The 72,089-nt window shown below is 41.3% G+C and overlaps 1 protein-coding gene across 1 annotated transcript; it reads left to right on the top strand.

Annotated features, from left to right (window-relative positions):
* The first annotated feature begins 19,907 nt into the window (after nucleotides 1-19,907).
* Nucleotides 19,908-65,299, top strand: LOC128664903 (trichohyalin-like). Its single transcript, XM_053719695.1, has 5 exons — nucleotides 19,908-20,039; nucleotides 32,143-32,315; nucleotides 33,313-33,473; nucleotides 63,033-63,282; nucleotides 65,075-65,299. Exons 2-5 carry the CDS (start codon nucleotides 32,151-32,153, stop codon nucleotides 65,297-65,299), a joined length of 801 nt encoding a protein of 266 aa, XP_053575670.1. The 5' UTR covers nucleotides 19,908-20,039; nucleotides 32,143-32,150.
* The last annotated feature ends 6,790 nt before the right edge of the window (nucleotides 65,300-72,089 follow it).

Below are 72,089 nucleotides of genomic sequence, written 5' to 3'. Positions count from 1 at the left end.
GGGTGGTGGATTCCCTGGGGCTGGACGAAACGGTGCCGCTGTGGGGTTGTTAGACTGTAGAGGACTGGGCTGTCCTGTGGGTCGAGTGTACGTCTTAGGTAGTAGTCCATGGTGCCTCCTGGCGTCAAAATGCTGGTCTGCTAATCTGGCTGCTTCGGTTAACGTGAGGGGTTTTCGATCTCTCACCCATTCTTGGGCTTCTGGGGACAAGCCGTTAAAGAATTGCTCCAACAGCATCAGTTGTCGCAATTCTTCCATGGTGGTAGCTTGGCTGGCCTGTATCCACCCCTGAGATGCTTGATCCAGCTTGTGGGCCCACTCTGCATGGGAATCTCTTTCTGGCTTGCGCAGGCCTCTAAACTTGCGCCGGTATGCCTCTGGGGTAATGGCATATCTTTCCAAGATTGCGCTCTTCACTTTAGCGTAATCCTTGCTGTCCTCCCTGGGTACAGCGCGATACGCTTCCGCTGCCCTACCGGCTAGCTTGCCTGCTAGCACCGGCACCCATACGGACTGCTCCAACTCATGTAACTCGCACAGTCTCTCAAAATCCTGTAAATACCCATCGATCTCATCCTTCTCCTCACAAAACATTTTAAAGGCATGGTATGGGATTTTGGGTCTTACTGGGTTACTGAGTGCTTCCGAAATGGATTCTGCTCGGGAGGATGCATTCCGCGGACTGTGTGCCATCACGTACTCCTGCACATCTGCCATTACCACGGATAGCATGTCCCGTGGTACAGGTTGGGGTAAAAATTCCAGCCTGGTCCTCATTTCCCTCTTGTATAGGGTCTCCTCCATGGCTGCTGGAGGCGTAGCGCTGCGAGCTCTGTCTCCCTCCATCAGCTCTGCAATTAATATAGCCTTGGGTTTGCTGCTGGCTATCTTTCCCCTGGCTTCTAGCAGTTCCTTTAACGTTTGTCTCTTTAGCTTAGAATAATCCGTCTCCATTCACTTCGGTAGTCGGTTCTTTCACTGTATTCTGCTTGCCATTCCCTTTTCTTATTCGGCAGTTACAATTGCACAAATTGCGCTTTTCGGCTGTAAGGTCTGATCCCAACGCTTGCCACCAATTGTAGCGGAGAGCAATATTAAAATACTCCCAATAACCGGACGAAACACAGTTTGGGAGTCAATAACTCACGACCCAGCCAGTTTTCAGGTTTAAAACAGAATGAACTTTATTAAAAAGGCTATGCCTAGTATTTATGCAGGTCTGACCTCCCAGATGGGGGGTTGAAAAGAATGTTGTAGATTAGATGGATGGAACACGCCTTTTGACATGATACAATAGAATACCTTGCTCAAGCTGATAACAACTTAACCACAGGACACACACTTAGCTCTTCTTATCACTAAGGCGTCGTCTCTCTAGATGTGATTGAACAATGGAATGGTAATCACTAGCTTTAATGAAAGTACACAATAGCTGAGACTAGTAACCTTGTCGTTCAAGAATAGTCTTCTTAAAGCTAAACACATTTAACTCCTTCAGTACTGCCAGAAGGGTCTGTCACATCTACATAGCACACAATACAGCCTATAGACAACCTTTCTTACATTATAGTCCAGAAGTGGCTAGGTTTGCCACAATGCTCCCCCAGAACCAAGCCGGCATACACAGTCTGATCCCAACGGATCGGCTTGGGGATGTCCGGGGAAGCACTCACAGATCACTTTTCAAGTTCAGTTTGTCTGGACAACCCGTCGGCGTTACCGTTTTGTTTCCCTGGGCGGTAATGGATGGTAAAGTCGAAGGGCTGCAGCGCCAAACTCCAGCGCAGCAGCCTGGCATTGTCCCCGGCCACACGGTTCAGCCACACCAACGGGTTGTGATCTGTGAGTAAGGAAAAAGGTTGTCCATACAGGTACGGCTGCAACTTTTTGAGGGCCCACACCACGGCCAGGCATTCTTTTTCGATGGCGGCGTAGCTTACTTCACGGGGCAACAACTTTCGGCTCAAGTAAGCTACGGGGTGTTCTCCGCCATCTGCTCCAACTTGGCTCAGCACTGCCCCCACTCCAAACATCGAAGCGTCTGTGTGAACAAGAAATCTTTTAGTTGGATCGGGTGCAGCAAGTACAGGCGCATTAGTTAGAGCCGTCTTTAGTTGTTGGAATGCCTGCTCACACTCTGGGGCCCAAGTAACTTGTCGGGGAAGGTTCTTACGTGTCAAGTCAGTCAGGGGTTTGGCTAGGGCACTATAATTGGGCACAAACTTTCTGTAGTACCCCGCCGTGCCTAAAAATGCCAGTACTTGGGTCTTGGTCCTAGGGGTGGGCCACTTAGCAACAGCTTCAATTTTGGCCGGTTCGGGTTTCTGGTGCCCGCTCCCCACCCGGTGGCCTAAATACTGCACTTCTGCCATCCCGATATGGCATTTACTAGGTTTCAGGGTCAGCCCTGCCTCCCCTATACGGTCAATAACTGCTCCTATATGCTGTAGGTGTTCTGCCCAGTTCTGGCTATATATGGCAATATCGTCCAGGTATGCGCAGGCATACTCCTGGAACCCGTCCAGTAGCCGATCTACCATCCTTTGAAAGGTCGCCGGAGCGTTCTTCATCCCGAAAGGCATGACCCGAAATTGGTATAGGCCAAACGGGGTGACAAACGCTGACTTGGGGACGGCGTCATCGGCTAGCGGGATTTGCCAGTATCCCTTGCATAAGTCTATGGTCGTAAGATACTGTCCCCTAGCCATTTTATCCAGCACCTCGTCTATCCGGGGCATCGGATAGGCATCAGACACCGTTTTGTCATTTAGCCTCCGGTAGTCAACACAGAAGCGTGTGGTGCCGTCTTTCTTGGGTACCAACACTACCGGGGATGCCCAGGGGCTGTCGGAAGGTTCGATAACCCCTAGTTGCAACATCTCGTCAATTTCTGCCTTCATGTGTGCCTTGACTGCTTCAGGGACACGATACGGGGTCTGCCGCATAGGTAGCTGCCCCGGGGTTTCAACTCGGTGAGTGGCCAGCGGGGTGTACCCAGGTAAGTGGGAGAAGATAGCCCCTTTAGCTACTATCAACTCCTGTACCTGGGCACGCTCCGAAGGGCTTAGCCGCTCCCCCAGCTGAACGCCCCTGGAGGGCTCTATCTGGTCCTCTGATTCTAATAGGTCAGGGAGAGGCAGATTCTTCTGATCCTCAGAGGCCGAGGCGCATATTGCCGCCACGTCCTCCATCCTCTCATGGTAGGGTTTGAGCATGTTCACATGAAGCATGCGTCGCTTCCCTACCCCTGAGCAGGGGCCAATCACATAGGTAGTGTCGCATCGCTGCTCTACGACCTGGTATGGGCCTTGCCAGACGGCCTGCAGCTTGTCGGTGCGTACAGGTTTTAAAATTAAAACTTTCTGCCCCACTTGAAAGCTGCGATCCCTGGCTCCCCTATCGTACCAGCGGCGCTGGCGTTGTTGAGCCGCCTGGAGGTTGGTACGTACAGCCTGGGTTAATGCCTCCAGTCGGTCCCTGAACTCCAGCACGTAAGATACAATGGGTTTACCATCGGGGCTACTCTCTCGCTCCCAATGCTCCCTAATGAGGTTTAATGGCCCCCGCACCCTTCTCCCAAATAGCAATTCGAAGGGGGAAAAACCTGTCGACTCTTGGGGTACCTCCCTATATGCGAAAAGCAGATGGGGTAGGTAGCGCTCCCAGTCCTTATGAGTCTCGCCAAATGTACGGAGCATCTGTTTTAAAGTCCCATTAAATCTCTCACATAACCCATTGGACTGGGGATGGTAGGCTGAGTTAATTATGGGTCTAACACCACATACCCTCCAAAGTTGTTGGGTCACCTCTGCGGTAAACTGGGTTCCCCTATCTGATATTATCTCCTGGGGGAACCCTACCCGGGAAAATATTTTTATTAAGGCTTCAGCTACCGTCTCTGCATGGATGTTGGAGAGCGCAATGGCCTCGGGGTACCTAGTGGCATAGTCCACTACGGTTAAAATGTACCTCTTCCCGGAGGGACTGGGCTTGGGTAGAGGCCCTACGATATCTACTGCTACCCTGCTAAAGGGTTCCTCAATAATGGGTAACGGGCATAATTTAGCCTTAGGGCGGTCACCTCGTTTGCCTACTCGTTGGCACACGTCACAGGAGGTGCAATATTGCCGTACATCTTTAGAGATCCCAGGCCAGAAAAAGGCGTGGGTCAATCTGTAGCGGGTGCGAGTCATTCCCAGGTGGCCTGACAGGGGAATGTCATGAGCTATCCTGAGCAGTTCCTGCCTATACTTCTGGGGTACTACCAGTTGCTTAGTGGTCACGGTGACTGCGCTGCCTACCCCCCGTTCGGCTATGCGGTACAATAACCCTTTCTCCCAGACGTACCGTTCCCCTTCTAACCCAGCCTGATCGGTGTTCCCTTTATCCCGGTATGCCTGCAGCGTGGGGTCAGCTTTCACCTCCGCCTCAAATTGGGTGGGGGTATCCCAAGTCATATGTGTCAAGGGGGTGTCATGGTCTCTTACCTGAGCCTCGTGGTGAGCTGGTGGGGCCGTAGTGCGTGCCTGCTGCCGGGTGGTTACTGGGTGGACCTCCTGATGTGGAGCCTGAGGTACAAAAGCAGAGGTCATCTGACCCAGGTCATTCCCCAGTACAACATCCGCTGGTAGGTTTTGCATTAAGCCCACTTCTACCATGCCCTCCCCTGCACCCCAATCCAAATGAATCTTAGCAGTGGGCAATCGGTATACTGCTCCCCCTGCCACTCGTACTGCCACGGATCCGCCCGTGTGTGCTGTATCTGGCACCAAATGGGGAGCTATCAGGGTTAAAGTAGCTCCCGAATCCCGAAGTCCCTGGACCTCCTTCCCCTCCACGGTCACCAGCTGACGGTGATGTTGCCGGTTATCGGTGGCTCGGACCGACATCACCTCATGCAGAATTCCCAGGGGTTCCCCGGCTGGGGTGCTCAACCCCTCATGAGCGGCTGGCTCCGTTTGGTAATGGTGAGCAGCCGCCCTTGGGGCCAGGTTCTGTCTGACCTGGTTCCAAGCTTGTCTGCTCCGATTTTGGGTGCACTCACGTGCCATATGTCCCCACTGCTTGCAGGTGTGGCATTGTATATTCGCCCGTCCATTGTATCGTGAGGGGGGTGGTGGATTCCCTGGGGCTGGACGAAACGGTGCCGCTGTGGGGTTGTTAGACTGTAGAGGACTGGGCTGTCCTGTGGGTCGAGTGTACGTCTTAGGTAGTAGTCCATGGTGCCTCCTGGCGTCAAAATGCTGGTCTGCTAATCTGGCTGCTTCGGTTAACGTGAGGGGTTTTCGATCTCTCACCCATTCTTGGGCTTCTGGGGACAAGCCGTTAAAGAATTGCTCCAACAGCATCAGTTGTCGCAATTCTTCCATGGTGGTAGCTTGGCTGGCCTGTATCCACCCCTGAGATGCTTGATCCAGCTTGTGGGCCCACTCTGCATGGGAATCTCTTTCTGGCTTGCGCAGGCCTCTAAACTTGCGCCGGTATGCCTCTGGGGTAATGGCATATCTTTCCAAGATTGCGCTCTTCACTTTAGCGTAATCCTTGCTGTCCTCCCTGGGTACAGCGCGATACGCTTCCGCTGCCCTACCGGCTAGCTTGCCTGCTAGCACCGGCACCCATACGGACTGCTCCAACTCATGTAACTCGCACAGTCTCTCAAAATCCTGTAAATACCCATCGATCTCATCCTTCTCCTCACAAAACATTTTAAAGGCATGGTATGGGATTTTGGGTCTTACTGGGTTACTGAGTGCTTCCGAAATGGATTCTGCTCGGGAGGATGCATTCCGCGGACTGTGTGCCATCACGTACTCCTGCACATCTGCCATTACCACGGATAGCATGTCCCGTGGTACAGGTTGGGGTAAAAATTCCAGCCTGGTCCTCATTTCCCTCTGGTATAGGGTCTCCTCCATGGCTGCTGGAGGCGTAGCGCTGCGAGCTCTGTCTCCCTCCATCAGCTCTGCAATTAATATAGCCTTGGGTTTGCTGCTGGCTATCTTTCCCCTGGCTTCTAGCAGTTCCTTTAACGTTTGTCTCTTTAGCTTAGAATAATCCGTCTCCATTCACTTCGGTAGTCGGTTCTTTCACTGTATTCTGCTTGCCATTCCCTTTTCTTATTCGGCAGTTACAATTGCACGAATTGCGCTTTTCGGCTGTAAGGTCTGATCCCAACGCTTGCCACCAATTGTAGCGGAGAGCAATATTAAAATACTCCCAATAACCGGACGAAACACAGTTTGGGAGTCAATAACTCACGACCCAGCCAGTTTTCAGGTTTAAAACAGAATGAACTTTATTAAAAAGGCTATGCCTAGTATTTATGCAGGTCTGACCTCCCAGATGGGGGGTTGAAAAGAATGTTGTAGATTAGATGGATGGAACACGCCTTTTGACATGATACAATAGAATACCTTGCTCAAGCTGATAACAACTTAACCACAGGACACACACTTAGCTCTTCTTATCACTAAGGCGTCGTCTCTCTAGATGTGATTGAACAATGGAATGGTAATCACTAGCTTTAATGAAAGTACACAATAGCTGAGACTAGTAACCTTGTCGTTCAAGAATAGTCTTCTTAAAGCTAAACACATTTAACTCCTTCAGTACTGCCAGAAGGGTCTGTCACATCTACATAGCACACAATACAGCCTATAGACAACCTTTCTTACATTATAGTCCAGAAGTGGCTAGGTTTGCCACACTCACGGTCCTCTTCTTTTGTATTCTGTAAGCTTTCAATACCTCATGGGTCTCTTCTTTTATATTCCATAAGCTTTCAATACCTCACGGCCCTCTTCTTTTGTATTCTGTAAGCTTTCAATACCTCATGGGTCTCTTCTTTTGTATTCCATAAGCTTTCAATACCTCACGGCCCTCTTCTTTTATATTCCATAAGCTTTCAATACCTCACGGCCCTCTTCTTTTGTATTCTGTAAGCTTTCAATACCTCATGGGTCTCTTCTTTTGTATTCCATAAGCTTTCAATACCTCACGGTCCTCTTCTTTTGTATTCTGTAAGCTTTCAATACCTCATGGGTCTCTTCTTTTGTATTCTGTAAGCTTTCAATACCTCATGGGTCTCTTCTTTTATATTCCATAAGCTTTCAATACCTCACGGCCCTCTTCTTTTGTATTCCATAAGCTTTCAATACCTCACGGTCCTCTTCTTTTGTATTCTGTAAGCTTTCAATACCTCACGGGTCTCTTCTTTTGTATTCCATAAGCTTTCAATACCTCACGGCCCTCTTCTTTTGTATTCTGTAAGCTTTCAATACCTCATGGGTCTCTTCTTTTGTATTCCATAAGCTTTCAATACCTCACGGTCCTCTTCTTTTGTATTCTGTAAGCTTTCAATACCTCACGGGTCTCTTCTTTTGTATTCTGTAAGCTTTCAATACCTCACGGGTCTCTTCTTTTGTATTCTATAAGCTTTCAATACCTCACGGCCCTCTTCTTTTGTATTCTGTAAGCTTTCAATACCTCACGGCCCTCTTCTTTTGTATTCTGTAAGCTTTCAATACCTCACGGCCCTCTTCTTTTATATTCCATAAGCTTTCAATACCTCACGGCCCTCTTCTTTTGTATTCTGTAAGCTTTCAAAACCTCACGGGTCTCTTCTTTTGTATTCCATAAGCTTTCAATACCTCACGGCCCTCTTCTTTTGTATTCTGTAAGCTTTCAATACCTCACGGGTCTCTTCTTTTGTATTCCATAAGCTTTCAATACCTCACGGGTCTCTTCTTTTGTATTCCATAAGCTTTCAATACCTCACGGGTCTCTTCTTTTGTATTCCATAAGCTTTCAATACCTCACGGTCCTCTTCTTTTATATTCCATAAGTTTTCAATACCTCACGGTCCTCTTCTTTTGTATTCTGTAAGCTTTCAATACCTCACGGGTCTCTTCTTTTGTATTCCATAAGCTTTCAATACCTCACGGGTCTCTTCTTTTGTATTCCATAAGTTTTCAATACCTCACTGGTCTCTTCTTTTGTATTCCATAAGCTTTCAATACCTCACGGCCCTCTTCTTTTGTATTCCATAAGCTTTCAATACCTCACGGTCCTCTTCTTTTATATTCCATAAGTTTTCAATACCTCACGGTCCTCTTCTTTTGTATTCCATAAGCTTTCAATACCTCACGGGTCTCTTCTTTTGTATTCCATAAGTTTTCAATACCTCATTGGTCTCTTCTTTTGTATTCTGTAAGCTTTCAATACCTCACGGGTCTCTTCTTTTGTATTCTATAAGCTTTCAATACCTCACGGTCCTCTTCTTTTGTATTCCATAAGCTTTCAATATCTCACGGTCCTCTTCTTTTGTATTCCATAAGCTTTCAATACCTCACGGTCCTCTTCTTTTATATTCCATAAGTTTTCAATACCTCACGGGTCTCTTCTTTTGTATTCCATAAGCTTTCAATACCTCATGGGTCTCTTCTTTTGTATTCCATAAGCTTTCAATACCTCACGGTCCTCTTCTTTTTTATTCTGTAAGCTTACAATACCTCACGGTCCTCTTCTTTTGTATTCTGTAAGCTTACAATACCTCACGGTCCTCTTCTTTTATATTCCATAAGCTTTCAATACCTCACTGATATCTTCTTTTGTATTCCATAAGCTTTCAATACCTCACGGGTCTCTTCTGCAGATGTAGAACATTTTCACTTGCAGGGAGACAAAGCTCTATTAGTTGTCATGTCACTCCCCATCAGCAGGTACCTAACATGTAACCCATGCCCCTCTCTGCATTATTCCTATATACACAAGAGTGAAAATGTCTGGTGGGGAAGGAAGATAGTTTATCTCCCTGTAAGTGCAAAGAGTACATTTAGCACAGCCTTCAGCCTGCTCTGTAATCATTCAACCCCCCTCTCCTCCATGCTCCCTAGTGACATTGATAAGTATATTTACTTTAGTGCAAAGTAGAGAAACTGTTCCAGATTCAGAGAGGAAATTATATTTTATTACATTAGAAATAAATGATATATATTTATATCATAAATCTGCAATCAGATTAATACTATTATAGCATTTAATATGGCCCCTTATGTCAAAAGGTTGTACCCCCTAATACAGAGGGTCAATATTCCAGTTCACTTTTGTATTTATGGCTTTAACAATGTGGAAAATGTCACAGATACAATGTAATCTAGAACACGTTGTTATTTTGTATCATTGTGCTTCTTTTGTGCAGTCAGACATCAGAATTATTAACTAGATCACGTTTTAGTAAAACACATAGACAAAGAGCAGACAAGAGTATTAAAATAACATTTAATAAACCCTTTATGTATTTATTGTACTAATTATATAATCATGTTGTTTATAGTTATAGAATTCCTTAAAGGGACAGTAAAGTAGAAAATACACTTTTAAGATAGAGCATTCAACAACATTTTATTTTTAAATTTCCAATTTACTTCTTTTTTAAATTTGCTTAGTTCTCATGGTATTCTTTGTTGAAGAGATACCTAGGTAGGTGTCCAGAGCACTACAAGGCAGGAAACAGTGCTGCCATCTAGTGCTCTTGTGAATGGATAACTTTCTTGCAAAACTACTGCCATATAGTGCTCTAGACACATGCACGCTCCTGATCTTATCTTTTTGCTTTTCAACAAAAAAGATACCAAGAAAATGAAGACAATTTTATAATAGAAGTAAATTAGAAAAAATGTTTAAAATGGTTTGCTCTATTTTAATCATCATATAAAAAAAGAAGGGTTTCTTGTCCTTTTAAGACACATGCACGCTCCTGAGCTCCTATCAGCCTACTTAAGTTTACTCTTCAACAATCAATAGTAAGAGTTATGATGCAAATTTGATAATAGAAGTGTTTTTTTATAATCGCCTGCTCAAAACCATGACAGTTTAATTTTATCTTTACTGGAGTCTATATCCAATCTAATCTAATCTTGTTGTTTCACATGAATTTGCCCACAGTGTGCCACTAATCAGCTGCACCAAATCTGCTCATGAACCTGCAGCAAAATGTACAGGAAAAGAGGATACATTTTCTCCTGAAGGGCTTTGCCTGCTGAGAGGAGTAAGAGTTCTGGCCCGAAGAGAAACTGATGGATTGTATTACCTGGGTCACATAGCCCATGAGGTTGAGGTGGGTTGGATTGTATTACCTGGGGCACATAGCCCATGAGGTTGAGGTGGGTTGGATTGTATTACCTGGGGCACATAGCCCATGGGGTTGAGGTGGGTTGGATTGTATTACCTGGGGCATATAGCCCATGGGGTTGAGGTGGGTTGGATTGTATTACCTGGGGCATATAGCCCATGAGGTTGAGGTGGGTTGGATTGTATTACCTGGGGCACATAGCCCATGGGGTTGAGGTGGGTTGGATTGTATTACCTGCGGCACATAACCCATGAGGTTGAGGTGGGTTGGATTGTATTACCTGGGGCACATAGCCCATGGGGTTGAGGTGGGTTGGATTGTATTACCTGGGGCACATAGCCCATGGGGTTGAGGTGGGTTGGATTGTATTACCTGGGGCACATAGCCCATGGGGTTGAGGTGGGTTGGATTGTATTACCTGGGGCACATAGCCCATGAGGTTGAGGTGGGTTGGATTGTATTACCTGGGGCACATAGCCCATGAGGTTGAGGTGGGTTGGATTGTATTACCTGGGGCACATAGCCCATGGGGTTGAGGTGGGTTGGATTGTATTACCTGGGGCATATAGCCCATGGGGTTGAGGTGGGTTGGATTGTATTACCTGGGGCATATAGCCCATGAGGTTGAGGTGGGTTGGATTGTATTACCTGGGGCACATAGCCCATGGGGTTGAGGTGGGTTGGATTGTATTACCTGCGGCACATAACCCATGAGGTTGAGGTGGGTTGGATTGTATTACCTGGGACATATAGCCCATGAGGTTGAGGTGGGTTGGATTGTATTACCTGGGGCACATAGCCCATGAGGTTAAGGTGGGTTGGATTGTATTACCTGGGTACATAGCCCATGAGGTTGAGGTGGGTTGGATTGTATTACCTGGGGCATATAGCCCATGAGGTTGAGGTGGGTTGGATTGTATTACCTGGGGCACATAGCCCATGAGGTTGAGGTGGGTTGGATTGTATTACCTGGGGTACATAGCCCATGAGGTTGAGGTGGGTTGGATTGTATTACCTGGGGCATATAGCCCATGAGGTTGAGGTGGGTTGGATTGTATTACCTGTGGCACATAGCCCATGAGGTTGAGGTGGGTTGGATTGTATTACCTGGGACATATAGCCCATAAGGTTGAGGTAGGTTGGAGTGTATTACCTGGGGCACATAGCTCATAAGGTTAAGGTAGGTTGTATTGTATTACCTGTGGCACATAGCTCATAAGGTTGAGGTGGGTTGGATTATATTACCTGGGGCACATAGCCGATGAGGTTGAAGTGCCTTGGATTGTATTACCTAGGGCACATAGCCCACGAGGTTGAGGTGCGTTGGATTGTATTACCTGGGGCACATAGCCCATGATTTTGAGGTGGGTTGGATTGTATTACCTGCGGCACATAGCCCATGAGGTTGAGGTGGGTTGGATTGTATTACCTGGGGCACATAGCCCATGACGTTGAGGTGGGTTTGATTGTATTACCTGGGGCACATAGCTCATGAGGTTGAGGTGGGTTGGATTGTATTACCTGGGGCACATAGTCCATGAGGTTGAGGTGTGTTGGTTTATATTACCTGAGGCACATAGCCCATGAGGTTGAGGTGGGTTGGTTGGTGTTATCTGTTTAATAGAGGAAATACTGTAGGGTGGATACTTTATGGTTGATATTTAATCTACTTCCATATTCACTATTAACTTTTATAGGATTCTGCATAAAAGAATTCTGCATAAAAGTCGAGCATAGGTGTAACTATTGTAATCTGAATCTGAATTAATATCAGTTGCCTAAATTAACTTTATTTGTTCTTCTAGGGGTCCAAGGAACATTTTCTAGTTGAGTTTGAGAAATTTCGGTCTTTGAAAGGAATAGCCCAGTTCCGTATGCAAGAGACTCCTGTGTGTGACATCATCCATTATGAAGATGCCAGATGGAAACCACTAGTTCCTGGTGATCATGTGTTGGCACCTCTAGAAGCCAATATGGAGCAGTATGGACCAGCAACAGTCCTGGATGGTTCTGAGAGCAGGAGTTGTGCTTTAGGTATTATTACGTAGAGTCCTACAGCTAAACTTGCAAATTGACTTTGAGAGTCTCTCAGTCACAGACATACATACATATATATATATATATATATATATATATATATATATATACATATATATATTATATTATATTTTATATATATATATATATATATATATATATATATATATATATATATTATATTATATATATATAGATAGATAGATATACAGTCATGGCCAAAAATATTGGCACCCTGCGTTTCTGTCAGATAATGCACAACTTCTCCCAGAAAATTGTTGCAATTACAAATGTTTAGGCATTCACATGTTTATTTCTTTTGTTTGTATTGGTATGACACAAAAAAGTGGAGAAAAAATGCCAAATCTGAAACATTCCACGTATAATTTAAAAATGTACTGGACAAAATTATTGGCACCCTCAATTTAATATTTGGTAGCACACCCCTTGGAAAAAATAACTAAAATCAATCACTTCCTGTAACCATCAATGAGTTTCTTACACCTTTCTACTGAAATTTTGGACCACTCTTCTTTCGCCAACTGCTCCAGGTCTCTCAGATTGGAAGAGTTACTTTTCCAAACTGCTGTTTTGAGATCTCTCCACAGGTGTTCTATGGGATTGAGATCTGGACTCATTGCTGGCCAGTTCAGTAGTCTCCAGTGCTTTGTCTGACTAAAACCATTTCTGGGTGCTTTTTGATGTGTGCTTTGGGTCATTGTCCTGCTGTAAGACCCATGACCTCTGACGGAGACCCAACTTTCTGACATTGGCCCTACATTGCACCACAGAATTCTTTGGTAGTCTTCAGATTTCCTAATGTCATGCACACAGTCAAGACATCCAGTGCCTGAACCAGCAAAGCAACCCCTAAACATCAGTGAACCATGTTTGACTGTAGGGACTATATTATTTTCTTTAAAAGCCTAATTTATTTTTCTGAAAACAGTAGAATGCTAGGCTTTACCAAAAAGCTTTAATTTTGTTTTGTGTGTCCACAGCACATTCTCCCAAAAGGATTTTGGCTTCCTCAGGTAAGTTTTGTCAAACTCCAATCTGGCTTTTTTATGTTTCTGTGTCAGCAGTGGGGTCCTCCTGGGTCTCGTACCATAGCCTTTCTTTTCATTCAGAAGGTGACGTATAGTGCGAGCTGACACATTTGTAGCCTGTGCCTGAAGGTCAGCTTGAATTTGTCTTGAAGTTGATCGAGGTTCTTTATCCACCATTCGAACAATCCTTCGTTACAATTTTTGATTATTTTTTCTCTTTCGTCCAGGGAGATTAGCTACAGTGCCATGGGCTGTAAACTTCTTGACAATGTTGCGCACAGCGGACACAGGAACATTAGGATCTCTGGAGACCTTGAGATTGTCCATGCTTTTCCACAATTTTTGTTCTTAAGTCCTCAGACAATTCTTTGCTGCTCTTTCTCTTTTTCCATGCTCAGTGTGGCACACAGAAAGGTTGAGTACATTTTTCACCTTTTTAACTGGTTGCTGGTGTGATTTCTATATTGCCAGCACCTATTAATTGATAGAGGTGAGTTAAATTACAGGAGCATCACAAACTTGGAATGCAACTATTTTTTACAATTTTGAGAAGGTGCCAATAATGTTGTCCAGTCCATTTTTGGAGTTTTGGGTGGAATGTGTCAGATTTGGCTTTTTTTCCTCAGCTCTTTTGTGTCATACAATACAAACAAAAGAAATAAACATGAGAATGCCTAAACATTTGTAATTGCAACAATTGTCTGGGCGAAGTGGTGCATTATCTGCGAGAAATGCCAATATTTTTGGCCATGACTGTATATATGGTCCTGGACGATTTAGTAATTTGACTTTTTCCTATCTTTATCATTTCTACTGAAGTCAATGCAGGCATGAGGCATTACCATACAATAAATGTGCCAATTGTGAGGCTGTACAAGTAATTTTACTCGCCTACTAATTCATGCAATTCCTTTTCATAAATAAGATACATTTCATGCTTGTTTTTTGGGGCAAGTTGTGTGAACTTTACTTTGATACATTTTGTCCTTAAAGGGACATGAAATGCAAAATAAAGTCAAAATTAAAAATTCATGTTTCAGATAAAGTATGTCATTTTAACCCCTTAATGACCACAGCACTTTTCCATTTTCTGTCCGTTTGGGACCAAGGCTATTTTTACATTTTTGCGGTGTTTGTGTTTAGCTGTAATTTTCATCTTACTCATTTACTGTACCCACACATATTATATACCGTTTTTCTCGCCATTAAATGGACTTTCTAAAGATACCATTATTTTCATCATATCTTATAATTTACTATAAAAAAATTATAAAATATGAGGAAAAAATTGGAAAAAACACACTTTTTCTAACTATGACCCCCAAAATCTGTTACACATCTACAACCACCAAAAAACACCCGTGCTAAATAGTTTCTAAATTTTGTCCTGAGTTTAGAAATACCCAATGTTTACATGTGCTTTGCTTTTTTTGTAAGTTATAGGGCCATAAATACAAGTAGCACTTTGCTATTTCCAAACCATTATTTTTCAAAATTAGCGCTAGTTACATTAGAACACTAATATCTTTCAGGAATCTCTGAATATCCATTGACATGTATATATTTTTTTTTAGTAGACATCCCAAAGTATTCATCTAGGCCCATTTTGGTATATTTCATGCCACCATTTCACCGCCAAATGCGATTAAATACAAAAAATCTTTCACTTTTTTACAAATTTTTTCACAAACTTTTGGTTTCTCACTGAAATTATTTACAAACAGCTTGTGCAATTATGGCTTAAATGGTTGGAAATTCTTCTCTGGGATCCCCTTTGTTCAGAAATAGCAGACATATATGGCTTTGGCGTTGCTTTTTAGTAATTAGAAGGCTGCTAAATGCCACTGCGCACTACACGTGTATTATGCCCAGCAGTGAAGGGGTTAATTATGGAGCATGTAGGGAGCTTTTAGGGATAATTTTAGCTTTAGTGTAGTGTAGTAGACAACCCCAAGTATTGATCTAGGCCAATTTTGGTATATTTCATGCCACCATTTCACCGCCAAATGCGATCAAATTAAAAAAAACGTTAAATTTTTCACAATTTTAGGTTTCTCACTGAAATCATTTACAAACAGCTTGTGCAATTATGGCACAAATGGTTGTAAATGCTTCTCTGGGATCCCCTTTGTTCAGAAATAGCAGACATATATGGCTTTGGCGTTGCTTTTTGGTAATTAGAAGGCCGCCAAATGCCGCTGCATTTCACACGTGTATTATGGCTAGCAGTGAAGGGGTTAATTATGTAGCTTGTAGGGAGCTTGCAGGGTTAATTTTAGCTTTAGTGTAGTTCTCAGCCTCCCACCTGAAACATGAGACCCCCTGATCCCTCCCAAACAGCTCTCTTCCCTCCCCCACCCCACAATTGTCCCCGCCATCTTAAGTACTGGCAGAAACTCTGCCAGTACTAAAATAAAAGCTATATTTGGGCTTTTTTGTGTTTTTTTTATAGCATATTTACATATGCTGCTGTGTAGGATCCCCCCTTAGCCCCCAGCCTCACTGATCCCCCACCAAAGAGCTCTCTAACCCTCCCCCTCTGCCTTAATGGGCGCCATCTTGGGTACTGGCAGCTGTCTGCCAGTACCCAGTTTAGTGAAAAAATGTGACTTTTTTAAAAAAAAAACCCAAACCTTTTCTGTAGTGTAGCTTCCCCCCCCCCCAGATCAACCCCCCACCCCTTCCAGATCTCTTAGCTGTTTATTTACAGCTTTCAAAAATCTTTTATTTTTTTACTTTTTCAAGTTTATTTTTCTGTAGTGTAGCGGTTCCCTCCCGCTCCCGCCCCGTGCATGCGCCCGCCCGCCACCCCCCGTGCACGTGCGCTCCCGTGCGCGCTCCCGCCCCCGATCCCGCCCCCCTCCAGTCGACTTGGCACATCGATGGCCGCCCACCCGCCTCCCAGACTTGCTCCCACCCACCAATGATACCGGCCACCGATGTCCGGTGCAGAGAGGGCCACAGAGTGGCTCTCTCTGCATCGGATGGCCAAGGGGGGTTATTGCAGGATGCCTCGATATCGAGGCATCACTGCAATAACCGGAAAGCAGCTGGAAGCGAGCAGGATCGCTTCCAGCTGCTTTCCAGACCAAGGACGTACGCCACACGTCCTCGGTCATTAACTGTCTTTTTTTTGAGGACGTGTGGCGTACGTCCTTGGTCGTTAAGGGGTTAAACAACTTTCCAATTTACGTCCATTATCTTCATTCTCTTGGCATCCTTTGTTGAAGATGCAGCGATGCACTACTGGGAGCTAGTTGAACACATCAGGTGAGCCAATGACATGAGTTATATATGTGCAATCACCAATCACAGCTAGCTCCCAGTAGTGCATTACTGCTCCTAAGTCTACCTAGGTATGCTTTACAACAAAGGATACCAAGAAAACTAAACAAAATAGATAATAGAAGTAAATTGGAAAGTTGTTTAAAATGGCATGCTCTGTCTGAATCATGAAAGTTTAATGTTAACTTTACTGTCCCTTTAATAGCTTGAATGCAGCAATCAAATTTGGTTAAAGGGACAGTAAAGTCAAAACTAAACTTTCATGATTCAGATAGGGTATGCAATTTTAAACAACTTTCCAATTTACTTTTATCATCAAATTTGCTTTGTTCCCTTGGTGGTATTTTTGAAAAGCTAAACCTAGCTAGGCTCAAACTGATTTCTAAACCGTTGAAAACCGCCTCCTAGCTCAGATAATTTTGAAAGTTTTTCACAGTTAGACAGTGTTAGTTCATGTGTGTCATATAGATAACATTGTGCTCAATCATGTGAAGTTATTTAGGAGTCTTCACTGATTGACTACACTGCATGTCTGTCAAAGGCACTTAGATAAGGAGGCTGTCTGCAGAGGCTTAGATACAAGGTAATCACAGAGGTAAAAAGCATATTAATATAACTGTGTTGGTTATGCAAAAACGGGGAATGGGTAATAAAGGGATTATCTATCTTTTTAAATAACAAAAATTTTGGTGTAGACTGTCCCTTTAAATCTGTTATTTCAGCTCAGAATTCCAGAGTGTGTAAACTTTGCCTCTCTGTATAAACCCTGCCTTTAGTTAAATCGGTTTAGCCCTGTCATCTCAAGACGGAAGTCTGAATTGGCTCCTCCAAATAAGGAACGTGGAGGGTGTAGTTTGACCACTGTTAAACAAATGCAGCAAACAAGATGTTAATATGTTCTAATAATATTCAGACCCTAATGATGATAATCAGTAATGTTATAATTACAATGTAATTACTGTACCTTTTAAGTATTGTCAAATTTAAAATATTTCAGGAGACAGGACCAAATTGTTAGGTTTATCCATCCAGTATATCAACCAAATTAAAGGGACAGTCAAGTCAAAATTAAACTTTCATGATTCAGATAGGGCATGCAATTTTAAACAACTTTGCAATTTACTTTTATCATAAAATTTGCTTTGTTATCTTGGTATTCTTTGTTGAAAGCTAAACATAGGTTGGCTCATATGCTAATTTCTAAGCCCTTGAAGCCCGCCTCTTATCTCAGGGCATTTTGCTGCTTTCACAGCTAGACAGAGCTAGTTCATGTGTTCCACATAGATAACATTGTGCTCACTTCTGTGGAGTTATGCATGAGTCAGCACTGATTGGCTAAAATGCAAGTCTGTCAAAATAACTGAAATAAGGGGGCAGTCTGCAGAGGCTTAGATAATTAATATAATATATTATTAATTATTAATATAACCGTGTTGGTTATGCAAAACTGGGGAGTGGGTAATAAAGGGATTATCTATCTTTTTAATCAATAACCATTTTCAAGTAGACTGTCTTTTTGTGGAGGGAATCCTCAAATCTTGTGAGACTCTCTTTGTAAACGTGTATCAGTACACAATGAGTAAAATGTCTACACTGTTTATTAAGTCTGTGTTTTACACCACACAGGGGCTTCTCCACAGACGTACACACGCACATACAGGGAGAATGAACAAAATGTAATGATGATGTTTTGTATAAGAGATTCCCCTAAAAGGCTGAATATGTAATATACTGACATATTGCAGCTATCAAACCATAAGTTATCATGATTCCATTAGCTGCTTCATAAATATGTTCTTTTTGAGTGAATGTCTACAAGGAAGAAGCGGTTAGATTTCTGATTTGCGTTTTGTGTTTTAAACATGGTCTATGTTACTGTCATTTTTAGCAGTAGACAGTGATGGAGTTCTTGTAACCTTCTGGAACGGGAAAACAAAGAGAGTTCCTCCTGGGATGGCGGTGTGGATCCCACAGCAGTTAAGTGAACATATCACATTAGCGCTCCATATACCACAAGAAACCAGAAAGAAGCTAGCGGAGTCCTGCTATAAATATCCGTATATGATGCCCCAAGACTGCAGTGTCAGGATATTTCCGAGCCAGCAAGGGCCAGAGCCCCACCTTGGCTTCAGTTCTCAGTCATGTCTCTACTGTGCTCCCAGGCAAGGTCCGTGCTTTAGGTGCCAGCTATATGAAGAGCACTTGGCTTCTATGAGGAAGTCAATGAGCCTGAAAAGCAGAAAAACTCTGACAAAAGAGAAAGCGAACAAAAAAGTAGAGAAGAACAAGGAGCAGAAGAATAAAGTTGGAACTGACGTTAACCACTGCAGGGATATTAGAAATGATAAGAGTTTTTGGGAACCAAGAGAGAAGGTAAAGATGGAAGATGCAAGCATTAAGGTATGTTAGGGATTTCTCATGCATACGATGGCACGGAATCAAATGTCATCAACGAAACATCCACCAGTTACAGTTCTTTCATTTTTATTTAAATTCTTTTTTATTGAAAGAGAATCTGTGCATAATTCACAACATACATGTGTCGAGTAATACTTTTGAAACATCAGAAATTATATTTCTTATACAATGATACAGACTCTATAGTTTTGTATAAAACCAAAAGAAACAAGGTATGACTAACAGTTCTTTCATTTTTAATAAAAAGGGGGTAGATATGTGGATCAGACTTCCAGCTGAGTTCTAAAACACACAGAGGATATTTGTAACATCTAATGGAGTTTACTTAAAGGGTCAGTCTACACCTTAGTCATCTTAAAGTCTTACTTTAGATTAATTTGCAAATAGCCTCCTGTACCTTTTCTATATGATGCAGCAGGAACGGTAAAAAAGTTATTTTAAAATGAATATTGTTTCTGGCCACTTTGAAATGGCTGTCATGCTCCGCCCACTGATGACAACACAATCTGGGCTGCATATGGCATCCAATCATAAAAGGCTCACTAGTTTGATTCAAAAGTTTGCTTTTCAGCAGAGTGTCTAGATCTAGACCATATAGTGGTCCCTTGACTGTCCCTTTAACAATAGTAAGTTACAATAAAAAATACACAATCTCCTTGTAGTAGTTGCTGTGATCCTCCATCGCTCAACAAACCGATATCTAAAACAATGCTTCAAATGTGGGAGCGTTTCATACCTTAATAAATGATACTACTCTACTCAAGTTCCAATTTAGGCGTTCCTCTCTTTTTTACTGTGTTCATACACATTGCTTCAGGAATAAAAAATATTTTTATTTTATTTTCACCAAAGAGTAGCTTCACAGTAGATTTAGCTCAATGTCAATGGCAGTAAAAAAAATCAAATAAGCTACTCTTTGGTCACAATAAATGAAAAATATTTTTCACTTTGTATTATTTGTGCACTTGTGCAACTGCAGAGTAAACCAGATCTACTTTCTCTTTTTCCACTTTAGCTGCCCCAGGAGAAGCGGCTTGTATGCAACAGAGACACTCAGACAAATAGAATTGTCAGCAAATACAGCCGAACAGACAAGTTAGTTCCTTCAACAGTAGAAGGTAATAACAATATGACAATGAGCTTTATTTTCTGTTTAAAACCCCCCCACATTATTACAGTGATAACTACTTCAGCCATAAGGTACAATGTTTCAATTTTCATATTTAAATTGTAGAACAAATGATCACCTTAACATTTGTTCTTATATTTGAATGTTTTTTTCGAACAAATGTTAACAATAGAATATTACATTTGTAGATTGATTCCCATAGAAGTCTGTTATTAAGTGAAAAAAAATTCTATCACAAGGTTGTGTTGTTGTGTTGAAATATCAGTTTGGAAAAGGGACACATAGCTACATGTAGGAATGTATAAACTGATCTAGTCCCTGGATATACAGGATGATACAGGAAGTGTATAGTGTGCAAGAAAGGAGGCGCCGGTTCACTTTGGATCCTCGTCTGTTTATTCGCTTGTACTCCGCTGTCTTTAGGTTGTTCGTCAGGAGAGGGGTACTCCTAGTTAGATTACAAGATTGTGCTGTGATATCATGTCAAGACACTGTATAATGGCGTGTTTATACTCACAGCTTAAAATCAGGATAAACGGCTATTAAGTGTGCAAAGAAGAACTTCACCAGCTTTTCTCATCTAAAAGCAATTTTGATGTACCCAACGCGTTTCAATGGACCCAGCCGTCTTACTCAAGAACATTCACAGTTTTAAAGTGCTTTACAAACCAAGCATACCTTTCCGCAACACAGGCGGTCTTTAAATACACAATCAAAAGCGCTACCCGTTACCCCATTGGTGGAGGCCGGGTTTACACTCATTAAAATAAAATTTTAAAATTAAACCTAAAAAATAAAACTTAGAGCAAAATATCAGTTAACATTTTCAAAAAAGCATTAATTAATCGATATATTTGCTAAAAATATTTGCTTGTGGGAGTTAAACTTCTTTGCATCAAGATGTGTAGTTCCCTTTCGAGACGTTTCCTTTCTGACAGTCTCCTCTCAGGTCTGTTCAAGGATAGCGTGATCACATGATGTTTAATGTCCAATCGGGAAAGTCCCAGTTAAAACAATATTGTTTCACTAACAGCTGTAAATGCTGTTATTAACTAGATGATGACAGAATAACGAGAGCTTTGCATTAGATTCCAATAAATACAGTTCCTCATTATAGAAGGTTTGCATTATCAAAGTAGTTGAAGATTATTCTATATAAGTCATTTGTTATTTGAGAAATATGAATATAAATTTAGAGAACACTTATGTCATGACCATTAATACAGTTCCTCATTATAAAAAGGTAACTCAACATTATCAAAGTAGTTGAAGATATGGATATAGATTTAACAAAATAAGACAACACTTGTATCATAACCATTAAATGGGAATTACCTAAATAATGCTATTAAATAGATCGCTTGTTTTTAAAAAGGATGACGTATATATGATTCAAATGTGGCATTACCATCCTTAACATAGGGAAATTAAAAATCACTGTAATTCACTAGGTTTGACAAAATAAAGCCTTAGCTTCACCAATGCATAATGACAAGGCAGTCATAATAATAATAATTAAAAGTTTAGTGGGTTCTTCTGGTGTAATTGCAACCTTTGCATTTTCCACAAGTAAAAAAACCTGTTATAACAATGGGTTTCTTGGGGATCGTATGTCCTAAATATTCATCCTCTTTTAGGACCTATGATCCCCAAGAAACCCATTGTTATCTATAGAAAAGGATAACATTTCAAACAAAAATTAGCACCTTCAATGATTAAATGCATAACTCCCAAAAAAACATTACAAATCAGAAATATAACAGTTTTTTTTACTTGTGGAAAATGCAAAGGTTGCAATTACACCAGAACAACACACAAAACTTTTAATTCCACAGTAACGGGAAAAAGTTATGAAATAAAAGATTTTATTAGATGTAAAAGTAAAACTGTTATATATCTATTACAGTGCAGCTGTAAATGTCAATATTTGGGACAAACATCCAGATTTCTAAAAACTAGAATCTTGGAAGATTTGAATAAAATAGAAAAAAATCATTACGCTCATGGGGTACCACAGCATTGCTACAGTTGTCAACTTTTCAAAAAAGAATCCTTCACATGGATGGGAATAGAAAAGGTTAAATTACATTGGAGAGGTGGCAACTTAGCCAAATAACTAGACCAGAGAGAGCTAAAATGGACACACAAGTTAAAAACATATTTGCTGCCTTTTGTGTAAGAAACATTTATCAATTGAGTATAGAGCATTTAATTATTATGACTGCCTTGTCATTATGCATTGGTTAAGCTAAGGCTTTATATTGTCAAACCTAGTGAATTACAGTGATTTTTAATTTCCCTATGTTAAGGATGGTAATGCCACATTTGAATCATATACGTCATCCTTTTTAAAAACAAGCGATCTATTTAATAGCATTATTTAGGTAATGCCCCTTTAATGGTTATGATACAAGTGTTCTCTTATTTTGTTAAATCTATATCCATATCTTCAACTACTTTGATAATGTTTAGTTACCTTTTTATAATGAGGAACTGTATTAATGGTCATGACATAAGTGTTCTCTAAATTTATATTCATATTTCTCAAATAACAAATGACTTATATAGAATAATCTTAAACTACTTTGATAATGCAAACCTTCTATAATGAGGAACTGTATTTATTGGAATCTAATGCAAATCTCTCTTTATTCTGTCATCTAGTTAATAACAGCATTTACAGCTGATGTTAGTGAAACAATATTGTTTTAACTGGGACGTTCCTGATTGGACATTAAACATCATGTGATCACGCTATCCGTGAACAGACCTGAGAGGAGATTGTCAGAAAGGAAACCGCTCGAAATATAAAGAAGTTTAACTCCCACAAGCAAATATTTTTATCAAATATATCGATTAATGAATGTTTTTTTGAAAATGTTAACTGATATTTTGCTCTAGGTTTTAATTTTTTAGGTTTAATTTTAAAATTTTATTTTAACGAGTGTAAACCCAGCCTCCACCAATGGGGTGGCGCTTTTGATTGTGTATTCAAAGACCGCCTGTGTTGCGGAAAGGTATGCTTGGTTTGTAAAGCACTTTAAAACTGTGAATGCTCTTGAGAAAGACTGCTGGGTCCGTTGAAACGCGTTGGGTACAATAAAATTGCTTTTAGATGAGAAAAGCTGGTGAAGTTCTTCTTTGCACACTTAGGAGCCGTTTATCCTGATTTTAAGCTGTGAGTATATACACGCCATTATACGGTGTCTTGACATGATATCACAGCACAATCTTGTAATCTAACTAGGAGTACCCCTCTCCTGACGAACAACCTAAAGACAGCGGAGTACAAGCAAATAAACAGACGAGGATCCAAAGTGAACCGGCGCCTCGTTTTTTGCACACTATATCTTCCAAACAGGTCTCAGGAGAGACTGTGGGAAGGCTGCGGTTCTATTACTGAAGGGGAGTATCTATCCATATTATATGTACTTTTGATACAAGAAGTGACTCACTGTCAGCAGTAAATGTAGTTGTGCATATAAGTCGTTACCTTGGAAGATACAGTAAGCTGATACAGTATACAAGGTGGGCAAAGTGACAGAGCTGTCAGCCAGGCCAAGGGTTATATACTGTAATTCAGTCCAATGAAGCATCATAACAGGGCACATTAATATCAGGGTCTTTTTAGGCAAAGAGCCAGGCACAGAGAGCTCAGTACAAAGTCAGGGCACAAACCCAGGTCAAACTTATCAATGGTCAGATTCAAGCGGTCGTCCTAGACAATAAAGGCAGGTCAGGTAAAAGCAAAGTTTGACAACAGTGGATCTGAAAATAATCAAAATGAACCCAGATAGACTAGTGAAAGTTATACACAGGCAAATGAGAAAATGCTGCTTTAAATAGCGCAAAAAGGCCTGAACACAATATGCATCACAAATGACCCAAAACACTGGCGTTTCGTGTTGTTTAACATAACACACTAGCTGTGAAACACAGCGAGCTGTAACAAAGATAATAGATAAAGTAAAGATGGTGAAACCCTTGTCCGGTACCTGGAAATGGAGTATGACAGTGTCCTTCAATAAATCTAAATAGTTCTTTATATATTTCAAAGTATGGTGGGCTTGTCCAACCTAAGGCCTGTGATCCACTGGGCAGCCCTCCAAAATGTTTTATCTGACTCTACACTTCTCTACACTTCTCTAAACTGAATGTGTTGGAACCATGGTTGACTTGTATTAGCAATGTTTCTCTTGAAGCTGCATAAATGGGTGTTTAAAATGTAGGAGACAGTAAACTAGCGGTGATTATATAGTATTGTTCTTCTGGTCTGCACACCCATGCATCATTGCACCTCTCGTTTCAGAAATTTAAAATTGGTGGACCTGGCTAACAAAGGTCTTCACAAAGCAAGGGTTCAAGGCTGGTGGTTCTGATGGGAGTCATAATTATCTACTGCTCATTTCTCATTTCAAGATTTAACTCCCCCATTAGTTAGAAGCATATGATTCAATATAATACATCAACTCTAACAGCAAATTTGATTATATTATACCCCAAAACTTCTACAGCTCAAAAACAGTCTTGGCAGATTGAAGGCAAAGTAAAAGTGGTTCTAGAAAATGTCAGGATGCACTAAGGTGGACTTTGGGAGGTGTCAGAGATGTTGGGGTGGAGAAGGATGGTTTAGGGGTGGGTTTGAGCATTTCTAGGTGTAGTCGAGCAGTCTCCCAGTTTCACTTTGTGCCAATGAGTATTAGTGAGAAGTACGGTAACTGTCAGTCACTATCAGCCAATAATCATTAGTAGGAAGTACCAACCAACCAATGAGCATTAGTGAGACGTACCTGTCAGTCAGTATCAGCCAATAACCATTAGTAGGAAGTACCAACCAACCAATGAGCATTAGTGATAAGTACCTGTCAGTCACTATCAGCCAATAACTATTAGTAGGAAGTACTTCACATTTTTAAGACAAAAAAATAAAACATGATTAAATGCTGCTTTTTTTATGGATGAGTAAAATGTACTTTTAAAAGTTATGGAATGGGGCAGAAGGGACAGTGAGTATGTAATAAGGAAATATTGTAAGGTAATGACATTTGTATGTTGCCCAAATACTCAGTATAACTAAGAGAACATTATTACAGGGAAATAAGCCATAAAAAATCACTTAAAGGGACATGAAACCCAAAATATTTATTTCATGATTCAGATAGAGAATACAATTTTAAACAACATTCAAATTTACTTCTATTATTTAATTTGCTTCATTCTTTAGATATCCTTTGCTGAAGAAATAGCAATGCACATAGGGAGCCAATCACACGAGGCATCTATATGCAGCCACCAATCAGACGCTACTGATCCTATTTAGATATGCATTTCAACAAAGGATATCAAGAGAATGATGTAAGTTAGATAATAAAAGTAAATTGGAAAGTTGTTTAAAATTGTAAGCTCTATCTAAATCATGAAATAAATAATTTGGGTTTCATGTCCCTTTAACAAATCTTCTGACCTTAGTGAATATAGGCCTTTATGTTTTAGTGCTCATATGAACATTTCTCCGTGTTACAGACCCTATAACAATAATAATGCTGGTACAGTTAAAATAAACAATTCTTATAGGCAGATTGTTGTTGTTTATTACTTTTCTTTTGTAGAAAATATATTTCTCCTGTTAAGTGTAGTCAGTCCACGGGTCATCCATTACTTATGGGATTATATCTCCTCCCTAACAGGAAGTGCAAGAGGATCACCCAAGCAGAGCTGCTATATAGCTCCTCCCCTCTACGTCATACCCAGTCATTCTCTTGCACCTAACTAATAGATAGGACGTGTGAGAGGACTGTGGTTGTTAAACTTAGTTTTTATTTCTTCAATCAAAAGTTTGTTATTTTAAACAGCACCAGAGTGTGTTGTTTTTTCTCAGGCAGCATTAGAAGAAGAAATCTACCTGAGTTTGTGTATGATCTTAGCGATCGTAACTAAGATCCATTTGCTGTTCTCGGCCATTCTGAGGAGTGAGGTAACCTCAGAACAGGGGACAGCGGGCAGGGTTCACCTGCAAGGAGGTATGTTGCAGTATATTATTTTCTAAGGAATGGAATTGACTGAGAAAATACTGCTAATACCGATGTAATGTAAGTGCAGCCTTAAATGCAGTAGTAGCGACTGGTATCAGGCTGATATGTATGTATGTTTACACTGAGGTATTTCTGGGGAATGGAACTTCACTAAGAAAATACTGTATACATTTAACTTATATTTGAGCCTCCACTGCAGTGAAAGCGGCTAGCAGCAGGCTTATTAATAACATTTCATAATTTTATTTTTAAACGTTTACTGGCATGTTAATCGTTTTTCTCTGAAGTACTTGGTGATAAAACTTTTTGGGCATTATTTTTCCACATGGCTGTCGTTTATTATGAATAAAATCAGTTTACTGAGCTTCCCCACTGTTGTAATATGAGTGGGAGGGGCCTATTTTGGCGCTTTATTGCGCAGTAAAAATTCAGTCACAGTCTTCCTATTTCTTCCTCCATGATCCAGGACGTCTCTACAGAGCCCAGGGGTCTCCAAAACTAGTTTTGAGGGAGGTAATCACTCACAGCAGACCTGTGAGACTGTGTTTTTGACTGTGATAAAAACGTTTATATTAAATTGTTATCCGTTTTTGGGTACTAAGGGGTTAATCATCCATTTGCTGGTGGGTGCAATCCTTTGCTAACTTAATGCATTTACTGTGAAAATTTGGTTGCTATAACTAATTTGGTTCATTGTTATTTCAACTGTGACAGTTTTTTTGTGCTTCTTAAAGGCACAGTAACGTTTTTTATATTGCTTGTAAATTTATTTGAAAAGTATTTTCCAAGCTTGCTAGTTTCATTGCTAGTTTGTTTAAACATGTCTGACACAGAGGAATCTCTTTGTACAATATGTTTAAAGGCCAATGTGGAGCCCAATAGAAATTTGTGTACTAATTGCATTGATGCTACTTTAAATAAAAGCCAATCTGTACATGTAAAGAAAATTTCACCAGACAACGAGGGGGAAGTTATGACGACTAACTCTCCTCACGTGTCAGTACCTTCGTCTCCCGCTCAGGAGGTGCGTGATATTGTGGCGCCAAGTACATCAGGGCGGCCCATACAAATCACTTTGCAAGACATGGCTAATGTTATGACTGAAGTATTATCTAAATTGCCAGAATTTAGGGGTAAACGCGACCACTCTGGGGTGAGAACAGAGTGCGCTGATAATAATAGAGCCATGTCTGATACTGCGTCACAATTTGCAGAACATGAGGACGGAGAGCTTCATTCTGTGGGTGACGGATCTGATCCAAGTAAACTGGACTCAGACATTTCAAATTTTAAATTTAAGCTTGAGAACCTCCGTGTATTACTAGGGGAGGTATTAGCGGCTCTGAATGATTGTAACACGGTTGCAATTACAGAGAAAATATGTAGGCTGGATAAATATTTTGCGGTACCGACGTGTACTGACGTTTTTCCTATACCTAAAAGGCTTACAGAAATTGTTAACAAGGAGTGGGATAGACCCGGTGTGCCTTTTTCACCCCCTCCTATATTTAGAAAGATGTTTCCAATAGACGCCACCACACGGGACTTATGGCAGACGGTCCCTAAGGTGGAGGGAGCAGTTTCTACTCTGGCTAAGCGCACCACTATCCCGGTGGAGGATAGCTGTGCTTTTTCAGATCCAATGGATAAAAAGTTAGAGGGTTACCTTAAGAAAATGTTTGTTCAACAAGGTTTTATATTACAACCCCTTGCATGCATTGCGCCTGTCACGGCTGCGGCGGCATTCTGGTTTGAGTCTCTGGAAGAGACCATTAGCTCAGCTCCATTGGATGAGATTATAGACAAGCTTAGAGTCCTTAAGCTAGCTAATTCATTTATTTCTGATGCCGTAGTACACTTAACTAAACTTACGGCTAAGAACTCCGGATTCGCCATTCAAGCGCGCAGAGCGCTGTGGCTTAAATCCTGGTCAGCCGATGTGACTTCTAAATCTAAATTGCTTAACATACCTTTCAAAGGGCAGACATTATTTGGGCCCGGTTTGAAAGAAATTATCGCTGACATTACTGGAGGTAAGGGCCATGCCCTGCCTCAAGACAGAGCCAAACCAAGGGCTAGACAGTCTAATTTTGGTGCCTTTCGTAACTTCAAGGCAGGAGCAGCATCAACTTCCTCCGCTCCAAAACAGGAAGGAACTGTTGCTCGCTACAGACAGGGCTGGAAACCTAACCAGTCCTGGAACAAGGGCAAGCAGGCCAGAAAGCCTGCTGCTGCCCCTAAGACAGCATGAAGTGAGGGCCCCCGATCTGGAAACGGATCTAGTGGGGGGCAGACTTTCTCTCTTCGCCCAGGCTTGGGCAAGAGATGTCCAGGATCCCTGGGCGTTAGAGATCATATCTCAGGGATATCTTCTGGACTTCAAAGCTTCTCCTCCAAAAGGGAGATTTCATCTTTCAAGGTTGTCAGCAAACCAGATAAAGAAAGAGGCGTTTCTACGCTGTGTACAAGACCTTTTACTAATGGGAGTGATCCACCCAGTTCCGCGGTCGGAACACGGACAAGGGTTTTACTCAAATTTGTTTGTGGTTCCCAAAAAAGAGGGAACCTTCAGACCAATCTTGGACTTAAAAATCCTAAACAAATTCCTAAGAGTTCCATCGTTCAAAATGGAAACTATTCGGACAATCTTACCTATGATCCAAAAGGGTCAGTACATGACCACAGTGGATTTAAAGGATGCCTACCTTCACATACCGATTCACAAGGATCATTATCGGTACCTAAGGTTTGCCTTCCTAAACAGGCATTACCAGTTTGTAGCTCTTCCCTTCGGGTTAGCTACGGCTCCAAGAATCTTTACAAAGGTTCTGGGCTCTCTTCTGGCGGTACTAAGACCGCGAGGAATTTCGGTAGCTCCGTACCTAGACGACATTCTGATACAAGCGTCAAGTTTCCAGACTGCCAAGTCTCATACAGAGTTAGTTCTGGCATTTCTAAGGTCGCATGGGTGGAAGGTGAACGTAGAAAAGAGTTCTCTAATGCCACTCACAAGAGTTCCCTTCTTGGGGACTCTTATAGATTCTGTAGAAATGAAAATTTACCTGTCAGAGGACAGGTTAACAAAACTTCTAAATGCTTGCCGTGTCCTTCATTCCATTCAACACCCGTCAGTGGCTCAATGCATGGAGGTAATCGGCTTAATGGTAGCGGCAATGGACATAGTACCTTTTGCACGCCTGCATCTCAGACCACTACAATTGTGCATGCTAAGTCAGTGGAATGGGGATTACTCAGATTTGTCCCCTATGCTGAATCTGGATCAAGAGACCAGAGATTCTCTTCTATGGTGGCTTTCTCGGCCACATCTGTCCAGGGGGATGCCCTTCAGCAGGCCAGATTGGACGATTGTAACAACAGACGCCAGCCTGCTAGGTTGGGGCGCTGTCTGGAATTCCCTGAAGGCTCAGGGATCATGGACTCAGGAGGAGAGACTCCTTCCAATAAACATTCTGGAATTAAGAGCAGTTCTCAATGCTCTTCTGGCTTGGCCTCAGTTAGCAACTCTGAGGTTCATCAGGTTTCAGTCGGACAACATCACGACTGTGGCTTACATCAACCATCAGGGAGGGACAAGGAGTTCCCTAGCGATGATGGAAGTCTCAAAGATAATTCGCTGGGCAGAGTCTCACTCTTGCCACCTGTCAGCGATCCACATCCCAGGCGTGGAGAACTGGGAGGCGGATTTCCTAAGTCGCCAGACTTTTCATCCGGGGGAGTGGGAACTTCATCCGGAGGTATTTGCCCAACTGCTTCGGCGTTGGGGCAAACCAGATCTGGATCTCATGGCGTCTCGCAAGAACGCCAAGCTTCCTTGTTACGGATCCAGGTCCAGGGACCCGGGAGCGGTTCTGATAGATGCTCTGACAGCACCTTGGGTCTTCAACATGGCTTATGTGTTTCCACCCTTCCCGATGCTTCCTCGATTGATTGCCAGGATCAAACAGGAGAGAGCATCAGTGATTCTAATAGCGCCTGCGTGGCCACGCAGGACTTGGTATGCAGATCTAGTGGACATGTCGTCCTGTCCACCATGGTCTCTGCCTCTGAGACAGGACCTTCTGGTTCAGGGTCCTTTCAAACATCCAAATCTAATTTCTCTGAGGCTGACTGCATGGAGATTGAACGCTTGATTCTATCAAAGCGTGGATTCTCGGAGTCAGTGATTGATACCTTAATACAGGCTAGGAAACCTGTTACCAGGAAAATTTACCATAAAATATGGCGTAAATACTTGCATTGGTGCGAATCCAAGAGTTACTCATGGAGTAAGGTTAGGATTCCTAGGATATTGTCTTTTCTACAAGAAGGTTTAGAAAAGGGTTTATCTGCTAGTTCGTTAAAGGGATAGATCTCAGCTCTGTCCATCCTTTTACATAAACGTCTGTCAGAAGTTCCAGACGTTCAGGCTTTTTGTCAGGCTTTGGCCAGGATTAAGCCTGTGTTTAAAACTGTTGCTCCGCCATGGAGCTTAAACTTAGTTCTTAACGTTTTACAGGGTGTTCCGTTTGAACCCCTTCATTCCATTGATATCAAGCTGTTATCTTGGAAAGTTCTGTTTTTAATGGCTATTTCCTCGGCTCGAAGAGTCTCTGAGTTATCGGCCTTACATTGTGATTCTCCTTACCTGATTTTTCATTCAGACAAGGTAGTTCTGCGTACTAAACCTGGGTTCTTACCTAAGGTAGTCACTAACAGGAATATCAATCAAGAGATTGTTGTTCCATCTTTGTGCCCTAACCCTTCTTCAAAGAAGGAACGACTTCTGCACAATCTGGACGTTGTCCGTGCCCTGAAATTTTATTTGCAGGCAACTAAAGATTTTCGACAAACTTCTTCCCTGTTTGTCGTTTATTCTGGACAGAGGAGAGGTCAAAAGGCTTCGGCTACCTCTTTCTCCTTCTGGCTTCGTAGCATAATACGTTTAGCCTATGAGACTGCTGGACAGCAGCCTCCTGAAAGAATTACAGCTCATTCTACCAGAGCTGTGGCTTCCACTTGGGCCTTTAAAAATGAGGCCTCTGTTGAACAGATTTGCAAGGCTGCAACTTGGTCTTCACTTCACACCTTTTCAAAATTTTACAAATTTGACACTTTTGCTTCTTCGGAGGCTGTTTTTGGGAGAAAGGTTCTTCAGGCAGTGGTTCCTTCCGTGTAAAGGTCCTGCCTGTCCCTCCCGTCATCCGTGTACTTTTAGCTTTGGTATTGGTATCCCATAAGTAATGGATGACCCGTGGACTGACTACACTTAACAGGAGAAAACATAATTTATGCTTACCTGATAAATTCCTTTCTCCTGTAGTGTAGTCAGTCCACGGCCCGCCCTGTTTTTACGGCAGGTCTAAATTTTAAATTAAACTCCAGTCACCACTGCACCCTATAGTTTCTCCTTTCTCGTTTGGTTTCGGTCGAATGACTGGGTATGACGTAGAGGGGAGGAGCTATATAGCAGCTCTGCTTGGGTGATCCTCTTGCACTTCCTGTTAGGGAGGAGATATAATCCCATAAGTAATGGATGACCCGTGGACTGACTACACTACAGGAGAAAGGAATTTATCAGGTAAGCATAAATTATGTTTTTTACAATACTGAAAAGACCCTTAAATACAGTAAATTTACATAATCAACAAATACAAGATAACAAGACAATGCAATAGATTTTTTTCTGACAAATTTCAGTTATGTCTATTTCCACTCCTCCTATATCATGTGACAGCCACCAGCCAATCACAAATGCATATACATATATTCTGACAATTCTTGCACATGCTCAGTAGGAGCTGGTAACTCAAAAAGTGTAAATATAAAAAGACTGTGCACATTTTGTTAATGGAAGTAAATTGGAAAGTTGTTTAAAATTACTGCTTCTCTCTGAATCATGAACGCTTAATTTTGACTTGAGTGACCCTTTAACTTTTTACATTAAAATTCTCTATTTCTATTAATCAGTTCACATGTGAAGAAGACAATAAATCTCTAATAACTGTTTCCCTCTCCCCTAACAATGTATAAATAACGTTTTTAAATTTTATATATTGTGAGATTCATCAATGAGCGAAACAACCAAATCTAGTTATAAACCGTCAAACAGACTGGGCAATATGACGTATCTTCAAACAACCCTGCAACGTATAGAAAAGGCAATGAAAGAAGACCATCTGGCATTGGAAGCCGCAATTCGTGAGAGGAGACCTCGAACTGCCCCACTACTGAAGGTAGGTTCAGTATACGAAATGGCGCAGAAGACCCTGAAATAAGAAAATGACAAAATATACAACACGATCATCTGCTAGAGCACAGCTATCATAACACAACGCTAACAGATCTGCTTGTCTCAAAGGTCATTTCCATTTAGAGGATTTAAAGGGATAGAAAAGTGAGGAAAATGATGTAATGTGCTTTAGCGTATTTTACTATTGCACTAGTGCTTGTGTATGTCTATTTTTAAAGGATCATTAAAGGGAGAGTCAACTCCAAAATTATTATTGTTTAAATAGCTAGATAATCCCTTTATTACCCATTCCCCAGTTTTGCATAACCAACACAGATATATTAATATACTTTTTACCTCTGTGATTACCTTGTATCTAAGCCTCTTCTGACAGCCCCCTGATCACATGACTTTGTATTTATCTATTGACTTGCATTTTAGCCAATTAGTGCTGTGTCAGGCACAAACTAACAAGAGAGAGCACAATGTTATCTATATGGCTCACATGAATTACCAGTCTCCTGTTGTGAAAAGCAAATAAAAAAGCATGTGATAAGAGGCTGTCTGTAGTGGCTTAGAAACAGGCAGAAATGTAGAGGTTTAAATGCTATAAAGTATATTAATAGAACAATGTTGGTTGTGCAAAGTTGGGGAATGGGTAGTAAAGGCATTATCTATCTTTTTAAACAATAACAATTTGGTGTAGACTGTCCCTTTTAAATACAGTAGAATTACATAATCAAGTGCATACTGACAAGACAATGCAATATTGCTTAGTCGGAATTTTCAATAAGCAGTAGATTTTTTTTCTGACAAATTTCAAAATGTTTTCAATTTGCTGGCCCCTGTATCATGTGACAGTCATTAGCCAATCACAGAATCATGTATACACTGTGAACTCTTGCACATGCTGAGTAGGAGCTGTTTATAAAGAATTCAAGATATGTTGGCAGGGTTGTTCGATCTATAGCTTAAGCTCAAGCACTGATATTTTTCAACAGAACTATGAATTAAAAGCAAACAAGTCACAAGAACTCAGAGAGCGAAAACAAACATCTCAAGCCGATCTCCTGAGGATGCAAGCAGAGCAGAGATATAGGAGGATGGAGGAGAAGATAGAGGAGGAGGAGATGAGAGAGCAGATGCTACAGGACAGCAGAAGGTTGGGTTTCATATCCTCCTGTGATAGTGATAAGTAAGCGTTGCAGAGGCAATGAAATATACAGAGCGCGAGCAGGAAGGAATCGCATTACATGTGTTTTCAATATTCATTCACAGAATCCCCATTAGTCAAAATGATCCTTCTTTATTTTAATATCCAATTAAAACAACCTTGCTCTTAATCATGCTTGATTATGACCGAAACGTAGCAGGTTGTTTTATTTGGATGTTTAACTAAAGAAGGATCATTGTGACTAATGGTGCTGAGGAATCTGTGAATATTTATTGCTTATGGGACTGTGCAGTGACCCATTCCTCGTGCATCTGTGAAGAAGTTTTAAACAAGTAATTTAACCCATTAACTGCTGTTCCTGTTGTATATATCATAACCTGTGTTTTTCAGGAGATGATTTACCTCTTTGAAAAGACCTAACTGGCAAATCATGTTCAATAACCTTTATTAGACATTTAAAGGGGAAAAAAGTAATTTATTTTTCTTTGTTGCAAGTTAAATAGGTAATTTTACAAAAATTACAGTTTGTTGTAAATCGGGTATTCCTATAGTGAGATTTTTGTTTTGTTTTTACGCTTGTGAGGCATGTCCCTACTTACCAATAAAATAGTGGCATCCGCTGAGCAAGTGGTCCTTAACGGGACAGTAAACACCTTGAGATTTTTACATAAAATGTTTAGTTATGCAGACTTTGCAATATATTTTCATTATTTATTTTGTCGTTTCATGTAATTTAGCTCAGAAAATTGATATATTTCTCATTCTCAGAACTTGAAATGCTCTTACTGGCTTCTCAAGGCTAACTCTGCAACATATCTTTCCGTGATTGGCTTTATCAGATTATAACTGCAAAACACATTTTATACTAACTGGCCCAATTAGTAAAAAGTAAATCACAATTTTCCCCTAGTAGCAGACCAGCTGGAGGATATTGGGAAACTTAAAATAGATTAATTTAGCTCTGTCACAATAGCCATTAACCATTTGTGGACAAAAATATCTTACCAAAGCAATGTTATCTTTTTATTTGAGAGCTAAAAAATACTCCATAAGGTTCAATAGCTCAACTATTATCAACCCATTTTGGGCACAAAAGTGTTGTAGAAACAATGTTACAATATTATCTAACTTGGCTGTTATTATGAGTTGTGCAGGGAGCAGGGGGCGCACTTTAAAAATGAAATATTGCAGTGAATACAAATCAGATTACTCTGCTTGCAGCGTATAGCAACTTACAATCACCTCTTTTCCTATACATGTGTTTTTCTGTTAGGGTAATAATAGTTTTGCGTATTTTGACAAAATCTCAACACCTTTCAGTTTGCAAGAAAAAACAGGGAAATCTGCCGGAGGGGGGGGGGGGGGGGAGAATATTTAGAGAATATGCCAGACCTGGTGGAGAAATTACATCTATGCCCATGGAATGCCCCTGTTCAGCTCACTAGCAGAGGGGGTGAGTGACTAATTTTACAATAAGGAAAACAATACGCTTTGAATTTTGTATTATAAATACTCATTTTACAGCATGTTTGATATGTGCAGTGTAGTTTTATTACGATTTCTACTATACGCCTTATAGGGACCGTCAACACCTGTGACACACTTTTTCGTAACGCTCCTGCACCGTGTCACATTTATAATTGCATATAAGAATACTTTTTTTTGGCCTGGTGTCTTGCTAATTAAAATGGCCATGAAATTCCTCCTCCTTCTCCATAGATGCTTTTTTTTTTCTTATACTCGTGCCCGGTATGTTCTTGACATCACAATGAATATTTACGTATTCACAGAGTGAACAATTTCAGTCTTGCACCATTTTAAAAGGTCGCTACTTCCTGCTTCCTCTTTATATATCTGTTGTGATTAGCGCTGTGTCCTCTACCTTCTAACATCCGGTGGAACAAATGTTAGCTTAACAAAGGTTCCTGATATCTGTAGGAAGTTGCAGACACATGTTCCCATTGCTCATGCGTAAACCAGCACAAACAATTCTTCTTCATTATTTACGATTCAAGTGGTATTGCATTGAAAAATCAACATAGGATTGAACATGTAATGTATGGGAGGAGTTTGGGGGCCATTTTAATTGCAAGCCAAACAAAAAGGGAGTTAACAGCGCTGTAGACAAGTAAATACTAAATGCAGAAACAGTAATATAAGGGATCCCTAAAAACCCTCAACACAGATACAAACTCAAAAAAACTCTTGAGAAAGAGAGTAAATACTGCTGGGCTGCACAAATGCTGCTTAATTAGTATCTAAAAGATATGTTGCATTTAATAAATAGAAAGTACAATTAAAATACACATATGATTTCCAGACCACACTAGAAAGCTGATAGAACTAAATTTTGAGTTTAACTGGGTAAAAAAACACCTCAAATATCTAGGGATTAATCTTACTAGCCGTTCTACGGAGCTTTATCAGGCTAATTACCCCACAATATATAAATCCATTAAACAGGACCTAAAGGGACATAATACTCATATGCTAAATCACTTGAAACTGATGCAGTATAACTGTAAAAAGCTGACAGGAAAATATCACCTGAGCATCTCTATGTAAAAAAGGAAGATATTTTACCTCACAATCTCCTCAGCTCAGCAGAGTAAGTTCTGTGTAAAAAGTTATACTCAACTGCTCCCAGCTGCAGGTAAAAAAATTAAAAAAAATGAAGAAATGAACAGCAGCCAATCAGCATCAGCAGTGCTGAGGTCATGAACTCTTACTGTGATCTCATGAGATTTGACTTGACTCTCATGAGATTTCATTGTAAACTTCCTTTACCTGATTGGTGAAATAAGATGAGAGTGCACGATGCTCATCCCTTCAGATGTCCCAGGACAGACATGCTGCTTAGAAATCCTTTACAATGGGAGGTGGCTACTGAGGAACTTTTGAGGTAAAATATCTTTCTTTTTTACATAGAGATGTTCAGGAGATATGTTCTAGTCAGCTTTTTACTGCTATGCTGCATCACTTTCAAGTGTTTAAACATTTGGGTATTATGGCCCTTTAAATAATTGGAGCAAACTGGGATTTTCCTGGTTTGGGAGGTTGTCGGTAATTAAGATGACAGTGCTGCCGCAAATATTATACTTATTCCGCACACTGCCAATAAAAACCCAGTTACAGGACCTAGAGGACTTTCAAAGGCGCACTGATAGCCTGGGATTTTCCTGGTTTGGGAGGTTGTCGGCAATCAAGATGACAGTGCTGCCGCGAATATTATACTTATTCCGCACACTGCCAATAAAAACCCCATTACAGGACCTAGAGGACCTTCAAAGACGTACTGATAGCTTCATACGAGGTGGTAAAAGAGCTAGGATTTCCTCTCTTATTCTAAACAGGCACAGAAGGCTGGGGGGAGTTGGGGCACCAAATTTTAAACACTATTATCAGGCAGCTAGATTAGCACAGACCACCCTGCTTAATAAACTAGAGGAAGAAATAATCTGGACGAAACTAGAGTCAGATATTGCAGAGAACGATTCACGTGAAACACTTCTATGGATACCAAGGCCCCACCTAGATAAATCATCCAAAAAATTTCCAATTACAGACTTTATGACCGCACAGTGGACCAGACTAACCTCATCACTTAAGCTGCTACCTTACAGATCTATTAAGACACCGCTTAGTTGCATCATGAATACAGAACACAGACCGACTATACTGAAATGGGAGAATAGGGGACTTTAAAGGATTGCTGACTTGTTAGATAGAGGTAAACTATTGACTTTTACTCAACTTCAAGATAAGTTGTTCCCGACCCAACTTAACTGGTTCTTTTATTTGCAAGTCACCTCTACTCTGCACCACCATTTCCCTTTGGGATTTGGTGGATCACGCTATACACTAGAATCTATATGTAGCTCGACCTCCAGACCTAAGAAAACTATTTCATACATTTACCAAGCAACTCAAACAGCAGGAGCGACTACTAAATCCCCCCTACAAAGCAAATGGGAAAAGGACCTTAACTATGAGGTTGATATCGAAACATGGCAACAAATATTATATAATACGGGCAGGGGACTGCAGAGCGCAGATATGCTTGAAAACTGCATTAAAACCAATTTTCGTTGGTACCTAACCCCATTGATCACCTCACACGCTGGGGGCAACAGCTCGATAGGGGATGTGGCAAGGAGGGCAGCTACAGGCACATGTGGTGGGACTGCATACACTCAAAAAGAACGTGGAATCACCTATCTCACCTTTTAAGCACAATACTAAACAGTCCCATACACCTGACAATAGATCAAGCATTGCTACATACTAGACTCAAAGAGTTTAATCAGCAAATAAATCAATTCATCAGAATAACCTGCACAGCCACTAGAGTATGTATAGTGCATCATTGGAAGGAGGGAGCTCCGCCCTGGGGGGAGGTAATCCTTAAGATTAAACACTATTATAACATGTCAGCACAAGCGGCTATCATCCAAGACACTCAAGAATCCTTTCAGAAGGTTTGGTTCTATTGGATTATGTATGACGCGTCACATACAAGGACATAAACTATATGTGAAATCATATCATTTTTGGGTCTAATCATATCCCCAGATATGGGACCTCCCTGTGTCTCGCTGACTGCTCGCCCAGCTAAGGCGGATCGAATGGATGGTGCCTAAAGTAACCCGGTCCTTTTTTTCCCTCATACCCCTCCCTATTCTCCTAACTCTACTTCTCTCTTTCTCCTTCTCCTACTACCCTTTACTAGCTTTATTAACTCAACAGGATAAGAATTGTCTCATTGTTACCATGTTAGGAATCCAGGAATATTTAATAGATGTATACAAGTGGTTATAAGGGGTTATATTGGTCTGGACGATGTAATACTGCTGCGAGCAGATGATTCAAAACAGTGACATTGTCCGCATTTGTTTATTGATCTAATCCTTTGTTATTATTTTTTTCTGTATAAATGCTGAAAAATCAATAAAAACTACTTTAACATAAAATACACATATGATCACAATAGTGGTCAGAGCGAAATGGAACAAATAAGTGTAGTATCAGAGATACATATGAATACAATGCATATACAATAAAAATACACAAAAATAAAACAAAATAAAAATAAGAAACTGGAGATAAAAGTCTGTAGACGATTGGCTCCCGCAGGGCTTCTGACAGGAAATGGAGATAGGATATCGGTTTTGCTGGAACATAAACAAATTCCAATCACCAAACAAACAGATCCACAGTAATCCCCTTGCCCATCATTCCCAGTCATTCTCTTTGCCTTTGTCAATGGAGGATGTGCGAAGATGGGTACTTTTCCCTGCAAGCAAGGATTAGGGGCTATGCTGTGTCCATGTCAATCTTTTTAGTAAGAGTAATGGTGGCTATTGGAAGTTAGAAAGCGGCGAGGTTGTCTTTGCTTTATTTCTAACATCATTGCTACTCCTTCTTAGAAAGTCAGGGTTGGTTACTCTGTTCTTTGTTTTTCTTCAGGTCCCTGATAGAGAGTGGAGTGTCTATCACACCTTAGAGACTGTTCCTGCCCTGCAACTGGATCCACAGGTAAGTGCCTTTGCCTTCTAGGTATTGAAGGACACCACTTTGGAGGTTAATTCCTCTTGTGGATCCTCAACTGGGAACGTGTATTCTCCTTAAAGAGTTATCAGAAGGGACAGTTTGGCAGGCACTGAAGTGTGTGGGACTTAAGGGGTTAATTTTTCCCTTTTCATTGAGAGACTGGCTGAAGGGCATTAGGTCAGAAGGAGGGTCTAAGATCCTTTATTTAATTCAGGGACAAGGATCCTGTATATTATGACTAATAGGGTTCAAATGCATACGGTTTATTTGTACTGTACTGTGAGACAAAAATGCACGCCTTTTAGTTGCGCAGTTTCTTTTCTAAAGGTCCGGTCATGTGACCTCCGCTTTCCGCTCTTCCTTATTCTGAGCAGAGTGAAAGGCAGTGGGCGTGTCTTAACGAGGGCACATAGGATCTCTGATATAATTTCACAGTTTCCTCTGAAGCGTTCCTGCTCTGACAGCATTTCATTTCTGACAGCGTTTTTTTCTGCGTGCGACTTCTCCCTGCATTTTCCGGTACAGTCCGGTCTGGTGTGGTATGGCTCCTCAGCTTGCTGAGGTATAGAGGTGTTAGGGACTTTTAATTATATAATCTTAGATAGTTATATATTTTACTACATTATTGTAAGGCTCGTGGGATACTCCTCTATCAGACCGAACTCGGCCAGTAGTCTTGTTATCCCGGCGTTGAGCCGGAAAGATAGGGAATATCCCAGAGCAGAGAATATCAGGCACATGAGGAGAGCGGCACTCACCAGAGGCAGGACAGCACAAGGAAAATTAGGCAGACGGGGTACGGCAACAGAAAATCAGTTCAGCAGTTAAACAAGAAACGTAGTGAGACTGGCAGGGTTAAGCAACAATGTATCAGACCAGCAATTTAGGGGTTAACCAGATAGCGTAGTAAGACAGGCAGGGTTCAGTACCAAAGAATCAGTCCAGCAATTTAGGGGTTAACCAGGTAGCGTAGTGAGACAGGCAGGGTTCAGCAACAATGTATCAGTCCAGCAATTTAGGGGTTAACCAGTTAGCGTAGTGAGACAGGCAGGGTTCAGTAACAAAGAATCAGTCCAGCAATTTAGGGGTTAATCAGATAGCGTAGTGAGACAGGCAGGGTTCAGTAACAAAGAATCCAGCAAACGATCTGTCACTCCCAGGAGCACACAAAGTAGCACCTATACTTGGACAGTGACAGGTCGTTTGCTGCCTGTAAAAATACCTGCAGATTGGCGCCCAGAGACCGTCCGGCATCAGGAGCGTGCGGCGATGACGTCAGCGCCGCACACATCCTGAGCCGACACAGCCCTAGGCAACGCGCATGGGGAAGACGCTGCGCCCCTAGCAACGGCGCGGCGTGACATTGCCTCCCCTTAAGTGTTCCCTCCGGGAACCATAGTCAGCTTCAAAGGGTGAGCAGCATGGTATTTGGAGACCAGAGATGGAGCATGCACATAACGGGCAGGAACCCAGGAACGGTCTGCCACGGAGTAACCCCTCCAATGTATTAGATACTGCAGTTGTCTGCGCCTGTATCTGGAGTCCAAAATCTTAGCCACTTCGTATTCAGGGTTACCATGGATTAGGAGCGGAGGAGGTGGAGTTTGAAGCCGGGTATATCTATTCTTGATGTACGGCTTGAGTAGTGAGATGTGGAAGACACTACGTTTCTTGTTTAACCCCTGAACTGCTGAACTGATTTTCTGTTGCCGTACCCTGTCTGCCTAATTTGCCTTGTGCTGTCCTGCCTGTGGTGAGTGCTGCTCTCCTTGTGTGCCTGATATTCTCTGCTCTGGGATATTCCCTATCTTTCCGGCTCAACGCCGGGATAACAAGACTACTGGCCGAGTTCGGTTTGATAGAGGAGTATCCCACGAGCCTTACAATAATGTAGTAAAATATATAATTATCTGAGATTATATAATTAAAAGTCCCTAACACCTCTATACCTCAGCAAGCTGAGGAGCCTTACCACACCAGACCGGACTGTACCGGAAAATGCAGGGAAAAGTCGCACGCAGAAAAAAACGCTGTCAGAAATGAAATGCTGTCAGAGCAGGAACGCTTTAGAGGAAACTGTGAAATTATATCAGAGATCCTTTGTGCCCTCGTTAAGACACGCCCACTGCCTTTCACTCTGCTCAGAATAAGGAAGAGCGGAAAGCGGAGGTCACATGACCGGACATTTCGAAAAGAAACTGCGCCACTAAAAGGCGTGCATTTTTGTCTCACAGTACAGTGCACAGTCTATTCAGTGGAATAGAGACCATTCATATTTATTGCAAAGGATAGATCTGGATCCCCTAAAAAGAGACTCTCGTGGTGGATTTCACAGGAAAACCTGGCTCGGGGCACTTGCTTCCTGGACCTTCCTGGGTGATTGTGAAAATGGATGCCAGCCTATTAGGCTGGGGAGCAGTTTGGGGCTCTCTAAAAGCTCAGGGCCTGTGGTCTCGGTAGGAGTCTTCTCTTCCCATAAACATCTTGGAGTTGAGAGCAACCTTCAATTCTTTGGTAGCTTGGCCTCAATTATCTTTAGTGCAGTTAATCAGACTCCAATTGGACAACATCACCTCAGTGGCTTACATCAACCAGCAGGGAGGAACTCAGAGTTTCTTGGCTATAAAGGAGGTGACTCATATTCTGCAGTGGGCGGAAGCTCACAATGGTCTCTTTTCTGTCATCCATATTCCAGGAGTTGACAACTGGGAGGCAGATTTTCTGAGCAGACAGACTTTTCATCCCGGGGAGTGGGCTCTCCATCTGGAAGTGTTCTCTCAGATAACCCTCAGGTGGGGGGTTCCAGAGTTGGATCTGATGGCATCTCGTCAAAACGCCAAGGTTCCAAAGTACGGTTTAAGGTCAAGAGATCCTCAGGCCGCTCTGATAGATGCTCTAGATGTTCCTTGGATCTTCTCTCTAGCATACCTGTTTCCTCCATTTGCTCTCCTTCCACAAGTCATTGCTCATATCAAACAGGAGAAAGCATTGGTAATTCTAATAGCAAATGGTGCAGATCTAAGGGTTTCTCCTGAAGCCGGGTGAGGATTCCCCGTATTTTATCTTTTCTTCAGGATGGCTTGGAGAAAGGCCTGGAGAAAGGTTTGTCAGTCAGTACTCTGAAGGGTCAGATTTCTGCACTGTCTATTCATTTGCACAAACGTCTGGCAGATTTGCCAGATGTTCAAGCTTTTGTTCAGGCCATGGTCAGAATCAGGCCTATGTTTAAACCTGTTGCTCCTCCTTGGAGTCTTAGAGGCCTACTTATCAAGCCGTCAACTGTGCTGCATTCGACTGCACCAATACGCTCGCCTAACATCGCCTAACATCGCGGCTGCGGACCTGATTACGATCTCCTCCTCCTGTCAAAAAGCTGTGCACCAAGTACGGGGCGATGAGCAGCGGACTGTTGTTAACTAACAGTCATCGATCTCGCTGCTATTCGTCTTTTTCCCAACTTTATTTATATCCTGTCACTAAATACTGCCACTATACTAAAATGTTTAACCCCTATCCCGCCGCTCCCGGACCCCGCCGCAACTAAATAAAGTTATTAGCTCCCACCCTGCCGCTCCCGGAGCCCACCGCAACTCTAATAAAGTTATTAACCCCTATCCTGCCGCTCCCGGAGCCCATCGCAACTCTAATAAAGTTATTAACCCCTATCCCTCCGCTCCCGGAGCCCACCGCAGCTCTAATAAAGTTATTAACCCCTATCCCACCGCTCCCGGAGCCCACCGCAACTAAATAAATATATTAACCCCTAAACCCCTGGCCTCCCACATCACTACCACTTACCAAACCTATAAACCCCTAAACCGCCAGCCCCCCACATCGCCATAAACTAAATTAAGCTATTAACCCCTTAACCTAACAACCCGCTAACTTTACATTGAATATTAACTCATCCCTATCTTATAACAAATTTAAACTTACCTTTAGAATTAAAATAAACTATATTAAACTATTAATTAACCTACCCTAACTATTATACTAAAATTACATTAAACTATATTAAACTACTAATTAACCTACCCTAACTATTATACTAAAAATACATTAAACTATATTAAACTATTAATTAACCTACCCTAACTATTATACTAAAATTACATTAAACTATATTAAACTACTAATTAACCTACCCTAACTATTATACTAAAAATACATTAAACTATATTAAACTACAAATTAACCTACCCTTACTATTATACTAAAATTACATTAAACTTTATTAAACTACTAATTAACCTACCCTAACTATTATACTAAAAATACATTAAACTATATTAAACTATTAATTAACCTACCCTAACTATTATACTAAAATTACATTAAACTATATTAAACTACTAATTAACCTACCCTAACTATCATACTAAAAATACATTAAACTATATTAAACTATTAATTAACCTACCCTAACTATTATACTAAAATTACATTAAACTATATTACACTATTAATTAACCTACCCTAACTATTATACTAAAATTACATTAAACTTTATTAAACTACTAATTAACCTACCCTTACTATTATACTAAAATTACATTAAACTATATTACATATTTAAAAACCTAACCCTACTCAAATTATTTAAATCTACATTAAATAATTACTAAGTTACAAAAAAATAACAACTAAATTACACAAAATAAAAAACACTAAGTTACAAAAAAATAAAAAAACACTAAGTTGCACAAAATAAAAAATAAATGATCAAATATTTAAACTAATTACACCTAATCTAATAGCCCTATGAAAATAAATACGCCCCCCCAAAATAAAAAAAACCCTAGCATACAATAAACTACCAATAGCCCTTAAAAGGGCCTTTTGCGGGGCATTGCCCCAAAGAAATCAGCTCTTTTACCTGTAAATAAAAATACAAATACCCCCCAACAGTAAAAACCAAACCCCCCAAATAAAAACCTATCTAAAAAACCTAAGCTCCCCATTGCCCTGAAAAGGGCATTTGTATGGACATTGCCCTTAAAAGGGCATTTAGCTCTTTTTCCGCCCAAAGTTCCTAACCTAAAATTAAAACCCACCCAATAAACCCTTAAAAAAACCTAACACTAACCCCCGAAGATTTTTTCAACCTTAATTCCTATTGGCTGATGGAATTCTATCAGCCAATTGGAATGTAAGGGACGCCATCTTGGATGACATAATTTAAAGGAAACTTAATTCTTCAGTCGCCGTCGTAAGAAGAGGATGCTCCGTGCCGGATGGATGAAGATAGAAGATGCTGTCTGGATGAAGACTTCTGCCCGGTTGGATGAAGACTTCGGCCCGCTTGGATGAAGACTTCTGCCGGCTTCGATGAGGACTTATGCCGCTTCGTTGAGGATGGATATCCAGTCTTCAAAAACTGTAAGTGGATCTTCGGGGGTTAATGTTAGGTTTTTTAAGGGTTTATTGGGTGGGTTTTAATATTAGGTTAGGGACTTTGGGCGGAAAAAGAGCTAAATGCCCTTTTAAGGGCAATGCCCATACAAATGCCCTTTTCAGGGCAATGGGGAGCTTAGGTTTTTTAGATAGGTTTTTATTTCGGGGATTTGGTTGTGTGGGTGGTGTGTTTTACTGTTGGGGGGTTGTTTGTATTTTTATTTACAGGTAAAAGAGCTGATTTCTTTGGGGCAATGCCCCACAAAAGTCCCTTTTAAGGGCTATTGGTAGTATATTGTAGGCTACGGTAATTAGCTTAAATATTTGATAATTTATTTTTTATTTTTTGTAACTTAGTAATTTTTAATAGTAAATTTAAATAACTTGAGTAGGGTTAGGTTTTTAAATATGTAATATAGTTAATTTAATTGTTAGTTTCTCCTGTTAAGTGTGTAGTTAGGGTAGGTTAATTAATCGTTTAATATAGTTTAATGTAATTGTAGGATAATAGTTAGGGTAGGTTAATTAATAGTTTAATATAGTTTAATGTAATTGTAGTATAATAGTAAGTGTAGGTTAATTAATAGTTTAATATAGTTTAATGTAATTCTAAAGGTAAGTTTAAATTTATTATAAGATAGGGATGAGTTAATATTTAATGTAAAGTTAGTGGGTTGTTAGGTTTAGGGGTTAATAGCTTAATTTAGTTTATGGTGATGTTGGGGGCTGGCGGTTTAGGGGTTAATAGGTTTAGTAAGTGGTAGTGATGTGGGAGGCCAGGGGTTTAGGGGTTAATACATTTATTTGCGGTGGGCTCCGGGAGCGGCGGAACAAGGGTTAATAACTTTATTTAGGTTGCGGTGGGGTCCGGGAGTGGCGGGATAGGGGTTAATATATTTATTTAGTTGTGGCGGGTTCGGGGAGCGGCGGGATAGGGGTTAATACATTTATTTAGTTGCGGCGGGGTTGGGGAGCGGCGGGATAGGGGTTAATACATTTATTTAGTTGTGGCGGGGTCCGGGAGTGGCGGAATAGGGGTTAATAACATTATGTAGGTGGCAGCAATGTCGGGCGGTAGATTAGGGGTGTTTAGACTCGGGGCTTATGTTAGGTGTAAACGTAACTGGTTTTCTACCATAGAAATCAATGGGATATCTGGCAGTATCAATGGGATATCTGCCACAATTACCCTGTGGAATTCCAGGGTATTTCCGGTTGACGGCTTGATAAATAGGCCTCTTAATCTTGTTCTTAAGGTTTTGCAGCAGGCTCCGTTTGAACCAATGCATGTTGTTAATATAAAATTGTTATCTTGGAAGGTTTTGTTTCTTCTTGCTATTTCTTCTGCTCACAGAGTTTCTGAGCTTTCAGCTCTGCAGTGTGATTCCCAGTACCTTATTTTTCATGCAGATAAGGCGGTCCTTCGTACTAAATTGGGGTTTCTGCCTAGGGTGGTGTTGGATCGAAACTTTAATCAGGAAATTGTTGTTCCTTCTTTTTGTCCTAATCCTTCTTCTCATAAGGAACGCCTTTTGCATAACTTGGATGTTGTGTGGGCTCAAAAATGTTACATACAAGCTACTAAAGATTTTCGACAATCCTCTGCCCTGTTTGTGGTTTTCTCCGGAAAGCGTAAGGGTCAGAAGGCAACTTCTACTACCCTTTTCCTCTGGTAAAAAAGTATGATTCGTTTTGCTTATGAGACAGCTGGACAGCAGGCTCCTGAGAGAATTAAGGCTTATTCCACTAGGGTTTTCTCCTCATCCTGGGCTTTCAAAAATGAAGCTTCTGTGGAACAGATTTGCAAGGCGTCAACATGGTCCTCTGCATACTTTTTCAAAATTCAACAAATTTGATACTTTTGCCTCGGCTGAGGCCTCTTTTGGGAGAAATGTTCTTCAAGCCGCGGTGCCTTCTGTTTAGGTCCGCCTGTCTTGTTCTCCCTCCCTATTCATTCCGTGTCCTCTAGCTTGGGTATTGGTTCCCACTAGTAATTGGAATGACGTCATGGACTCTCCATATCATAGGAAAGAAAACAAAATTTATGTTTACCTGATAAATTTCTTTCTTTCCGGGCATGGAGAGTCCACGACCCGCCCTTTTTTTAAAATTATAATTCGGCAGGTTTTTTGAGTAAACCTCAGGCACCTCTATACCCTTGTGTTTCTTCTTTTTCCATTTTCCTTCAGCTGAATGACTGGGGATTATGGGTAAGGGAAGTTACACTTAACAGCTTTGCTGGGATGCTCTTTGCCTCCTCCTGCTGGCCACTAGTTAAATATCTCACTAGTAATTGGAATGACGTTGTGGGCTCTCCATGCCCGGAAAGAAAGAAATTTATCACGTAAGCATAAATTTTGTTTTTTTGCAGAACAATTTTATTACAAATTTTAATTTATTTGTTTTATACTATTTTTAACCTCTTAGTGACCACAGCACTTTTCAATTTTCTTACCGTTAGGGACCAGGGCTATTTTTAAATTTCTGCGGTGTTTGTGTTTAGCTGTAATTTTCCTCTTACTCATTTACTGTACCCACACATATTATATACCGTTTTTCTCGCCATTAAATGGACTTTCTAAAGATACCATTATTTCATATCATATCATCATATCATATAATTTACTATAAAAAAAATTATAAAATATGATGAAAAAATGGGAAAAAACCCACTTTTTCTAACTTTGACCCCCAAAATATGTTACACATCTACAACCACCAAAAAAAATGTTTAGTAGACAACCAAAGTTTTGATCTAGGCCCATTTTCGTATATTTCATGCCACCATTTCACCGCCAAATGCGATCAAATAAAAAAAATCATTAACTTTTTCACTAACTTTAGGTTTCTCACTGGAATTATTTACAAATAGCTTGTGCAATTATGGCACACATGGTTGTAAATGCTTATCTGGGATCCCCTTTGTTCAGAAATAGCAGATATATATGGCTTAGGCGTTGCTTTTTGGTAATTAGAAGGCCGCTAAATGCCGCTGCGCACCACACTTTTATTATGCCCAGCAGTTAAGGGGTTAATTAGGTAGCTTGTAAAGTTAATTTTAGCTTTAGTGTAGAGATCAGCCTTCCACCTGGCAAATCCCACCCCCTGATCCCTCCCTGACCCCCCTCAAACAGCTCTCTTCCCTCCCCCACCTCACAGTTGTCACCACCATCTTAAGTACTGGCAGAAAGTCTGCCAGTACTAAAATATAAGGCTTTTTTTATTTATATATATTTTTTTTATATAATACTGTGTTGGATCCCTTCATATCCCCCAACCTCCCTGATCCCCCCAAACAGCTGTCTAACCTTCCCCCCTCTACCTATTGGCCACCATCTTGGGTACTGGCTGCTGTCTGCCAGTACCTAGTTTGTTCAAAATGTGGTAGTTTTTTTAGAAATACCCAATTTTTCTGTAATGTAGCTGCCCACCCTCAATACACTACCCCCCTCCCTCTCCCAGATCCTTTTCATAACACTAATTCCCCCTTCCTCTCCCCCTCCCTCTCCCTCCGGCTCCTTCTCTTACAACATAGTTTATGTAGCGCACGCACGCGCCCCCTTTGCGCACATGCATGCCCCTGTTACCTCACACGCTCCCGACGGAACTAGATGACCGATGGCGGGAACTGCTCCAGCGATGGGCCGCCCACCCGCCTCCCCCGTATCCCTACCATGTCACCAACGATCAGCACCATCGCTGGCCGATGCAGAGAGAAGTGGCTCCCTCTGCATCTGTTTGCTTAAAAAAGGGTATTGCACGATGCCTCAATATTGAGGCATCGCTGCAATACCCTGGAAGCGGCTGAAAGGATCGATTCCAGCGCTTCAAACCCCAGAGGACGTGCCAGGTACGTCCTTTGTCATTAACTGACACTTTTGGTCGTTAAAGGGACACTGAACCCAAATTTTTTATTTTGTGATTCAGATAGAGCATGCCATTTTAAGCAACTTTCTAATTTACTTCTATTATCAATTTTTCTTTATCTCTTGCTATCTTTATTTGAAAAAGAAGGTATTTAATCTATTTTTGGTTCAGGACCATGGACAGCACTTGCTGATTGGTCGGTTAAATTAATCCACCAATCAGCATGAATAACCCAGGTTGTTCACCAAAAATGGGCCGGCATCTAAACTTACATTCTTGCTTTTCAAATAAACATACCAAGAGAATGAAGAAAATTTGATAATAGGCGTAAATTAGAAAGTTGCTTAAAAATGCATGCTCTATCTGAACCATGAAAGAAAAAAACATAATTTATGTAAGAACTTACCTGATAAATTAATTTCTTTCATATTAGCAAGAGTCCATGAGCTAGTGACGTATGGGATATACATTCCTACCAGGAGGGGCAAAGTTTCCCAAACCTCAAAATGCCTATAAATACACCCCTCACCACACCCACAAATCAGTTTAACGAATAGCCAAGAAGTGGGGTGATAAGAAAAAAGTGCGAAAGCATAAAAAATAAGGAATTGGAATAATTGTGCTTTATACAAAAAAATCATAACCACCACAAAAAGGGTGGGCCTCATGGACTCTTGCTAATATGAAAGAAATGAATTTATCAGGTAAGTTCTTACATAAATTATGTTTTCTTTCATGTAATTAGCAAGAGTCCATGAGCTAGTGACGTATGGGATAATGAATACCCAAGATGTGGATCTTCCACGCAAGAGTCACTAGAGAGGGAGGGATAAAATAAAGACAGCCAATTCCGCTGAAAAATAATCCACACCCCAAACAAAGTTTAAATCTTAAAATGAAAAAAACTGAAATTATAAGCAGAAGAATCAAACTGAAACAGCTGCCTGAAGTACTTTTCTACCAAAGACTGCTTCAGAAGAAGAAAACACATCAAAATGGTAGAATTTAGTAAAAGTATGCAAAGAAGACCAAGTTGCTGCTTTGCAAATCTGATCAACCAAAGCTTCATTCCTAAATGCCCAGGAAGTAGAAACTGACCTAGTCGAATGAGCTGTAATCCTTTGAGGCGGAGTTCTACCCGACTCAACATAAGCATGATGAATCAAAGACTTTAACCAAGACGCCAAAGAAATGGCAGAGGCCTTCTGACCTTTCCTAGAACCAGAAAAGATAACAAATAGACTAGAAGTCTTTCTGAAATCTTTAGTAGCTTCAACATAATATTTCAAACCTCTAACTACATCCAAAGAATGCAACAATCTTTCCTTAGAGTTCTTAGGATTAGGACACAATGAAGGACACAGATTTACGAGCCTGTAACATAGTATTAATTACGGAGTCAGAGAAACCTCTATGACTGAGAATCAAGCGTTCAATCTCCATACCTTCAAATTTAAGGATTTGAGATCCTGATGGAAAAAAGGACCTTGCGATAGAAGGTCTGGTCTTAACGGAAGAGTCCACGGTTGGCAAGTAGCCATCCGAACAAGATCCGCATACCAAAACCTGTGAGGCCATGCTGGAGCCACCAGCAGAACAAACGAACGCTCCTTTAGAATTTTGGAAGAAGAACTAGAGGCGGAAAGATATAGGCAGGATGATACTTCCAAGGAAGTGACAATGCATCCACTGCTTCCGCCTGAGGATCCCTGGATCTGGACAGATACCTGGGGAGCTTCTTGTTTAGATGAGAAGCCATTAGATCTATTTCTGGAAGTCCCCAGATTTGAACAATCTGAAGAAATACCTCTGGGTGAAGAGACCATTCGCCCGGATGTAAAGTCTGGCGACTGAGATAATCCGCTTCCCAATTGTCTATACCTGGGATGTGAACCGCAGAAATTAGACAGGAGCTGGATTCCGCCCATACAAGTATTCAAGATACTTCTTTCATAGCCAGAGGACTGTGAGTCCCTCCTTGATGATTGACATATGCCACGGTTGTGACATTGTCCGTCTGAAAACAAATGAACGACTCTCTCTTTAGAAGAGGCCACGACTGAAGAGCTCTGAAAATCGCACAGAGTTCCAAAATGTTGATTGGTAATCTCGCCTCCTGAGATTCCCAAACCCCCTGCGCTGTCAGAGACCCCCATACCGCTCCCCAACCTGTCAGACTTGCATCTGTTGAGATCACAGTCCAATTCGGAAGAACAAAAGAAGCCCCCTGAACTAAACGATGGTGGTCTGTCCACCACGTCAGAGAGTGTCGTACATTCGGTTTTAAAGATATTAATTGTGATATCTTTGTATAATCCCTGCACCACTGGTTCAGCATACAGAGCTGAAGAAGTTGCATGTGAAAACGAGCAAAGGGGATCGCGTCCGATGCAGCAGTCATAAGACCTAGAATTTCCATGCATAAGGCTACCAAAGGGAATGATTGAGACTGAAGGTTTCGACAAGCTGAAACCAATTTCAGACGTCTCTTGTCCGTTAACGACAGAGTCATGGACACTGAATCTATCTGGAAACCTAAAAAGGTTACTCTTGTCTGAGGAATCAACGAACTCTTTGGTTAATTGATCCTCCAACCATGTTCTCGAAGAAACGATACAAGTCGATTCGTATGAGATTCTGCTAAATGTGAAGACTGAGCAAGTACCAAGATATCGTCCAAATAAGGAAATACCACAATACCCTGTTCTCTGATTACAGATAGTAGGGCACCGAGAACCTTTGTAAAAATCCTTGGAGCTGTTGCTAGGCCAAACGGCAGAGCCACAAACTGGTAATGCTTGTCTAGAAAAGAGAATCTCAGAAACTGATAGTGATCTGGATGAATAGGAATATGCAGATATGCATCTTGTAAATCTATTGTGGACATATAATGCCCTTGCTGAACAAAAGGCAGAATAGTCCTTATAGTTACCATTTTGAATGTTGGTATTCTTACATAACGATTCAATATTTTTAAATCCAGAACTGGTCTGAAGGAATCCTCCTTCTTTGGTACAATGAATAGATTTGAGTAAAACCCCAGACCCTGTTCCAGAACTGGAACTGGTACAATTACTCCAGCCAACTCTAGATCTGAAACACATTTCAGAAACGCTTGAGCCTTCACTGGATTTATTGGAACACGAGAAAGAAAAAATCTTCTTGCAGGAGGCCTTATCTTGAAGCCTATTCTGTACCCCTGTGAAACAATGTTCTGAATCCAAAGATTGTGAATCGAATTGATCCAAATTTCTTTAAAAAATCGTAATCTGCCCCCTACCAGCTGAGCTGGAATGAGGGCCGCACCTTCATGTGGACTTGGGAGCTGGCTTTGGCTTTCTAAAAGGCTTGGATTTATTCCAGACTGGAGATGGTTTCCAAACTGATACCGTTCCTGTAGGGGAAGGATCAGGTTTTTGTTCCTTATTGTGACGAAAGGAACGAAAACAATTAGCAGCCCTATATTTACCTTTAGATTTTTTATCCTGTGGTAAAAAAGTTCCTTTCCCCCCAGTAACAGTTGAAATAATAGAATCCAACTGTGAACCAAACAATTTATTCCCTTGGAAAGAAAGGGAAAGCAAAGTTGACTTAGAAGACATATCAGCATTCCAAGTTTTAAGCCATAAAGCTCATCTAGCTAAAGACATATACCTGACATCAACCCTAATGATATCAAAGATGGCATCACAAATAAAGTTATTAGCATGTTGAAGAAGATTAACAATGCTATGAGTATTATGATCTGTTACTTGTTGTGCTAAAGCCTCCAACCAGAAAGTTGAAGCTGCAGCAACATCTGCCAAAGATATAGCAGGCCTAAGAAGATTACCTGAACATAAGTAAGCTTTTCTTAGAAAGGATTCAATTTTCCTATCTAAAGGATCCTTAAAGGAAGTACTATCTGCCGTAGGAATAGTTGTACATTTAGCAAGAGTAGAGATAGCCCCATCAACTTTAGGGATTTTGTCCCAAAACTCTAATCTGTCAGATGGCACAGGATACAACTTCTTAAACCTTTTAGAAGGAGTAAAAGAATTACCCAGATTATTCCATTCCCTGGAAATCACTTCAGAAATAGCATCAGGGACGGGAAAAACTTCCGGAATAACTACAGGAGGTTTAAAAACCGTATTTAAACGTTTAGATTTAGTATCAAGAGGACCAGATTCCTCTATTTCTAAAGCAATTAAGACTTCTTTAAGTAAAGAACGAATAAATTCCATTTTAAATAAATATGAAGATTTATCAGTATCAATCTCTGAAACAGAATCCTCTGAACCAGAAAAATCATTATCAGAAACAGAATCAGAATGATGTTCATTTAAAAATTCATCTGGAAAATGAGAAGTTTTAAAAGACTTTTTACGTTTACTGGAAGGAGGAATAACAGACATAGCCTTCCTAATAGATTTAGAAACAAAATCTCTTATGTTAACAGGAACACCCTGAGTATTAGATGTTGATGGAACAGCAACAGGTAATGGAACATTACTAAAGGAAATATTATCTGCATTAGAAAGTTTGTCATGACATTCATCACAAACAACAGCCGGAGGAACAGATACCACAAGTTTACAACAAATACACTTAACTTTGGTAGATCCAGCATCAGGCAGCGATTTTCCAGAAGTAGCTTCTGATTCAGGGTCAATCTGAGACATCATGCAATATGTAATAGAAAAAACAACATATAAAGCAAAATTGATCAAATTCCTTAAATGACAGTTTCAGGAATGGGAAAAAATGCCAATGAACAAGCTTCTAGCAACCAGAAGCAAATAAACAATGAGACTTAAATAATGTGGAGACAATAATGACGCTCATATTTTTTAGTGCCAAAAAAGCCGCCCACATTATTTGGCGCCTAAATGCTTTTGGCACCAAAAATGACGCCACATCCGGTGACGCCGACATTTTTGGCGCAAAAACGTCAAAAAAATGACGCAACTTCCGTCGACAAGTATGACGCCGGAAATGACAAAGAAAATTTTTGCGCCAAAAAAGTCCGCGCCAAGAATGACGCAATAAAATGAAGCATTTTCAGCCCCCGCGAACCTAACAGCCCACAGGAAAAAAAGTCAAATTTTTAAGGTAAGAAAAATTGATTATTCATATGCATTATCCCAAATAATGAAACTGACTGTCTGAAATAAGGAATATCGAACATCCTGAATCAAGGCAAATAAATGTTTAAACACATATATTTAGAACTTTTATATAAAAGTGCCCAACCATAGCTTAGAGTGTCACAAAAAATAAGACTTACTTACCCCAGGACACTCATCTACATGTAGTAGAAAGCCAAACCAGTACTGAAACGAGAATCAGTAGAGGTAATGATATATATAAGAGTATATCGTCGATCTGAAAAGGGAGGTAAGAGATGAATCTCTACGACCGATAACAGAGAACCTATGAAATAGACCCCGTAGAAGGAGATCATTGAATTCAAATAGGCAATACTCTCTTCACATCCCTCTGACATTCACTGCACACCGAGAGGAAAACCGGGCTCCAGCGCATATCAACGAAGAATCTAGCACAAACTTACTTCACCACCTCCACGGTAGGCAAAGTTTGTAAAACTGATTTGTGGGTGTGGTGAGGGGTGCAGTTCATGCGCATATGACAGCGTGATGTGCAGAAAGATGTAAGCTTTGTGATTGATATGGCAGTTCATATATTCGGTTTGCCTTGGATAAAATGATATATATGAGTTTAACTCTCCTCAGTGTAATCAAGCGTATGTATAGGGTTAACAGCACCGGCACTCCAGGACCAGGGTCCGCTGGTGAATAAAAAAAATGTGTTATAGTTGCTCTCTATGAGCGATTTCACCCAATTCGTCCAGAATGACAGGTAGCTTAACAGCAGACCCTGGTCCTGGAGTGCCGGTGCTGTTAACCCTATACATACGCTTGATTACACTGAGGAGAGATAAACTCATATATATCATTTTATCCAAGGCAAACCGAATATATGAACTGCCATATCAATCACAAAGCTTACATCTTTCTGCACATCACGCTGTCATATGCGCATAAACTGCATTGCTTTATCACTTTGAAACTGCTACACTTTGTGACAAACCACGCTGCTATATTTGCATGAACTGCTGTATACTGCTTTTTGCTCTATTGCTTGCATCTATTCTTATCATACCATGGCTTTGCTTACATATTGCATGATTGTCATAAGCTGATGGGATTGGCCACTAACTCCTTACCTGGACTGACCTCTATCTTTTGCTCCTTACTAACTGGGGATGCCCAGTATGTCTTATGTTTATATGTTTGTTTTATATGTATCTTTGTCTGATTATGTATCAGATTTAGGATCTATTTTTTTGCATTAATTTTTGTTCGCTCATTAAATCGAATCTTCTATGTTGCCATTTTTTTACATAGATTGATCTGATTATTAGTGCGGAGACATCTATATATATTCATAGTTTTTTGGGTTAATTTGGTATGAGTTTACCCTAGTCTTGTGCACTTATTATACTCATGAGATTTGGATTCTTTTTTATAAGTGCTTATCCTTTAATATATTGTTTATATATATATAAAATTTGAAACGACAAGAGAAGTGACACAATACCGCAAAAAGGAGAAAATAGATTACAAAAAATCTGAGGTATTTATAAAAATTGCTGCTGATGTCCTATAGGATATTATACACCTTAATATCCTAAATTGAAAAATAACACAAATTCAGTAACGTTCAATCAATGCAGTTCCAAACAAATATAGTACTTGAAGAATTGAAAACTATGGGAAACCTTCCCAATTGCCTACTTACAGGAATTACCCTCAATTGAATGAGGTAAGTGTGAGGCTTGATGGGAGAGCTCAGTACAGGCACAATGTGGATCCAACATAATCCCCTTGTATTCACCAGAGGCTCTGTGGCTTCTTATAGTGTGGATTCAGTGTTGCTCCCCAGCGTACATAAAAGAGATTACAAACAGATATACAGCAATAGTGTAATTCTGTGATTTTAATAGAAAATTAAAAATATATCTACAAAGATTCTGCTCACATGTATCAACCTCAATGACATATGAGGTAATCGTACAGCCCAAACAAATGCAAATGATCAGCAAGATCCCCAGTGATACAGGCGATGCTATGTCAGTGCCAATGTTAATGAAGTGAAGCAGAAACCTAACAATATGTGCTAAAATTGTTACTGGATGATCCGGAGTTTTCAACTCTTCAAGTACTATATTTGTTTAGAACTTCATTGATTGAACGTTACTGAATCCATCATTGAATTTCAGCTTTATGTATAAGGAGAGTATTTCTTCTGTTATGTGTGATCAGTCCACGGGTCATCATTACTTCTGGGATATTATCTGCTCCCCTACAGGAAGTGCAAGAGGATTCACCCAGCAGAGTTGCTATATAGCTCCTCCCCTCTACGTCACCTCCAGTCATTCTCTTGCACCCAAAGACTAGATAGGAGGTGTGAGAGGACTATGGTGATTATTCTTAGTTTTTATAACTTCAATCAAAAGTTTGTTATTTTACAATAGCACCGGAGCGTGTTATTACTTCTCTGGCAGAGTTTGAAGAAGAATCTACCAGAGTTTTTCTTATGATTTTAACCGGAGTAGTTAAGATCATATTGCTGTTTCTCGGCCATCTGAGGGAGGTAAAAGCTTCAGATCAGGGGACAGCGGGCAGTTGAATCTGCATTGAGGTATGTAGCAGTTTTTATTTTCTGAATGGAATTGATGAGAAAATCCTGCCATACCGTTATAATGACATGTATGTATACTCTACACTTCGGTATTCTGGGGATGGTATTTCACCGGAATTACTCTGTAAAAGTACATTAAACCTTTTAATAGGTATTTAATTCATGTTAAACGTTTTTGCTGGAATGTAGAATCGTTTGCATTTCTGAGGTACTGAGTGAATAAATATTTGGGCATTATTTTTCCACTTGGCAGTTTGCTTGTTTTGATTATGACAGTTTCGTTTCTCTCTCACTGCTGTGTGTGAGGGGGAGGGGCCGTTTTTGGCGCTCTTTGCTACGCATCAAAAATTTCCAGTCAGTTACTCTTGTATTTTCTGCATGATCCGGTTCATCTCTAACAGAACTCAGGGGTCTTCAAACTTCTTTGAAGGGAGGTAGATTCTCTCAGCAGAGCTGTGAGACTTATGTAGTGGCTGTGTTTTAAAACGTTGCTCTGTGATTTTTATGTTTAAAATGTAATTAGTGTTACTTTACTAATGGGAACAAACCTTTGCTAACAAGTTGTGTTGTTTTTAAGGAGTGATGCTATAACTGTTTTTCAGTTCATTATTTCAACTGTCTTTTAATCGTTTAGTGCTTCTTTGAGGCACAGTACGTTTTTGTTAAATAAGATTGTAACCAAGTTGCATGTTTATTGCTAGTGTGTTAAACATGTCTGATTCAGAGGAAGATACCTGTGTCATTTGTTCCAATGCCAAGGTGGAGCCCAATAGAAATTTATGTACTAACTGTATTGATGCTACTTTAAATAAAAGCCAATCTGTACAAATTGAACAAATTTCACCAAACAGCGAGGGGAGAGTTATGCCGTCTAACTCGCCTCACGTGTCAGTACCTGCGTCTCCCGCCCGGGAGGTGCGTGATATTATGGCGCCTAGTACATCTGGGCAGCCATTACAGATAACATTACAAGATATGGCTGCTGTTATGACTGAAGTTTTGGCTAAGTTACCAGAACTAAGAGGCAAGCGTGATCACTCTGGGGTGAGAACAGAGTGCGCTGATAATTCTAGGGCCATGTCTGATACTGCGTCACAGCTTGCAGAGCATGAGGACGGAGAGCTTCATTCTGTAGGTGACGGTTCTGATCCAAGCAGATTGGATTCAGATATTTCAAATTTTAAATTTAAATTGGAAAACCTCCGTGTATTACTAGGGGAGGTCTTAGCGGCTCTTAACGATTGTAACACTGTTGCAATACCAGAGAAAATGTGTAGGTTGGATAAATACTTTGCGGTACCGGCGAGTACTGACGTTTTTCCTATACCTAAGAGATTAACTGAAATTGTTACTAAGGAGTGGGATAGACCCGGTGTGCCGTTCTCACCCCCTCCAATATTTAGAAAGATGTTTCCAATAGACGCCACCACACGGGACTTATGGCAAACGGTCCCTAAGGTGGAGGGAGCAGTTTCTACTTTAGCTAAGCGCACCACTATCCCGGTGGAGGATAGCTGTGCTTTTTCAGATCCTATGGATAAAAAATTAGAGGGTTACCTTAAGAAAATGTTTGTTCAACAAGGTTTTATATTGCAACCCCTTGCATGCATCGCGCCGATTACGGCTGCGGCAGCATTTTGGATTGAGTCTCTGGAAGAGAACCTTAGTTCCGCTACGCTGGACGACATTACGGACAGGCTTAGAGTCCTTAAACTAGCTAATTCATTCATTTCGGAGGCCGTAGTACATTTAACCAAACTTACGGCTAAGAATTCAGGATTCGCCATTCAGGCACGTAGGGCGCTGTGGCTAAAATCCTGGTCGGCTGATGTAACTTCTAAGTCCAAATTACTTAATATACCTTTCAAGGGGCAAACTTTATTTGGGCCCGGTTTGAAAGAAATTATCGCTGACATTACAGGAGGTAAGGGCCACGCTCTACCTCAAGACAAAGCCAAAGCTAAGGCTAGACAGTCTAATTTTCGTCCCTTTCGGAATTTCAAAGCAGGTGCAGCATCAACTTCCACTGCACCAAAACAGGAAGGGGCTGTTGCTCGTTACAGACAAGGCTGGAAACCTAACCAGTCCTGGAATAAGGGCAAGCAGGCCAGAAAACCTGCTGCTGCCCCTAAGACAGCATGAACCGAGGGCCCCCGATCCGGGACCGGATCTAGTGGGGGGCAGACTCTCTCTCTTCGCCCAGGCTTGGGCAAGAGATGTCCAGGATCCCTGGGCGCTAGAGATCATATCTCAGGGATACCTTCTAGACTTCAAATTATCTCCCCCAAGAGGGAGATTTCATCTGTCAAGGTTGTCAACAAACCAAATAAAGAAAGACGCGTTTCTACGCTGTGTACAAGATCTATTATTAATGGGAGTGATCCATCCGGTTCCGCGGTCGGAACAAGGACAAGGGTTTTACTCAAACCTGTTTGTGGTTCCCAAAAAAGAGGGAACTTTCAGGCCAATCTTGGATTTAAAGATCCTAAACAAATTCCTAAGAGTTCCATCGTTCAAAATGGAAACTATTCGGACAATCTTACCCATGATCCAAAAGGGTCAGTACATGACCACAGTGGATTTAAAGGATGCTTACCTTCACATACCGATTCACAAAGATCATTACCGGTATCTAAGGTTTGCCTTCTTAGACAGGCATTACCAGTTTGTAGCCCTTCCATTCGGATTGGCTACGGCTCCAAGAATCTTCACAAAGGTTCTGGGTGCCCTTCTAGCGGTTCTGAGACCGCGAGGAATTTCGGTAGCTCCATACCTAGACGACATTCTGATACAAGCTTCAAGCTTTCAAACTGCCAAGTCTCATACAGAGTTAGTTCTGGCATTTCTAAGGTCGCATGGATGGAAAGTGAACGAAAAGAAGAGTTCTCTCTTGCCTCTCACAAGAGTTCCATTCTTGGGGACTCTTATAGATTCTGTAGAAATGAAGATTTATCTGACAGAAGACAGATTAACAAAGCTTCTAAATACATGCCGTGTCCTTCATTCCATTCAACTCCCGTCAGTAGCTCAATGCATGGAGGTGATCGGCTTAATGGTAGCAGCAATGGACATAGTACCCTTTGCACGCCTACATCTCAGACCGCTGCAATTGTGCATGCTGAGTCAGTGGAATGGGGATTACTCAGATTTGTCCCCCACTCTGAATCTGGATCAAGAGACCAGAAACTCTCTTCTATGGTGGCTTTCTCGGCCACATCTGTCCAGGGGGATGCCGTTCAGCAGGCCGGACTGGACAATTGTAACAACAGACGCCAGCCTTCTAGGTTGGGGCACTGTCTGGAATTCTCTGAAGGCTCAGGGACAATGGAGTCAGGAGGAAGGTCTCCTGCCAATAAACATTCTGGAATTGAGAGCAGTTCTCAATGCCCTTCTAGCTTGGCCCCAGTTAAAGACTCGGGGGTTCATCAGGTTTCAGTCGGACAACATCACGACTGTAGCTTACATCAACCATCAGGGAGGGACAAGAAGCTCCCTAGCAATGATAGAAGTATCAAAGATAATTCGCTGGGCAGAGTCTCACTCTTGCCATCTGTCAGCAATCCACATCCCGGGAGTGGAGAACTGGGAGGCGGATTTCTTGAGTCGCCAGACTCTTCATCCGGGGGAGTGGGAACTTCATCCGGAGGTCTTTGCCCAAATACTTCGACGTTGGGGCAAACCAGAGATAGATCTCATGGCGTCTCGCCAGAACGCCAAACTTCCTCGCTACGGATCCAGATCCAGGGATCCGGGAGCGGTTCTGATAGATGCTTTGACAGCACCTTGGAACTTCAGGATGGCTTATGTGTTTCCACCCTTCCCGCTGCTTCCTCGATTGATTGCCAAAATCAAACAGGAGAGAGCATCAGTGATTCTAATAGCGCCTGCATGGCCGCGCAGGACTTGGTATGCAGATCTAGTGGACATGTCATCCTGTCCGCCTTGGTCTCTACCTCTAAGACAGGACCTTCTGATTCAGGGTCCATTCAAACATCAAAGTCTAACTTCTCTGAAGCTGACTGCTTGGAAATTGAACGCTTGATTTTATCAAAACGTGGTTTTTCTGAGTCGGTTATTGATACCCTGATACAGGCTAGGAAGCCTGTTACCAGAAAGATTTACCATAAAATATGGCGTAAATACCTATACTGGTGTGAATCCAAAGATTACTCCTGGAGTAAGGTTAGGATTCCTAGGATATTGTCTTTTCTACAAGAAGGTTTAGAAAAGGGTTTATCGGCTAGCTCATTAAAGGGACAGATCTCAGCTCTGTCCATCTTGTTACACAGGCGTCTGTCAGAAAATTCAGACATCCAGGCCTTTTGTCAGGCTTTAGCTAGGATCAAGCCTGTGTTTAAAACTGTTGCTCCGCCATGGAGTTTAAACTTAGTTCTTAACGTTTTACAGGGTGTTCCGTTTGAACCCCTTCATTCCATTGATATAAAATTGTTATCTTGGAAAGTTCTGTTTTTAATGGCTATTTCCTCGGCTCGAAGAGTCTCTGAGTTATCAGCCTTACATTGTGATTCTCCTTATCTGATCTTTCACTCAGACAAGGTAGTTCTGCGTACTAAACCTGGGTTCTTACCTAAGGTTGTCTCTAACAGGAATATCAATCAAGAGATTGTTGTTCCATCCTTGTGTCCAAATCCGTCTTCAAAGAAGGAACGTCTTCTACACAATCTGGATGTAGTTCGTGCCCTCAAGTTCTACTTGCAGGCAACTAAAGATTTTCGCCAAACTTCTTCCCTGTTTGTCGTTTATTCTGGACAGAGGAGAGGTCAAAAAGCTTCTGCTACCTCTCTATCTTTTTGGCTTCGTAGCATAATACGTTTAGCCTATGAGACTGCTGGACAGCAGCCTCCTGAAAGAATTACAGCTCATTCCACTAGAGCTGTGGCTTCCACTTGGGCCTTTAAGAATGAGGCCTCTGTTGAACAGATTTGCAAGGCTGCAACTTGGTCTTCGCTTCATACTTTTTCCAAATTTTACAAATTTGACACTTTTGCTTCTTCGGAGGCTATTTTTGGGAGAAAGGTTCTTCAGGCAGTGGTTCCTTCTGTATAATGAGCCTGCCTATCCCTCCCGTCATCCGTGTACTTTTGCTTTGGTATTGGTATCCCAGAAGTAATGATGACCCGTGGACTGATCACACATAACAGAAGAAAACATAATTTATGCTTACCTGATAAATTCATTTCTTCTGTTGTGTGATCAGTCCACGGCCCGCCCTGTTTTTTAAGGCAGGTACATATTTTTAAATTATAATTCAGTCACCGCTACACCCTTGGCTTCTCCTTTCTCGTTGGTCTTTGGTCGAATGACTGGAGGTGACGTAGAGGGGAGGAGCTATATAGCAACTCTGCTGGGTGAATCCTCTTGCACTTCCTGTAGGGGAGCAGATAATATCCCAGAAGTAATGATGACCCGTGGACTGATCACACAACAGAAGAAATGAATTTATCAGGTAAGCATAAATTATGTTTTTTACTAATAAGAATTATTTCAAATATACATTAGAGATTGTGCTACATTTTGTCATTCTCTTTCTTGTGTTATACATATACATATATATATATATATATATATATATAAATAAACAATGACTTGCACTCACTGGACTTTTAAAAATACGTGCCTTTATTGTGACATTTCGGGGACCACGTATTTTTTAAAAGTCCAGTGAGTGCAAGCCATTGTTTATTTATACTATTTTTCCTGCATGCACCCTGGCAAGCTGACCATAAAGCGAGAGTGCTCTCCAGCTGCTAATTCTATATATACAGTATATATATATATATATATATATATATATATATATATATATATATATATATATATATATATATATATATATAAATATATATATATATATAATAAATATAAGAAATTAGTCGCAGTATTGCATAATATCTTCAGAAATAACGTTTTTAAACAGATTTAAAGTGATAGGTTATTAGAAAATCTTGCAAAGCAGTCTAAGGATAGACCCCTTAAAATGTTTGTTTATCTGTTCTCCTTTGTTGTGGGCAATCAGAGGACAGAGGTAAATGACCTTATGCACTGATCTAAGCAATTGTTCTCTAAAACCTCAGTTCCTTTTTTATTCCGTGTAGCCTTTCACTAAAGCTCACTCCTTTCTATATTATTTAGTCAATGGCGCCCAATTATCAAGCTCCAAAATGAGCTTGATGCCACTGTTTCCGCACAAGCCTTTAGGCTTGCCGGAAACAATAATTATTAAGCAGCGGTCTAAAGACCTGAGGCTGCCGTCTTCAATCCGCCTGATCCTATACGATCGGGCAGATTGTCACCCCCTGCTAGCGGCTGATTGGCCGCGAATCTGCAGGGGGCGGCATTGCACAAGCAAATCACAAGAACTGCCTGTGTAATGATAATACGCTGTCGGCATTTATCGATGTGCGCGGACAGGATATGCTACATCGTATCACGTCCGCTCCCAATTTGATAAATTGACCCTATTGTCTTTCATGGAAAAACACAGGAATTTGTGATGCTAACAAGATAATTCCAGTCTTACTAAATTAAAGGGGCTGCAGAAAGAGCTCTATTTGCAGAGGTAAAAGCAGACATTAGAAATAACACGGCTTTGTTAAATATTTCACATGAAATTTTATTTTTAATTTGGTAATAAATGAACAAATGTTATTTGCAGTGTTCCCTTCACAAATTTAGAAAGGAGCACAAAATTAACGTAGGCGCTTGGGGGATCCGTACTGAGCTTGAAGCCCCGTGTTTCTGGCGACCCTTCGGACAGAGATCGCCACAATTCAACCCAATCCAATACGATCGGGTTGATTGACACCCCCTGCTGGCGGCCGATTGGCCGCAAATCTGCAGGGGGCGGCGTTGCACCAGCAGCTCACAAAAACTGCTGGTGCAATGCTGAATACGGAGAGTGTATTGCTCTCCGCAATAAGCGAGGTCTGTCGGACCTGATCCGCACTGTTGGATCAGGTCCGACAGAGCTTTGATAAATATCCCCCTTGTTCTCTTTGTGTCCCCCAGGCTGCGATCAGAACAGAGAATTCTGCTTGACCTAGAGAGGAAGCAGGACAAGGAGGGGTTAAAGGCTCAGCAAGCAGAATCCCATAGATCAGCTGCCCAAGAGAGGACCAAGAAGCAAGAGGAAGCGATAGAAACGGAGCAGAAGAGAGAGACGCAGCGGGTTCAGTTCTTGACTGATCGGCGCAAACAGAGAGAATTGATGGAGCTTGAAGAGGGCAGAAAAATACTTGACCAGGAGCAGACGAGAAAGGTGCTATTGGGGGAAGTCTGGGATACTTCTTTTTCTTTTTACAGGACAATGATACGTTTAAAGGGACAGTCTACTCCAAAAAATTGTATTGTTTAAAAAGATAAACGCCTTTACTACCCATTCCCCAGTTTTGCACAACCAACATTGTTATATTAATATACTTTATAACCTTTAACACTCAAGATCTCTGACTATTTCTCAGCCCCTGCAGGCCACCTTTATCTAAGTGCATTTTATTATCTTTTCACAGCAAGACAGTGTTACTAAATGTGTGTCTTACAGATAACATTGTGCTCACCCCCGTGGGAGTTATTTATGAGTAAGCACTGATTGGCTAAAATTCAAGTCTGTCAAAAGAAATGAGATAAGGGGGCAGTTTGCAGAGGATTATATACAAGGTAATCACATAGGTAAAAAGTATATTAATATAACTGTTGGTTATGCAAAACTGGGGAATGGGTAATAAAGGGATTATCTATCTTTTTAAACAATAATAATTCTGGAGTAGACTGTCCCTTTAACTCCTTTGCATAAGAATACGCACACAACAATGCAATAATAAATTAGAGCATATTCTGTTATTGCATTATGACGTCCCTTTAATGTTTGTGTGTGCTTTCTACCCCCTGGGTGTCTTGAAGGGACACAAATGGATTTGAGCAGTGTTATGAAAGAGTTAATAGCTATGTGATTATGTTTGACTGTGTACTATTTGGGAGTTTAAAGATAAAGTTGAATTAAGGGCCATTCTAGCGCACAATGACTAGCTCTAATTCATTAAAGCATATAATAACAGCACTAGCAACCCTTCAAGTCTATGGGGCAGATTTATCATTTGTCTGGTGGACATGATCCGCTGTATCGATCATGTCCGCCAGACATCGATAAATGCCGGCATTTATAATTGCACAAGCAGTTCTGGTGAACTGCTTGTGCAATGCCGCCCCTGCAGATTCACGTCCAATCGGCCCCTAGCAGGGGGTGTCAATCAACCCGATCGTATGAGATTGGGCGGATTAATGTCCGCAGCCTCAGAGGCAGCGGACAAGTTAAGGAGTAGCGGTCTTAAGATCGGCCCCTATGTGTTTAACCTCTGCAAAGGAGTTAAACATTTAGTTAGCATACGGATTGGGAGGCACGGAGAACCACTAGTCCCGAGCAGAAATGGCCGGTGACCCAAGACCTGAAACATCCCATGTACTTCATCTTGTCCTAATAAAGGAATTGTCTTAAGAATATTTAGTATTGAACATCAACCTCTGTGATAAACAGGTAACCAGAACTTGGTGTATCTGCCTTATTAGTCCTGCTTCTCTCTTTATAATATAATGAGACTCCCTGGCTTTTATATATACAATTCCAATACACTGTCATGAGAAGACCTGAGCTTGGGTGGGGCACTTTAACCAATGGAAGATGGTCAGTCTTCTTTTTTTCTTTTTTAATAAAAATCCATCTTCAAACTGATCATCTTCCGTTGGTTAAAGCTCAAATGCCTGTCTCCCTAGGAGCTTTCCTATTGGTTTGTTTGAAAGCTTGCCTTGTGTGTGTGCAGATTAGGGTCCCAGGTGGGGAGACACCATGACATGGTCCTGGGCTTATACCGTTTGGTGCCAAATGCAGCTAACTATTAAATTTTTGCTTTTAAACATTGCTGTGTGCCTGCTGGTGAGTGCCAGGTTCCCTGTGTGTGTGTGTGTGTATATATATATATATATATATATATATATATATATATATATATATATATAAATAGTAACGAGTTGTAATACCCTAGTTAAATATGTTTTAGGAACTGATGCAGCGCAGAACAGAGGCTGAGCAGAGGAAACAGGAAAATCACCTAAGCGATTGGCACAGACATTTGGACCTGCAGGAAACTAGAAGACGCAGATCTTCGCAAAGACTGGAAGAATTCTATCGTAAAGTGGAACAGGATTCTCAGAAAGACAAAGATCTGCAACAATATCTTAAAGAGCGCAACCTCCAAGCCCTTCGGTCAGCAATGGTCCTGTGAAGATGCAAGCGCCTACAACTGCATATACATATTTGCAAGGAATATATATGTGTCACAGCTGCAATATCACCCACCATGCTGATTTTGTAGGGAATTTACTAGTATACCAATATTAAACGATTATTAATAAGTGGAAACATTTATTTATTTCTTTTTAGACGTGTCAATAAATGTGTTAACTCCCAATAAAAATAAATATATATAGAAAACAAAAGTTATCTTCCAAGTATACAGTATTACACCTATTTAAATGCTATAATAATACTAAAGGTTACATACAATGCTGTACTGACTTCAGCTAGAACAATACCAGACATTATGAAATGTTGCAGTTGTATTTCTTTGTGTGGCTTCTTGAGAAATTAAAGTGACATAAAACCCCAAAGTTTTCTTTCATGATTCAGATAGCACATACAATTTTAAACCACGTTTCAATTTACAACCCCAATTCCGAAAAAGTTGGGACAGTATGGAAAATGCAAAGAAAAAAAAAATGTAATTTGAAATTTTAATTCACCCTGTACTATATTGAAAACACATTATTAACCCATTATTTGACGTTTTACTTTGTGAATTTAATGTATTTTTAAAAATATACACTAGTTTCAAATCTGATGACTGCAACACACTCCAAAAAAGTTGGGACAGTCGACTGTTTACCACCGTGTAACATCACCTTTTCTTATAATAACAAAATGTATGCTTACCTGATAAATGTATTTCTTTCCAGGCATGGAGAGTCCACAATTTCATTCCAATTACTAGTGGGAATTCAACTCCTGGCCAGCAGGAGGAGGCAAAGAACACCCCAGCAGAGCTGTTAAGTGTCACTTCCCTTACCCATAATCCCCAGTCATTCGGCAGAAGGAAAATGGAAAAAGAAGATTTCACAAGGGTATAGAGGTGCCTGAGGTTTGTACACAAACAGAAATGTATCAGGTAAGCATACATTTTGTTTTCTTTCCTATGACATGTAGAGTCCATGATTTCATGAGGGAACCAATACCCTAGAGGACACAGAATGAAAGGGAGGGTGAATAAGACAGGCGGACCTAAACAAAAGGCATTACCGCTTGAAGAACTTTTCTCCCAAAAGAAGCCTCAGCCGAGGCAAAAGTATCAAATTTGAAGAATTTGGAAAAGGTATGCAATGAGGACCAAGTGGCCGCCTTGCAGATTTGCTCCACCGAAGCTTCATTTTTGAAAGCCCAGGAAGAAGAGACAGCCCTAGTGGAATGAGCCGTAATTTTCTCAGGAGGCTGTTGTCCAGCTGTCTCATAAGCTAACCGGACAACACTTCTCAACCCGAGAGAGAGAGTAGTAGAAGTGACCTGACCCTTACGCTTACCAGAGAAAACAACGAACAGGGCAGATGTTTGCCGAAAATCTTTAGTTGCTTTAAGGTAAAATTTTAGAGCACGCACATCTAGGTTATGCAACAGGCATTCCTTCTGAGAAGGATTAAGACAAAATGAAGGAACAACAATCTCCTGATTGATATTGTGATCCGATACTACCTTGGGAAGAAATCCCAACCTAGTACAAAGAACCGCCTTATCCACATGAAAAATAAGGTAAGGGGAATCACTGCAGAGCCGAAAGTTTAGAAACTCTGCAAGCAGAAGAAATAGCAAGGAGAAACACAACTTTCCAAGATAACAACTTAATATCAACTGTATGCATAGGCCAAAATGGAGCCTGCTGCAGAACTTTAAGAACAAGATTAAGGCTCCAAGGAGGAGCAACAGGTTTAAACACAGGCCTGATTCTGACCAATGCCTGCACATAAGATTTAACATCTGGCAGATCTGCCAGACATTTGTGCAAAAGTAAAGACAGTGCAGAAATCTGACAATTCAGAGTGCTGACTGTACAAACCCTTCTCCAGGCCCTCCTGAAGAAAAGACAAAATTTGGGGTACCCTTATCCTGCTCCAAGAGAAACCCCTCGAATCACACCAATAAAGGTATATACGCTATACCTTATGGTAAATCCTACGGGTAACAGGCTTTACGCGCCTCAAGCATGGTATCAATGACCTCAGAGAAGCCACGCCTAGCCAAACTTAGGCATTCAATCTCCAAGCAGTCAGCTTCAGAGAATTTATGTTTGGGTGGAGGAAGGGACCCTGAAGTAGAAGGTCCTTCCTCAGAGTCAACCTCCAAGGGGGAAGAGATGACATCTTCACCACATCCACGAACCAGATCCTGCAAGGCCAGGCAGGAGCTATTAGAATTGCAGATGCTTTCTCCTGTTTGATATGAGCAATGACTCGTGGAAGGAGAGCAAATGGAGGAAGAAGGTATGCCAGACTGAAGTTCCAAGGAACCGCTAGACCGTCGATCAAAGCTGCATGATCTTGAACTGTACCTTGAAAGCTTGGCATTTCGGCGCAACGCCTTCAGATTCAATTCCAGAACCCCCCCCCCCCCCACTTGTGGGTTATCATTGAGAATACCTCTAGATAGAGAGCCCACTCCCTGGGATGAAAGGTCTGCCTGCTCAGAAAATCCGCCTCCCAGTTGTCCACCCCTGGGATGTGGATGACAGATAGGAGACAATCGTGAGACTCTGCCCACTGTAGAATGCAGGACACCTCCTTCATTGCTAAGGAACGCCGAGTTCCTCCCTGGAGATTTACATACGCCACCGAGATGATGTCTTCCGACTGGAACCTGATAAACCGGACCAAACACAGTTGAGGCCAATATGTTAGAGCATTGAAAATTTCTCTCAAATCTAAGATTTATATTGGGAGAGAAGACTCCTCCTAAGTCCAAAGACCCTGAGCCCTTAAAGGGACAGTCTACACCAGAATTTTTATTATTTTAAAAGATAGATAATCCCTTTATTACCCATTCCCTAGTTTTGCATAACTAACACAGTTATATTAAAATACTTTTTACCTCTGTGATTACCTTCTATCTAAGCCTCTGCAGACTGCCCCCTTATTTCAGTTCTTTTGACAGACTTGCATTTTAGCCAATCAGTGCTGACTCCTAGGTAACTCCATGTGCGTGAGCACTGCATTATCTATATGACACACATGAACTAACACCCTATAGTGGTGAAAAACTGTCAAAATGCATTCAGATAAGAAGCCATCTTCAAGGTCAAAGAAATTAGCATATGAACCTAGATTTAGCTTTCAATTAAGAATACCAAGAGAACAAAGCAAAATTGATAATAAAATTAAATTGAAAAGTTGTTTAAAATTACATGCCCTATCTGAATCATGAAAGTTTATTTTGGTATAAACTGTCCCTTTAAAGAACCCCAGACTGCTCCCCAGCCCGATAGGCTGGCATCTTTGGTCCCAATCTCCCAAGATGGTCTCAGGAAACATGTGCCCTGAGACACACGGTCCTGAGAGATCCACCAGGATAGAGAGTCTCTCATCAGGGAGTCCAGAACTATCCTATCCTTTGAGAGAGGTCCGAGTGGTCTCTGTTCCATTGTCTGAGCATGCATAACTGTAGAGGTCTCAGATGGAAATGAGCAAAAGGAATAATGTCCATGGACCATTTACCTCCATACACTGAGCCACTGATGGACGGATAGAGGACTGAAAAGAGAGACAAGTAGCAAGAAGTTTGGCTTTTCTGACGTCCGCCAGAAAAAACTTCATGGACAGAGAGTCTATGACAGTTCCCAAAAGCATACCCTGGTGTCTGGCACCAGGGAACTCTTCTCCAGATCTACTTTCCATTTGTGGGAATGTAGAATAGACAACAGCGAGTCTGTATGGGATTTCCTTCTTAATATGAGGAGAGTCCACGGCCTCGTTCCTTACTTGTGGGAAATACAGAACCTGGCCACCAGGAGTAGGCAAAGACACTCCAGCCAAATGCTTAAATACCTCCCCCACATCCCTCAACCCCAGTCATTCTTTGCCTTTCGTCACAGGAGGTTGGCAGAGAAGTGTCAGAAGAAACGGAGTAGTTCCTTATGAAGGGTATCTACCCTTCGAAATGTGACTGGAGTTTTAAGTTAGCCTCTCAGTGAGAGCATTGACGAAGGTTAGGGTCTGGAGATGCAGGGAGAGTCGTTCTGCGAAACCATCCAGACTCATATTAACAGCTCCTAAGCAATCAGTGTTGACGAGTTTCACTGCCTGCTTTTTTTCACTCAATTCCATGTCAGGAGTGACGCTACAAGACTGTGAAACTTGAGAGGCTGTGTTTCTGTTCCACGGCATAGATTCCGGTAAGATTGTTTCATTTTTATGCACACATGATAACGCCAGAAGGCAGGGTCACAGTGTGGCTCCTTTTATCTGTATGGAATCAAGGGTTAATACCCCTGGAAGGGACTTATTGAACAGAGGGGATTAATCACATAATTATTTTATTATGTTTAAGCTGCGATATGTGTGACGTCACATGAGGCTCAGGTAGTGGTTGTAACATAATCTAGCTGCGCAACCGGTTAGGCGTAGCACGCTTTTTACTATAACGGGCGGTCCTGCATGGCACTCCACGTGACCAGGTGTGGTCACACTGATTTCCTCTTTTTCCTGACTGTGCGGTTTACTGGAGGCAAAGCGGTTTCTCTGTCGGGCCTGGGTCATAGGAGCTGGTGAGTGCCCCAGGTATTGGGGGTATAAAGGTGCCTTTTTATCTTTTTCTATAGTCCGATTGTAAGTGCAAGCTATGGAGGACTCTGACATGTTAGAGGGTACTCCCTCTTTACCTAAGTGTAATTCCTGTTTATATTGTGAGGAGGCTACGGTATACCCGCCTGCTCAATTATGTTCCACATGCCTCTATAAGGTTATATTGTCTAGAAGAGTCAATATGTTTAGTACCACTGAGCCGTCCACTGAGGAGTCTCCGTTCAGTGAGGTGTGCACCCTACCGTCATCTCCAAATACACATGCAGCTTCTCGTAGCACTCCTAATCCTCCATCTGGAAGGGCCCTTCTACCGTAAGATTTTGCTGAGCAATTACAAACTGCAGTGTCTGTGGCCTTTGGTGCTTTACCCTGCTAAGCACAAGCAAAAGGTTAAATATTGCAATCCTTCCCAGGGGTCATCTACTAGCTTGTTGGATTTATCTGATACCAGATTATCCGCTGACGAGGACGTCTCTAATACTTCAGAGGACATTCTTTCTGGGTCGGAATCTGCTGCCTCTAAACCTCCAGCTGCGGAGGAACCAGACTTTAGATTTAGGATCGAACATTTACGCTTTCTGCTAAAGGAAGTTTTGGCTACTTTAGAGGTTCCTGAGCTTAAGCTGCCCTAGGAACTCTGCATTCCTAAATTAGATAAAGTTTACGAGGACAGGGTGGTTCCACAGACTTTCCCAGTTCCTGTTAAGTTGGCGAACATTATTAAGAATGAATGGGAGAGACTTGGTCCTTCTTTTTCCCCTTTTTCTTCTTCTTTTAAAAAATTATTCCCTTTTCTGGACTCTCAATTGGAGTTCTGTTCCTAAGGTGGATGGCGCTATCTCCACACTTGCTAAGCGCACTAATATCCCTCGAGTATAGTTTGTTGTTTAAAGAGCCCATGGATAAGAAGTTAGAAACTCTGTTAAGAAGGATGTTTCAACATACAGGATATTTGTTTCAACCGGCAGCGGCTGTTGCAGCGGTTGCGGGAGCAGCTACCTATTCGTGCAAATCTTTATCTAAGTTGATCGAGGTGTAGGGTCCCCTCGACGTGATCCAGAAATGAATTAAGGCCTTGAGAGTGGCTAATTCTTTTATTTGTGATGCAAATATGCAGATTATTTGCCTGAATGCCAAGGCTTCAGGTTTTTCTGTCCTATCCCGCAGGGCACTCTGGCTGAAGTCTTGGTCGACTGACATGACTTCGAAATCTAGACTTCTTTCCCTCCCATTTCAGGGAAAAATTATTTTTGGTCCAGGCCTGGACTCAATCATATCCACGGTTACTGGAGGCAAGGGTGCCTTTTTACCACAGGATAAAAATAACAAACCTATAGGACATGGTCCTAATTTTTGTTCCTTTCGTTCGGATAAATCCCAACGTCAGCAACCCTCCGCAAAGCCTGAACAATCCAAGCAGAACAAGAAGCCTGCCGAGACAAAATCGGCATGAAGGGGCCGCCCCTGATCCGGCTCTGAATCTGGTAGGGGGCAGACTGTCACTCTTTTTGGAAGCTTGGTTTAGGGACGTGCAAGACCTTCGGGTCCTGGAGGTCATCGCTCAGAGATACAGGATAGGATTCATATCTCATCCACCCAAGGGCAGATTCCTCTTGTCAAACCTGTCTTCAAGGCCATAAAAGCGAGAGGCCTTTTTAGGGTGCGTGAGGGATCTCTCCTCCCTGGGAGTCATTGTCCCGGTACCTCTTGCAGAAAGAAGTTTGGGATACTACTCAAATCTTTTTGTGGTCCCAAAGAAGGAGGGAACTTTTCACCCAATTCTGGACCTAAATTGCTTAAACAAATTCCTATCTGTCCCCTTGTTCAAGACAATAAGGTCCATCCTTCCCTTAGTACAGGATGGACAGTTCATGACCATGATAGATCTGAAGGATGCTTACCTTCATATTCCCATACACAAGGAACACTTCCAGTTCCTACGGTTTGGGTTCCTGGATCAGCACTTTGAGTTTATTGCACTTTCGCTTGGTCTAGCTACTGCTCCAAGAGTTTTTACGAAGGTTCTAGGGGCTCTGCTTGCAGTGGACAGAACCAGAAGTATAGCAGTAGCGCCATACTTGGACGATATTCTGGTTCAAGCACCATCCTGTTGTATGGCAGAGGACCATTCGAAAGCTCTTATTTTTCTTCTTCAATCTCATGGATGGAAGATAA

This window comes from Bombina bombina, chromosome 6 (genome assembly GCF_027579735.1).
Source record: "Bombina bombina isolate aBomBom1 chromosome 6, aBomBom1.pri, whole genome shotgun sequence".
Classification (NCBI taxonomy): Eukaryota; Metazoa; Chordata; class Amphibia; order Anura; family Bombinatoridae; genus Bombina; species Bombina bombina.
This window is presented reverse-complemented; position numbering and strand designations above follow the sequence as displayed.

Excerpts from the sequence above, each read along its gene's own strand:
- LOC128664903 (XM_053719695.1), top strand. The coding sequence starts at position 32,151 with ATGAGCGAAACAACCAAATCTAGTTATAAACCGTCAAACAGACTGGGC. Across the intron at positions 33,474-63,032 it reads ATGCTACAGGACAGCAGAAG|GCTGCGATCAGAACAGAGAA; the intron begins GTTGGGTTTCAT and ends TGTGTCCCCCAG. Across the intron at positions 63,283-65,074 it reads ACCAGGAGCAGACGAGAAAG|GAACTGATGCAGCGCAGAAC; the intron begins GTGCTATTGGGG and ends AATATGTTTTAG.